This window comes from Drosophila subobscura, chromosome A (genome assembly GCF_008121235.1).
Source record: "Drosophila subobscura isolate 14011-0131.10 chromosome A, UCBerk_Dsub_1.0, whole genome shotgun sequence".
In the NCBI taxonomy this organism is placed as follows: domain Eukaryota; kingdom Metazoa; phylum Arthropoda; class Insecta; order Diptera; family Drosophilidae; genus Drosophila; species Drosophila subobscura.
The window spans coordinates 11463371-11524318 of NC_048530.1; the positions used below are offsets into that span (position 1 = coordinate 11463371).

The following is a 60948-nucleotide window of genomic DNA, read 5'->3' on the forward strand; positions in this document are numbered from 1 at the left end:
AAGGGTCAAGGGTGGGCCGCCGTCCCGTGTTGGTCCGTTCATAAATTGGCAGTTGCCTGGCTGCGCTTGACAGCGGCCAATGCAAATTGCGGTTAGAGCGGTGCGGTCACCAGTAAGGGAGTAGAGGGGGGAGCAGAGTTGAGTAGAGGAATAGTAGTGGCAGAAGAGTCCCTCCATGAGATGAGTGTCAAATGGAGGGCGCGGCGGGCAACTGGCAACTGGCAATGGCAGTGGCAGTAGAAGTTCTCTCTAGCACTACGTGTCCCCGTTGGCCACAAGATGTTGACAATGACAATGAACGTGGCACGAAGCCGTTAGCCAAAGTCACACATGGTCAACAACTGGAACTTGAACCAGAATCAGGCTTCGGTGGGAGGGGGCTGGCACTCCTGAGGCGACGGACAGGATGAGCAGCAGAACGTGAGCCATCCTTCCTTCCTTCCAAACGGAGCGTGTGTCTGTGTGTGTGTGTGTGTGTGGGTCAAATGACGCGCGCGTGACACGACAATCGTGATAAACGAGATTAGTTATAGAGCAAACCAAGCAAACACTGTCCCACACCCACACTCGAACTCTTTCCCTCTCTGCCTGATGCTCATCCGCTTCCTCATGCTCATCCTCATCCTCGTGCTCGAGAGCAACAGCTGCGTTTGTCAAGCCGAAAAGTGAGCAATGAAAATTGCGTGAAAGTTGTGCAGACAAAGTGGGCTGGGCAGGGCAGGGCAGAGCAAAGCGATGGTGCCGTGAGTCGGGGCTGAAAAGTTTGGCAATGGAATGGAAGTATCAAGGTAACTTGGGTAGATCGATAGATAAGATTAGACTCACAAGATTTGAATGAGAACTGGCTGGAGAGAGCGTGCGCTCACAGTGCGCTATAGCCGCGAGCAGCAAGCGGCTGTTAACGAGCAGAGAGTAACAGAGGTAACAGAGAGCAGTAACAGAGTGCGGTAACAGGGAGCGGTAACAGAGAGCGGTTAACAGAGTGCGGTAACAGACTGTTAACGGAGTACGGCTGGGATGTTAACAGCACTGCTATGCTGCCATGCACAATCCATGCAGTCGTGCATGTTAATATCTCCATTCACTCCCATAGATAACCCACAGCCTTCGTGATGTCTGAAGGCATATCGCTTGCCAATCCACTCACGCAGCCATCTCTGCCAGATGTAGTCTCATAATTGGAATTTGATTACGATTAGTTTTTATTTCATTGTTTCCTTTTTTTTTGTGGCGGAGCAGCTCCTTCCTTTTCTTTTGTCACGTGCCCATCTCCGTGCACTCTGTGCACTCATGCCAGTAGTACGAGTAGGAGTACGAATACGAGTACTCTCGTGGCCCCCCTCCGTCCGTCCGACTGTCTGTCTACTACCTTTCAGATTCAGCTACCAGCTCTACCGGCTAGCAGCTTTCACAATCATCATCCTTCCATTTCTTATTTCTTTTTCTTGTTCTTGTTGTTTGCATAACCAAGTTGAGCAGCTTGAAACGCTTCAAGTGTTGGCCTTTTCCATTCATTACGTAATGTGGCGCGGGTTTTATGTCTTGGCCATGACAGACGGACAGACAGACAGACAAAGAAGGGCAGGCAGCTGGGAGGCAGGCAGCAGCAGGAGGGCCGCCGCCACAAAATGGCAGTCCGTTGAAGCGGATGCCAGCGCCATGGCATTTAAGTCACGTAGCAATGTTGAGTAATGCGACACGTTGCCATTGATGGCCCGTTGACGATGAAGTGCAAGCTGGAAAATAGAAATAGAAATAGAAACAGAAACAGGAATAGAAATAGAAATGCGAATGGCAATGGCAATGTTTGTGGCTGTTTTTGTGACGCTGGAATTGCAATCCTCTAGTTCTGTCCATCATCCTATCCTCCAATGTCCTCTCTCACTCTCTCTTTCTGTTTCCCTGAGCCAAAGCCCTGAGCGTTCTGTTGCCAATGTGACCAAAGGACGTCTCCCACGCGCATTGTGAGAGCTGGCAAAAGTCAAGTGGCAGCCACGTGGCCATCAGAAGCTCTTATCCGATGTTTACTTTTGATTTTGCGCATTGATTAGCCAAGGACCAGGCACCACCCCACAGCCCCCATGGATCTCAGCCCTCTCCCTTCTAACCACAAAGTTTGCATATTTATTATGCACTCAAAGCTCAAACATTGCGGCAAGAAAAGAATACAATGGAGAGCAAGTGCCAATGTTGAATCGTCGATATTCCAATGCAGGGAATACCCGAGAAGAAGATACCCTTCAATAGAAGAATGCCATTCGATCAGTGTACATATCCTTGGCCAGATCGGCATATCCTTGGCTTTGGCAACAGTTTCTCAACCATCTACTCTTTGGCTTGTAAAGATCCGTGAAAGACAAAAGACGCAGATGCGGGGCATAAAATGGTAAAGAAAACTTGCACTCTGCATAAGTGAGGCGGCTGCAGGCCGCAGGCTGCACAGGTGGCAAGTTGCACAACTCTGCGGCAGTGTCAGGTGCCAAAAGACGCCCCCTACCCCACTCCTACACTCTCTGACAGGCGTTGGTCGAGGGTTGGCACTTGCCTCCTGCCACTTGCCACTTGCCACTTGGCACTTGGCAGGTTTTGTGCATCAATAACTTGGCACTTTTTATTGTATCCGCTGCCAGAGAGAATGCGAATGCAGCTAAGCCAGGAGCCACAGCGCAAACAGGAGCTCACAGTGTACAAGCCGAAGCTGAAGTTCTAGTTCTAGTCCTGGTCCTGGCATCGCTAGTGTATCCTCTCTCCTAATCATGAGGCAGCAGCCGAGCTTAAGCCTACGGCAGGTAAATTGCTGCGGCCATAAGTGGATGGCTCTAAAGGCATTGTCCTAAGCCAGTGCACCGTTCACAGTCGAGGCAATGCAGTGAGGGCCAAGGACTAGCAAGGGACTCGGCCTCCTGCTGTCTGTCAGTCAGGTCTCAGGATCAGTGCGATGGCGGGGATGGCTCTTCCCAGTAATTGGAGACATCGTTGCGTTCCGTTCCGTTCCGTTCCATTCTGTTCTGGACTTATCAGGCGACAGCCAGACGGTAAACAGCGCTTAAGGCGAATGCGATCAGGGTCAGTCATGTGCAAAATGATAGTTTGGCACTGACTGATGCTGGTAATTAAGTTCTGGAGAGCCAACGGAAGGCGAATGCCTGATGCCTTTAAGTGGGTTTTTGGGCACCTTTAAGCAACGAACGTTCCACGCAGTGCGCTCAAAATGCGAGCATAATAATTGAGGCGGAGGAGAGCAGGGGAGATGCCATAGCAGCCGCTGGCCAATTTGTAGACACGTAAAAATCTTATCACAAACAAAAGACTTACCGCAAGACGACCCTCAAAACCCCCCGTTCCCTCCCTCCTCCCACTCGTTCGCTCTGCCATAGCAGCGATAAGCCGTGCACGTTGTCGTCGTTCCACTCGCATTTGTCGTCATCAACTGAAACTGAAACAGAAACCAAAACCAAAACCAAAACTGAAACCATGGAGAACGATGGAGGAAGAGCCTGGCACCAGGCACCAGGCACCAGAGCCCGGAACTGCTCGAAGGCGGCACACGTACGGCATATAAATAACATTTCGATTTGGCTGTGTGACAAACCCAAGCCAGAATGATGCAAAATGATGCAGGCAGGCAATCCCCATTCCCAAGCCAGCACCCGACCCAGGCACCACCACCATTGGATAAAGAAAATCCCCACAGAAACAAAAAAGATGCCACACAGAGAACAGTAGTGAGAACTACCTAAAGATGAGAGCACTCAACTTCCAAACTGGCAAAAGTCTGCTCAAAAATAAAGGAAATATGCTTGTACAATCTTTAATGCTCCTCTCACAGTAGTAAATAAGTCGAAGAAGAGCCCACAAAGAAATTGGAAGGGTGAATAAATCCCCAAATGGAAATGTAAATGTAAATGTAAATGTAAAGGTAAATGTCATTCGAGCTGCTAGGGCCGCAAAATTGACAAAGCAAATGAATTGTGTTGGTTCCATTTCTCAAAATCACTTTATTATACTCAATATTTGCACTCAATTAGTCTACAGTTGTACTCCCAAAGGTTTTTAAATGCACAAATTAAATATGATTGAAAGCAGAAGAGCACAGCAGGCAGATAAAAACATTTTCGTGATTTAAGAATATGTTCGTTCAGCTCTTCCCGACGGAAGCAAAATCATAGCAAGGTACAGAGCAAATGTTTCAGTTGGATTGGAAAAACAAGTCAGCAAATAAGTCTGAAATTTGCTTTCGAAAGATGGAAAGACTTCACTGCCATCAGTCCATTTTCTACACATGAAATAATTTGTGAAGCATTAGGTTCGCGTGATGGCTCTAGGAATGTCTCGCTCTAGGTGTTGGTTCTCGGCAGAATATCTCTAACTCTTATCCCGATGTTATCTACATATTCCGTGAGGGTAGGTTGGGATGTGTCGGTCTGAAGGATCAACATACATACGAGTATATCCACCTGCTACTGCTGCTTGTTTCTTCTACTCCTTCTACTCCTTTTACTCTTTCCGAAATGCCTGAAATTAAAATCGAAATCATAACATGTCAACACATTTTGTAATGCAGCAAAAACTAACCAAAAATCATAAAAGTCAGGTCCGGCTGTGTGGCAGGGCGGCTGGGACGGTTGGGTCGATGGCTGAGCAAACACAGAAATAATGCAAATGCAAATGAATCCGCGACAGCAGGATGTCAGTGGCCAGAGAGTGGTGGGGCTGAGCTTCTCCATGGAACAGGTGTTCCACTTGCTTCTTTATGCCAATAAAAACTGTATGCATGTATGCACACTCTTCCATGTGTGTGTGTGCCTGTGTGTGTGTGTGGAGCGTGTGTGTGTGGTTGGTATAAAAATGTAATAACAAAGTTGGCGGCATTGCTTTTTATGGCCTTTTTGTCATTGCGTTCCATGTGCAGTAAAAACTATTTGCCCACCAAACCCTCACCATCCTTGCCATCCTTGCCATCCTTGCCCTGTCTCGTGTACGAGGATGTTTACCAGCAAAATGCCAATGGACACAAAATCCTCTCCCCCCCAACCCCCCACCGCATGTGGCATGTGCCCGTGTGTGTATGGCTATGTCTCTGGTTCTGTCTCTGCTCCCTGTCTCCCTGTCTGTTGTCATATCAGTGTGCTAAAAGTAACCGCATGACGCTGGAAAGTATGCAATGGGTCCTGCGAAAACCTCCTGCAGTGAAGGACCGCAAGAGCGAGCAGTCGAGGCAGTCGAGGCAGTGTCCTGTGGTCCAGGCAGCAGGAATATCCGCAGCAACAGTTCCATGTGCATGGGCGTCGGGTCGGTCGTCCGTCGTCGGTCGTCGGACATTGGCAGGCGCAGCCCTCCCGTCAGGGTTTTCATTTCAAATTCAAATGCTGTTTGCATAAAAAACCAAGCCAAGACATCGAAAGGCATCACGTTTCCCCGGCAGCCACGGAACTACATAGATCCGCAAAACTGAAGTCCCCCTGTCCCTCCTGCTGAGGGGAGGGGAGCGGAGGGAGCAGCAGTGACAATAGCAACAAGCGGCTGCCATTGCAGCAGGGATAGATGGATGGCTGGATGGCTGGATGGATGGATGAGCGGACAGATGGGTGAATCGTTTTTGGTTGGAATGAGTTTCGAGGTCGATTGCACTGCCAGAATGTTTGCAATGTCGTTGGCCGTGGGGCGTTCCGAATTGCCAAGACGTTTCATTTGGCCAGCAGGCAGGCGACAGAGCCAGCTGGCAGTCGCCGTTTTGCATGTGGCACGTGGGCTGCGGACTGCGGGGCCTGACTCTGTGTCCGTGTTGGGTTAAGTGGATTGTTTGCTTTGATTACAAAAATATGGCAAATGTTTGCACGTTTGATGTCTCACTATGACTGTGTGTGTGTGTGTGTGTGCGAGAGAAGAGCTTGGAGATGGAACAAAAGGAATTCTGTTCTATCGATAAAACGTTTCATTAGAAATTATTTTGGTTGTGTTTCAAAAAAGTTTTCATATTAATTTTTGTAATTTTCTCTGCAATCTCCAACTTCTCACGCTCTCATCGCTAGGGCAAATCACACACACACGAACACACATACTCGCATATATTTGCATACGGAAGAGGGTGAAGTAGAGTGAGAGAGAGAGAGAGAGAGTAGAGAGAGAGCCAGATTGGAGAGACAAATGGCGTTTGCCTTGGCGCGCTTGTAAAATCCAAAAGCTAACATTATTACAAAAAATCTGCAGTTATACATTTGACTTTTGGTTTTATTTTTATGATTTTTGTGCAGTTTGCAGTTGACCGACCGACCGACCGAACACCCCAACTGACTCTCTCTTCACCCTTCACCCTTCAGCCACACAGCCACACTTGCTGGTTGGCTGGTTTTTTATTACATTGGGCACTTGGGTAGACGGGGGGCAGGGAAGGGCACACCTCTGCATGCCAGATGGAAGGAAACTGTTGATTGTGGAAGCAATAATCGCAGTGTGGGGCATGGGGAAGAGCCAATGGAAATGATACCAAAAGAAACATTGGAAAAAGAAGGTGTTGGGTGGAGTCTTTGGAGAAGCTCGCATAGATGCATAGCCAGCATGAAGAGGGAGGAGAGAGATAGAGCCTCCCCACTGCAGTGGGTCATCGAAGGTCAAAGGCATTCATCAGCAGCTTGGCACCTCATCACTGGCAGGGGAGTCGGAGCCGGAGTCGGAGTCGGAGCCGGAGCACGGCCTCTGCCCTTCAGTTCACATATTTGCCTTTCCCCTGAAATGTTTGCACTGCCCCGAAAACTAATTTTGACAGGCGGCAGGCGGCAGGCGGTGCAGGAAAGAGCGAATTGTAACTCTCTTATTGGAGCAATTTGTATTTGTTTGAAATCACAGAGCAATGGGCACACCCACACTGCCAAATAGTTTCTATTTTTTATACTTATTCTTTCGTGTTTCTTTCATTTGATCGGGCTGAATATTCTGGAATCGCCACCGCCTTCTGGGTGCATTTTATTTTATTAATGGGAATTTGTTTTGGCCAAAACGTTGAACCGAAACCGAACAGAACGGAGTGTCGAGTGCCGAGTGTGGGACAGGGCTGTGGAGGGCGTAGCACTAGCCAGGATGCGTCCAGGATGCCACCAGGATGCCGCCTCGTCGCTATTATGGCAGCCATTTGTTTGCACGCGAGCATCCGAGAGCCAGCGGACGGGACGGCACGGGACCCAGGGATCCAGGGACCAGGGATCTAGGGTCTAGGGCCCAACAGGGCGTATGCGCTATATAATTTTTCTCGCGCTCTTGGCGGTCCCCGCCCCTGCGACGACCTCATGTCGCTCATGATTAATTGAAAGATTCTCTCAACTTCAACTGTTCTCGGGCTTTGGGTTTTGCGTTTCTCTTTTTATTTCGTTTTATTATCCAACTCCTTTTTTTGTTGTTTTTTTTTTGCCTCTGCTGCTGAGTTTTGGCTAGTGGTAGCTGTTGGCTGTTGGCTGTTGGTTGTTGCTGTTGCTGTTGGCCAAAGTGTTTTGATTAATGAACAAAAGCTGTGGGAAAATGTAAATAAATTTCTTGGAATATCAAATGCCATTTTCCATGGAAATGCCATCAAGTTTTGTACGCTTAACAATTAGTTCTCGGTGGCTAATTGTTGCTTGACTTTGACTGAGCTGAAGATTAACCCCAAGCAAATTCCTCGAAATATGCGCGTACATTTTTTCCACATGAATCGATAAGTCTGCCATTATTTCATGCCTCCAATTCAAGACTCATTTGGAAGAACTTCTGGCAATTTAATTTCCTTTTTTAGCTACTAATTTGCTGGAGTGTGTATCCAAAGATGGAAAATAGTTGGAGTTGTTCGTAGAGTGGCCTGTTATCAGGGCCCACCAGTCGCTGTCTTATCACAGTTGTCTCCCCCCACCAGATAAGATGCGTGCTTGGGGTTCTTTGTGGTCTTGGCAGTTAGTTCGTGTTCCAGTGTCGCCATGGGTGGGGACTACATCTTATTGGAGCAGCATCAACAGCTCGGCGATACCACACTCTTTCCGGGGAGCAGCTGTGGCAGCAGTGGAGCAGGAGGACAGGTATTCCGAGCCACTCAGCGCCGCCTGTCGTCCTTCCAGCTGCTGCTGCTGATCCTGCTGGCCGGCAGCTGCACGATCGCACTCTATGCCTACTGGGACGTGATGCTGCTGACATCCGGCAATGAGCCCGAAACTCAGCTGAGCAACGAGACGCTCGCCGAGAAGCTGCAGCGAGAGGTGCGAGTCCTCTGCTGGGTGCTGACCACGCCCAAGTACCACAAATCGAGGGCGGTGCACGTGATGCGGACGTGGGGCAAGCGCTGCAACAAGATCTACTTCATGACCTCGGAGCCGGACGACGAGCTGCCCACCATTGTGCTCACGAAGCCCGACAAGTACGAGGTGCTCTGGGGCAAGACGAAGGAGGCCTTCAGCTACCTCTACGAGCACATGCGAGACGAGGCCGATTGGTTCATGAAGGCCGACGATGACACGTAGGTTGGATGCGGAATGCAGTAATGGGATGTAGTAAGCAATTGCCTCTCTTTCGACAGCTACGTGTTCGTGGAGAATCTGCGCTACATGCTCTATCCGTTCTCCCCCGATCAGGCCATTTATTTTGGCTACAACTTCAAGATGGTCGGAACGCACCAAAAGAACGAGGTAAGGAATCCGGAGCTTTGATTGTCTTCAACTAAACGAATCGCCAGTCCTATATGTCAGGCGGCAGTGGCTATGTGCTGAGCCGGGAGGCTCTGCGTGTCTTCGCCGAGGGATTGAACGACACGACAAAGTGCCGGCAGGAGGACAATCAGGCCGAGGACATGGAGATGGGACGCTGCCTGTTCAACTTGGATGTGAAAGCGGGCGACTCACGCGACTCGAAGTTGCGACACCGATTCTATCCTCTGTTGCCCTTCAACATTCTCCTTTCTGGCTACTTCGGGCTGGACTTTTGGCTGTACAAGTACGCCTACTACTCGATGCGATCGGTGAGTGCGAACCTCCCCCAACAGAAGTGTGCAGCCTCAACAGAATTCCCCATTCTCTCTCAGTGCATGGACTGCCTCTCCGAGTATCCAGTGGCGTTTCACTATGTGAGTCCCGAGCAGCTCTACGTCTTTGACTTCTTCAACTACGACTTCCAGCTGATGGGCAAGCAGAAGCCCGTTGAGCGACTGCCAGAGAAAATCAAGCCAGAGGACCTTGTCATACCCGATTCCGACAATCATTTTGAATAATAACGAACGCTTCCGATTCCCACACTGAACGAGGAGGAACGTTGTGAGGCATCTCCTATGCATTCAAATACATATTTGTAAAGATCTTTTTTATTTGAAGCGACAACGCGGTGGACTATCTGTACCGTGATGCTTCGATTTTCGAGTATTTCGCAATAACTGTCAAGGTTGCTGGCATTTAAATTTCCTTATGCTAAGCACTTGACTCTCATTTTCGAACAATGCTAATTAAGGTCAACAGACACACACACAGCCACAGACATTTGCTGGACAGCTTTCTAGGCTAATAAGTTCTTCGTGGCCTTCTTGGCAAGCGCTGGCCAGAATCGCCTCAAATGTGAATTGGAATACGAATAGAAATGGGAATTGGAATTGGAATTGGTAGTGCTGCCCCCACACCCGTAAGACACTTGGCTCTAATGCGTTCTGTGTTGGGGCTGGGCCAAGTCATGCCAGGCCATGCCAGGCCACGTCAGTATGTTTGTGTTTCTGTGTTTCTGTGTGTCTGTGTGGGAGGACAATGTGCCGGCATTGTTTCGGCCTGCGAGCCAGACAATTTCCGCTCGTAAAAGTGGTCCTCCGCCAGGATGCAGGGATGGGGGGGAGGAGTGGTGAGAGGTGAGAGGTGAGTGTGCTACCCGGAATCCACTGCCAGTGGCCAGCCACTGTAATTAATACCAAAATAATTGTATTTGGATAACACAAACGTAATCAAGATTAATTGAGTAACAGCAGGTAGTTTGCATAATTAGAGCGCGGTGGCTGAGAGCGTAGACAGACCGCTGCCATCCCAGGGCGCTGATACAAGCCACCCCCAAGCCCACCCCCACCCCCACCGCAGCCCTCTGACGGCGCCGACGACGACGTCTACCGAAAACATAATTTGCAATTTCGACTGTCTGATGTTGGTGCTGCCAACTCGGTTGCTTTCACTCCCCATCACCCTCTCCCTTGCCGACTCTCTCTCTCTCTGTCGCTTTTGTGCATCATTGGTTGGGGATGACCCGGACCAGGCATGGCACCAGGCATGCCCCCCCCACACTTCCATGGTTGACGGCTTAAAGAGCGATCAATTCAAACTGCAATTCATGCGAAAGTTGTGGCAATATATTAATGCGATTTTCCGATAAATATTATGCATTAATTTCTCCATCAAATGGTTATCATTTTACGCAACTAAAACAACAAATTTTATTTTGAAGTTTAGTTTAAACGAACGGGAAACAAATTCTTAATTTAAATAAATATTTAATACATACTCGAAATGCCAGAAATGTTGGCATGACTAAGACTTTTTAGCTTTTTAGCAGCATTAGGACACAGAATGAAATATCCGTGACAACAAAAAATGAACAAGTTAAATGGAATGCATTCTATTAGTTGTCTGTCCTAAACAGGTCTTACCTGTTCCTCAAATCACACTCTATATCCACACACACACACACACACACACATTGTGTGTGAATCGTTGTGTGTTGTGTCGTGGGTGTCTGGGGGCAACACAAATCATTTTCAGTTTGCACAATTTCTATGTCAACTTGTGGTGTTGTTGGCTTTTCTTTTCGTTTCGATGGGGTCGGGTCGGCTGCTTGTTTTGTGTTTTTTCTTTGTATTTTGCTGTTGTTTTGAGTCCTAACTTTAGCTCGCTGTGCCGGCTCACACACACACTCGCAAATCCATCCACACACACAAACACACACATTTATGTATGCACACACACACGCACAGTTCGTTGGCAATCGTTGTTGCTCGACTGCACTTCCGGCCTGTTGGGGCTGCACCGCCATTGACTGTTCAACCATGCAGCTGCATACAAAAACCCATATACGCCAGCCCCCTACACATGCACACAGCCAGGCACACACACTCACACACACACACAGGCGGACACAGATAGACAGTTTCAGGTTCGCCGGCATATCCGGCAATGGCTTTCTGCCTGGCAATGGACTTTGCCACAGACCGTACAGACGCGCACCGTGGAACATCGATTGGAAAATAAAACATTTGGAGCGCATTTTTGTTCTTCTAACAATTAAAAGAAGGACGAGTAGGTACATCATTAAATGTATAAATATTCTATATTTATTAAACATTAAATCTCAATTGTTTGCATTTTTTCATCATAATTGATTTATATTTTCAGTTTCTTCATTCGCAAATCGAAAATCACTTATGGATTTACAGACACTTTGCCCTCGGAATCTTGTTGGGATTTGTGTGTTCAAAAGTCAAGCTCAAAAGGCAAGGAAGTCAGGTCAAAAGTTGTATAATAAAGTTGCATAAATTCATAGATTGCTGGTTGGATTCATATTAGCACAATAAATACTCATCCACCATTTAAAATATTCAAATATTTTTGCCTCATTTAAAGTCTTTACAATCACATCTCAAATTTATATTGTGGACCCAAAAATGAAATTAAATTTGTTCCACTGTCCGTGACATGCACTGGTGCCGTCTGGTTTGCCCTTCTCTTTAGTTATTTTTGGCTTTCTCTTTTTTTGTAATTTTTGAGAGGAAAGGTTCTCGGGGTGCCTGTCAGCTTTTTCAGCTTCAAACCATTGAAAATTTCTCAGTTGCAACTGCAAATTATGTTGCCTGGTGCCGTTGATTGTTGCTGCTGCTGTTTCTGCTGCTGTTGTTGTTGTCGCTGACAGTGCCTGATAATAGCATACAATGTTTGTTTACTTGCTTTAACATTTTTTGGGCACCCTTGCAGAGTGTATGACGTGCGTGCCAAGAGGTGTGCCAACTGCCTGACGGCCTGAGGAAAAAGCATCGAAAGCGTTGGAAGGCTCTTTGGGATATGTGTAGATACATTTGTAGTCTCATTTGATTGTCCATGGCAATGTCAATGAAAGAGCATCAAATGATTCGTGCATCCCATGCTGAATCTTTGCTTTCCACAGGAGCTGCTGTTGCTGTTGCTTTTGCTTTTGCTGTTCATTTTACTTTATTTTCCATTGGCCTCGCCCCGCAATGATGCTGCTGCTGCTGCTGCTGTTGTTGCTCCTGCTGCATGCAACATGCTGACAATGAGACACTTGAGCATTTGGCGCCTGATTGCATGCCGCACTTTTGCTGCAGCGTGCAAGCGAGATGGCGACTGCGTGTGTGTGTGTGTGCCTCTGCTGCCATCTCTCTCGCTTTGCCATGTTTGTTTGCTTTTTCGACTTTGACTTAACTTATTTGTTGCTCTTCCCGTTGTTGTCCTCATGCAGCATGCGCACACACACACACACACACACACACATGAGCAGGATGTGGGCGATGTGGCACCCTCTCTGCCTCCCCGAGTCGACGCTGTAAAGTGTCGTGTTGGATTTGCGTAATTTATGCTCTATTTGCCTTTCGGCTTCATTTCACTTTTTGCTTCTCCTGCCACGTTTTTCCAAAAAGTATTCACAGCCGCCCATCGCTCCCCCCCTTGCTGCTGAGCTCCTCCCTTGGGTGTCCTGTCCAGGACACGCTAAGCTGCGTGGGCTTCGGTTAAGCCGGCTGTCGACGACAGTTCGTGTGCCCTGTACTGCCTCGCTCGTCTGCTCCATTTCGGTGCATCTTCTGTGAGAGTAACGGGCCTCTGCCTGGGACAAACTAAAGGATAACAAGAAGCACCAATTGACGGTTCTGCCAGCAATGCAATGCATCTTTTCTAAAGACAATTCTTGGCCAATAAATATGTTGAACAGTGCTGGGAATCTTTCCAATACGATCTTTGATCTTTGATCCTCATAATTCCTCCTTCAATGTTTCCCATCTTCAAATTGAAATGCTTCCCTGTTGTGTGTACCGCAGCGACCAGAGAGGATTTTCCGATCCACCAGCCTCCCCCGCTACACCCCACAGGTGGCTGGGAGGCGGGTTGGGCGCTGCCTGCTTTGGCTTCGGCTTGGGCTTGGGCCAGGACTTTTCTTCATTATTTTTATAGCATTGCTCAATATGAGAACTCAATAAATTGTGTGCCGCCGCCGCAGTGCGAGGGGCAATTTCAACAGGCGATTAGTTTGGAGCGCCAAGGTGCCAGCCAGGGGTTTTCCCATCGGGTCGACTTGCGCAACAGTTGGAGCTGGCCCACCCCCGCCTCCCCCTGCCTAATGGGTTTTGCATAACACACACGTTGCAAATAAATCTAAATGCAACAGAGAAAGAGAGAGAGTCGAGGCTCTGTGTGTGAGGCAGGAAACTTGCTGAAAAATCCTTTGGCAAATAAAATTTACATAGACGAAGAGGCGAAGAGATTTCTCCACCCATTTTCCTGACGGTCTATATGTGCATACACTTTTTTTGCTTTCGCCCACTGCCTCATGTGAATTTATTTGAAAATTTATTGAGCTTTCGTGTTAACCATGCATAATTAAGTTTTTCCCCAAGTGAAAAACATCCAAGCCGAGTCCACCCTTGTCGGGGGCGACTCTTTTTCATTGGGTTTTCCTTTTCGGTTGCTCGGTTGCTCGGTTGCTCGGCTTCTGGGTTTTTTTTGGTTGTTCCTTCCACCTTGTTGTGTGGGCAGAGCCCTGAAGATAGGCTTTTGTCTTTATTTACGAGCCAAGTGCATGACCTGGCGCCACCCTTCATCCGCTCCCCCCCACAGCCCATGGAGTTTCGATCCATGCAAAATCATTGTTTATGCGTTCCAGGGAGGGACTGGGGCAGGGACTGGGGCTGGTGAAATCAAGTTATCCCTTTCCGACGGTGGCCTGTCTTGGCCCCTGGAATTATTATTCCTGATTGCATTTATTTGCTTTATTTCATTCGCCGGCGAACGTTCATCTATAATGCATGCATGTCCCCTCCAGCCTCAGCCTCAGCTTCAGGAGCTTCTGCTTGGAGTCCTACTTCCTGCTCCTGCTCCTGCACTTGCCATGCTCCCTGCTCCCTGCTGCCTGCTCCCTGCTTCTTGAGCTTTTCCTGCTCCATCTGGCTGCTGCTGCTGTCTTCTTTCTTCTGTCCTCATCTTCGTCGCTTTTTGTTGCTTAAGTGAAATGCATAAAAATCAAATAATTTTCCTGTTTTTCATTTGCTTTGCTCTTCCAGCCGCCCTCCTTCTGTTTCCCCTACTTTATTTCCTTCGTTTTTCTATATATCTTTTTTTTATATATATAAATACACACTTTTTGCTGCTGCTGTTGCTGCTGCTGCAGGGCAGCCATCCCGGAGACGGCATTCGAAATGTTAAAAGTAATTTCCTCGACTATAGTTGATAGTCCCGTTGCTGCTGCTGCTCCTGGCTCCTGGCTCCTAACTGCTGGCTCCTGGCTGCTGCTGCTCTTTGTGCAGCAACCTTAAACTATGCAACACATTTCCTTCAAGTAGCTTACAGACCTTGCCACGACAGGGGGCCGGGGACCAGTGGCACGTCTTGGTTAGGCAGTCTCAGTGCTGGCGTCTAGGTAAAATGCGATGCCATAAGGAAGGTCCCGGCTTCCCATTGGCATGCCAGACTTCAGACTGCCTCCCGCCGCGTGGGGGAGTACGGGCTGAGTTGCCTAATAGAGTCGAAATTGAAGCTTAAGTTACCAAAAAGGGTTTTCCAGCAGCATTTCGAGGTTTGCAAAGCAGCCAGAGCCAGAGTCCGCCAACAAAGGCGGACTCCAAGGTGGAAACGCGAACAAACATAGCACAAAGCGCCGTGCATTTGCACCCCATAAATTGAATATTGAATGCATAAAATTCTTTTGCAACCCGCAAGCGAGAGAGACATTGTCCAATGTCTAGTATCCCTGTTGTGGGGGATCAATAGCATATAAGAACAGTCCCTAATGCCCCCAGCCACTCTGTCTGTATGAACTGACTTAATTATCCTGAAACACCAACAAAAGCTGTGCCCTTTGGTTGCTTCCAGCATTTATGGCAGACGAGATTACAACTGATAGTAAAATTACCTTGCCTCCTCGAGACCACAATCCAAATGCGATTGTAAATATTGGCGTTTGTCTTAATGCACAAAATAATGTTTTGCCTCATGTTTCTGTTTTCACTCGTCTTGAAAGCTATTATCCTGCCTGCTACATTCGTCGATAACACAACACTCCAAAACATATCGATTACCCACCGAGAGGCTTCCGCTTCCTGCGTACCCGAACAGTTCTGTGCACTCCATGCCAAGGGCCAAACAAAGCATCAAGAATCGATTTGGTTGTCCGAGGAACTGTTCTGCAAAATATAAATTACACACCCAAAGCCAGGAGTATATTTGTTGCTCCATTCACAAATGCATCTTCGAGTGAGCATAAAATGGCTTAAATGATTACTTTTGTTGCCAGTCAGCCAGTCTCTCGATATGCAGGCCAATTAGGAACTGGAACTAGCTGGGAGAAGCAACCATTCTGCATCGATGCTTGGACTCCGATCAATTGTGTTTGCTGTTCCATTTAATTGAATACTTGCCACGAATTTAATTTCATCTTCGGTCCTTCCAGCTCCCAGAGATCCCAGAGATGTGAGCAGATTATGATGGCTGGCTGGCTGGCTGGCATCATGCGTGGCTGCTTAGCGAATGGCCGGAACAAAAGTTGTCACTTGGTTGTCAAATGGAGAAAATAAATATACTTATGGCACAGCACAATATACACTCGTAAGCTGTGTGTGTGGGAGGGGAGTGGCGTTAAGCAACTCGTGTTGTTATCCTGGCTGCTGCCTCCTACTGTTATCCTTGTTGATGGTGTCACGCGGGACTGGGCGCGCATTTTCAATAATAATCTCTTGTCCGAAGGAAGCATAAATGTCGCATTAAAATGTCACGCACTTGTGGCTTAATCACGCAAAAGGATAACCGGCATGCTTCTGCCACAGGATGGACCTGACAACAGCACTTGAATAGTCATCCCCAACCGCTCTCCCGTCTCTGGCTCGTTGTTATCTGCGACTTGGACCTCCTACTGCCGGCTGGGATGGAGACGAAAACGGGACACGGGACACGGGACACATAGGCATTACTTGTTTGCGGTTTTTATTCTATCATGCTCATGTCAAATGGGCTCAGCATTGTCACATTCTTAGCCACTGCTGAAGCTGGAGCTGGAGCTGATGCTGATGCTGATGCTCCTCTGCTGGCTCAGCAACGCTGCCTGTCAGCCCACCACGCCCAGACTGCTTTTCAATCTCCATCTTCAGCCGTATAGTCCTGGCTCTTGTCCCTCATCTCAAGCTGCCAGTTATTACACATTGCCAGCGTCTTAATGTCGGGGATTGTCTGACAAAGGCGAAGGCAAAGGCAAAGGGGAGGCAGTTCCGAGTATTTTGGCCCCGTTTCAACAACAGGTGGCACAGATGCCCAACTCAAGAGCTGCTCATGGGCGGTCCGAGAGAGTTCAACCAACCGACCATCTAACCATTTTTCATCCTTTCGGTCTGCAGCAGACATTCGTATACTCTAACCGCAGCAATTATTACCACAAGAATACCAAAAGAGAGAGACTGAGCGAAAGATGCAACGGAAGGTTCGGATAGAATTGAAACAAAATATCACTGGAAAGTCGAACAAGCGGATCTGGAAAGAGCAGTGCAGCTTCGTTTTGGCCATGGGTTATTCGGTTAGACGTCACTTGCAACATTTTATAAGTTGGGGCACGTTTCAGTGGTTGGCTGCACTCGGGGCAGCTCTCCCAAAACTCCATTCCCAGCTGCATTTCTCTGTCTCTCCCCTCTCTATCTGTGTGTGAGTGTGGTCAAGCCGACTGCAGTCAACTGCCGCAATGAAAACGCAAAGTTTATGTGCTAGTAAAGAAAGAAATGGAAGCAGGCAGAGCCAAAAGTAGTTGACTGCCTGCAAATGAAGGCAAAACCTCAAAACGAAATCCCTGAAACTGCCACTCAACTCCAATCTTTTGGGGAGGTGATGTGGTACCGAGTCATTGGTAAATCACAAATTGAATTATGGCCAAAGAGCTGCTGTTTTTCGGTGTAGTGCAAGCGACGAGCACAACCGAGAGAGCGAGATGCCAACCATTTTGTCGGCTAATTCGATTAGAAAGTTACAAATGTTGATTCAATTTGCATTGCCAATTAAATGGCTCCCCTCATCGGAGGCCCACATCTCGTTTCTTGTCATCAGCTGAAGCTGTGGTGTGGCACAAACCCTACAGATACTCGCACCATAATTGCATTAGTAGCCATATTTGGTTGTCATCAACATTTTTGGCCCCAAAAGATTTCCCCAACTGACGTCGGCACTTTTGTCGCAACGCCCACATTGCCGGGGCAGCACTTTGGCCCAGCAGTTGTGGTCAAAATAATTTTGTAATTTCGCCTCTTATTTATTTACAAGTAACGAGTTTGAACCAAGTCCATTATGGGGCGGGGGACAATTCCTGATGATTGGCCGGCCGGCCAAAAAGTTTTTGTATGGCAGCCACAGGGCCGCCAAGGAATGGCATGGTGTGGGGGAGACTTGATGAAAGGCCAAGTCAAATGCTTCACTGATTACAAGGGACACATCCTTCGGAAAAGTTTACGTATGATTTGCTCAGAAAATTGAAATTTGCGGTGGAAGCAACCAACTGCCAGCCAGCCTGCCTGGAAATCATTACTGCAACCATCACCACACGTCCGCATGGCCGCCTTGCCGCATTGCCTCAGCCGAGCTGGTCGTACGATTTGCATTTCAATTATGTTCAAATTGCATCTTCTATATCTAAGGACATGTCACACACATATTCGTATTATTTAAATGAGTACACCCAACCCAAGAGCCATTTCTTTGAGTGTTTGAATGTGTTTCCTTGAATCATTTTGCATTCAATTAGCTCTTCTTGCTGATGAGTCGCACGCAGTGTGTCGATGGCAAGCTCTAATATCGTTCTTATTGACTTCTCTAAGAATTTAACAGTTTTTCTTCTTTGATTTAATTTTATATATTTCCATACTTTTATTGAGACAGCAAAACATGCAAATTTTTTGGCTTTCCTTCACTTTGCAGGCTCAAAACATAAAAAAAAAATTATATATACAAATACATGTGTATATCGAGTGTTATAGATGGACCGTCCACAAAATGTAGTTGTCGTATCAGTATCAGTGTATGGTATATCATATATCTATGTGGAGGCTCTCCTTCATGACATAGTTAAAAAAAAAAATCGGTTACATATTTATTTTGTTTTGTATTCTGGATTTGGCCATGGCCAGTGGCAGAGCATCGCGTCATTAATGTTTATGTATTTATTATGGTTTAGCTTCAGCTTAGTCTAGTGTCTTTTTGGTAAGTATTTTCTTGATGGGTTGCTGCTCGTTTGAGTCGCTGCTCGAATTTCCCAAGAATTAAAATAAATAACATATTAAAAAAAAATTTAAATTAGAAAAAAAAAAAAATAGAAATTAAAGCTGGAAACAAAAGCTTGGACAGACACATAAAAAAGGGTGCCTAAAATTAAACTAAACAAAAAATGTATGCGAAAATCTGGGCACAAATTTAGAGAAAATCTCAAAGACTCTCTGCCAATAAATGGTGTGTGAGTGTGTGTTTGTGTGTGTTTGTGTGTGTGTGTGATGGTTGTGTGTATGGATCTGTGGGTGTGATGCTTGAGGCACTTAAAACTGTTTTAATTGGGCGGGGAATCCTAGCAGACGAGACGCTCGTTGTCGGGTTGAAAGATCCGGTCATGGTTCTCGATCAGCACCTTGGCCAACATATTCATGCGGCCAATATCCAGCTGAATCTGATTGGCACTGAGCAGGCAGGGGCCCCAAACGATGGCCAAATTGGTGGAGGGCATGCGATTCGAAGCGCTGGCAGCAGCCACTCTGAAAACAAGCAGAACAGATCGAGCAGTTAGTGTGGGAATCGTACATAAATGCATCTATGAATGTATCACTCGAGCAAACCTGGTCAAATGCTTGATGAGGAACCGGAGTGTGGATCGATTCGGTTCGGGCATCTCATCAAAGGCCAAACGCATCCGCTCGATGGCCGCATCGTCGCTCAGGCTGCGGCCCAGACGCTCGTAGGCCTCCTGGGTTATGAGCGGAGCCGAAAGCTCGCGAAAGAACTGCTTGTGCAGGCTGGTCAGCGTATGGATGTCGTCGGTGTGCAGGAATCGCGGATCGTACAGATGCGTCAGCTTTTTCTTTAGCTCATCGACCAGCACCTTGTTGCCGGAGGCGCGATACAGGCCATCCTGTTCGACGCAATCCGGTCGCTCGATGTAGGCACAAACATCCACGACAAAACGCGGCACATTCGGATGATCGCTCATGTTCAGCTCCAGGGCGTTGAGAGGTGCCCCAAAGAGTGGATATTTCGACTGCTCGTCCAGGTACAGGCTGTTCACCTGGCCGCGCCGTGTGCGAGACTTCTTCTCGCTCTTTGGCGAGCGATTTCTGCAAAGGAAATTAAAGGATATAAAAGAGGATTTTGAGTGCCAAACATTTTCCACTTACATGCGAAACACATTGCTGTTGACGGCAACTGGAGATCCACCCACATGAAAAGAAAAGACAATTTGTTAGTACAGTTTCGACTTCAGATTCCTTTGCTGCGAATCTATGTACATTCCGACAGTCGCCTATCGATGAGTGGCATGCAAATGGTTGAATGCTTCGCTGACATTCTCTCTGCGCGATACCTGGAACTTCACTGCCCGCCACTACCCAATGTGTACAGATATTTATCACCTTCGCCCTCACAATTCTTTTCAGCCATCCGTACTCTCCGGGAGATTGTGATTCACTTTGATCAAAAACCACCCACCCATCGATACGATGCGATGCGATGCGACTCGACTCATTTGCATTATCCAACAAACAGCGCACAGAAAATTCCCCCTCTTCAGAAAAGTGAAACCCCAGCTTTCATTAACTAAAAGTCAAAACAAAAGAGAGCTCCCAGAGAGTCTGCCCATTCCCATTCATGCACGATCCATACTCGTAGATGTGCTGTGTATGGCGGTGGCCTTTTAAGGCCAACTTTGTGCACAGGCTGGGTCTGCGTCTGCGGCTCTCTGAGAGCAACAGACAGTGGGGCGCCCCACTGTTAACCGGTTCGTGGAACGAGTACTTGAAAGAGTGTTCAAAATGATACCAGAATATAATTCGTGTACAGTTTCCATGACACTTTTCGGCACCATTTCATACTTACATTTCATGCGCATGCGATTCTTGATGGACTTCTTGTCATCCTCGCCGGGCAGGTCCACCAGATCCCCAATGGAGGCGCTCTTGAAGCGCTGCAATATCACCGTCTGCTGTGTCTGCTGCACCTCGCTGTCCTCCTGGATCTGCTGTGCCCGCAATATATCAGTCACTGGCACAATCTGCAATGATAGAGTTGCAACACGCAATGAATTAATATCTAAAGTTCAACTGTGTTGAGCTATAGTAAGAGGAGGAAGTAGGTTAAGATTGTGGGTCGGATGCACACGATTCGAGGAAACGTCTGCACAATTAATTGCACAATTTCGTGACGATGTCGCTTGTCGTTGTCTCGTTCTTGTCTTGTCTTATCTTTTTTATACCCGGTATTCGAATATTGAGCTCGAAGTGGGTGTATGTAACGCAAAGAGTAAAACGTTTCCTACCCCATAGAGTAAGTATACATATTCTTGATCAGCATCAATAGCCAAGAGAATGTCTATCTGTCCGTCTGTTCTGTCCGTTTGAGTACCGTGTATATAAGAAGTGACGCGTCTCACAGCGTTCCTCCTTATTTTTTTCACTCTGCTGTTCGATGGAGAGGAAGACTATTAGAAATAAGTAAGTTTGTTCTTAGCTTTCGTTGGCTGTAAATATTTCGATAATATTTACCCATTTACGAAAATTCATTCTGAATGTATATAAAATGTATATTTTAAATAAAACATAACAAACAGACAATAGATTATATTCTCCCGCCTTCTTAAATCATTCTCAAGCAGTGTGAATCCCACTTTTATTTGCACTCTTTCGAAGCTTTAATTTTTGAAGGTGATTCTTGTTTTTCCACACCATCGCTCACCGTTGTTTGCCTTCTCTTCGATCTGCCTTTGCCTTTGCCCGTCATTTCTTATCGCCGATAGGGTCGCAGCTCTCGCTCGCTCTCTTTTATTTCTTTATTTTACTTTTGTCTAGGCCACAGCGATATCTCTTACTTCCCGAACGAACACCAAAATTGATAAGACGATTCGATTTCGATATGTAAGCAAAGCGAAAGAACGCGAAGTTGCAACGGCAGTGTGCAGCGTGTAACATGCAACGGTCTTAAATGCCAAGCCTCGAATGGAATTGCTGCTTTAAAGCCACACAATTCTCCCGACTCTATAATCCACATGCATGTGGCAAGGCACCAACTGACTCCCCAGGAGAGAGTTACTCGATATGCCACTGGGCGATAAGTTGCACCTGGACTTCCCTTGAATTCTGTCAGCCATAAATACAACAAATTGTTCTCCTTAGAGATAAGCTTTCGATGGAATTATTGTAAGGAATGCTGTGTACATTTCAAAATGTCTGTTTGGCAAATCGAATTACACAGAAAGCCAAAGCCAAAACAGTTGGCTAGCTATCAATTATTATAGATGAAGTATGGTCTCTTGGATTTACAGAAATATGATAAGCAAAATATTACAAACATATGTATGTACATATGTATGTATGTATGTAGTACATATGTACATATGTTCACATATATATTTAAGTTCTGAAACGCTAACACGAATAGAAAGTGTCGTTTACAACTAATTGTTTACTATTCATTGTACAGCCTAATAAAATATCTAGTACCGGATATACATATGTATTTACAATCACAATGTACAAGATAGATATCATATCTTGATACGTTTAGGGCAACAGTTCCACTCCAAACGATAAGTAATGCTGGCAAATCATCCACTTACTTGTTCACGAAATCACCAACCACCCACACAGCGTATCGAACCCATGAAACGGTTTTGGTCTTCTAGAATTTGTATATTTTTCCAGTAAAGTTAATTTATAAACAAACAAAATTCGATGGGTATCAACAGCTGTAATATCCTACACTCAACTACTGTACAGTCGCACCACAACCCCACCCCCTTCATACCTTGCCCCCTGCCAATTATCGCTTGATAATTTCAACAAATTAGAGCTGAGGCACGCCGTTTTCAAAGATTAGACTCAATTTGTTTTGGCTAATTTGTTTTCTGTTTCTTTTGTTTATAGTACGTCTACTCCCTGGTTTTGTTTTTAGTGGTTTCTCTCGCTTTTATTCATTTTTCGTGTGTGTTTTCCTGAGTTTTATAATTTTTGCACACATAAACAGAACTAAACAAAACAAAACATTTCAAAATATTGCGTTTAGTGGTTTTGAGGAGTGGAGGAGCCGCTTAGGGTCTGCCCAAACTTTTCAATTGAAATTTATCCATCGAAATGAATGTACAATGAGAAAAGTCGAATGCTAATCGATGGTGGATCGGGGCATTCGATACCCTTTATACCCGTTATACAAAACCAACCTCAAGTCGAACGGCAATGATCACGCGACGCGGCATCTCGATGCAATTGTAGTTCTAATATTCGTGGAAAGTGTACTTCCAGCGTATAAACAATAATAGCAATCGGAAAAAAGAAGGCGAACAGAAATTACTTAATTGATTCGACCTCGAAGCGCGTTGCGGCCACAGACACATGTTTGCTTTGCTTTACGGGACGAGGTGCTCCACAATTTGCACGAGTTGTGCTCCTCGCCATCGCCCTCGCCCTCGCCCGCAGATACCAAACAGCAACCAGTATCTGTATCTGTTTCTGTGTCTATGTATCGCCATTCGTCCGACATGCGTATGATTCACTGAGCAAAACCCAGAGCGGAACCGAGGCGAACCGAAACAACAAAAATAAACAAATAAAAAACCAACACAAAGGCGCATTTGACCTTTTCGGTTTTTTTTTCTTTCCTTTGAATATATATTTTTTTTTGGTTTTTTTGGTGTATCTTCGTCTTGTCTCATCGTTGCTGATTTGAGCTTCCCCCAAAAAGTTGGCACCGGTACTTGACTCCGACTCCGACTCCGACCCCGAAGTAATGCTCCATTTGAGAGAAGAAACAGCTCCGGTGTGTGTGGGCGGAACAGTCATGAGCCATGAGCCAAGTGCCATGGAAATCAAGTCAAGTCGAGTCTCTCCATCCGGCAATGATATTTGGGGTTTTATTGGAAGGCCCAGTGACTGGCTTGAACAAGTAATAATGTAAATAGCCGATCAAATTTCTGTTTGGTTGAATGTCTAAAAATTGCCTTTAATTTCATTATGAATAATGATTGTAATTTTTGAATAAAGCTCCTAAGGATACATTCAGTAACAGTTAAGAAGTCGTCCAAGGTTCCAATTAAAACCGAATTATACTTAATTTTTTATTGTTTTAAGCATTCCACAAAGTTCAAGAAAGTTCACGTCCAATCGTGTTCCCAAACCCTCAACAGAGTTTATTTATAACCAAAAGATACAAAGATAAATGATCCATTGATTTGATGATAGTTATGCCAACAAAAAAGATATTTAAAGTTCAAAATTAAAGAAAAATGTATTTTGAGGAGAAAATTTAAAAACGATTCGTCATATACGCGGATCTATATCCGAATATAATCTGCATTTCTGCATAAAATCCAATATAAAATATCTCCGTAAATCGGCTCCATTATGCATTTTTACAATCAAAGCAATAAAATCTGAGCAAATGTTCGTCGTCGTTTGGGGCTCGTTGTGGGGAAGAAACTCAAAATCAACAATCGATGAGGGGCCCAGAGTTACAGCAAATTATTTGACTAATGACTAACCCGGCCAATTAAATGCTGATAAAAGCGACGAACGGAGGAGCTCGCGCTGTGAGGCTGGACAGGAAATTCTCGGCAAGAAAAAAACCAAAACCAAAACCAAACATACATATATCAGCAAAAGAGAACAACGGAGCTTTACAGACCCTTAAATAATGTTATTGTCGAGTTATTCGTGTTAATCGAAACCCGAGAATGTCCCCAGAGAGCTCTCAATATTCCGATTGCGGATTCGAAATGAAACAATAAAATATCTAAAAGAAAAAGAAATATCCAATGTGAAAAATATTTCCAAAAACACTCCGATAGAAAGAGTATTTAAAGGCAGCAACAAATTGCTCTAAAGCTGAGAACCGGTTATGCTAAATGTTTATTGCAAAAATCACAACATTTTACTATAGATACAAAGATACACATGCGCGGCACTACATATGTATGTAGATACTTATGTCAGAATATACATGAATTTATACCCAAAAAAAAAAAACCAGATACATAAAACCAAATAAATAAATAATTGTCGGTCGAGGACAGGGGGCAGGGGACAGGGCAAGCAACACAAAATCCGAAATGTGAATCAACGTTTTGTTTTTTGGGGTCCCGCCTGGGAAGAGACCGCAGAGATCTGGGGGGAACTGACTGGAACGACTCTCCCCCTCTATGAATTTCCATGGAAATTCGCATGCAACGGCGATGCGACTGCAAATGCAGCAAACAGCCAAATGAAAACAACAAACGTGAGAGGCAAATAAATAAAATTATATTATGCAGAAAGCGGCAACAACAATTGTGTACGAATACACACACACACACACACACACACCCTCACACTCATGCTGTACGCGTTTTTATAAACAAAGTGCAATCAAAAGCCGAATGGAAGGGGTAGAACACGAACAAAATAAATGGGGTTGTGGACGGAGGCGACTACTAAATTCTCTTACTCGTTCGTGGGAGTGAATGTTCAAATTTCCAACAAGCGAAAGGAGTCTAGTATGCGACTCGAAATTACTCTTTGATCCACAGAATTAATGAAGATAAATGGAAAACAATGGCATTCAAAATATTATTTTTACATGGCTCAAGCATAATATTGAAGAACTATAATAATTCAAAGTCTTAAAACAGAAGACAAATAAAGAGAAAAATATTTCAAAGCTGATATATCGCCACCTGAAATCATTTGAATAATATATTCTTCAGCTCAGTGTAATCAAAACTATAGCCTATTCCTTTTGTTATTCCTTATGTACGATTTTGCATGCATTTTGTCTCCAAACGTTGAACAAAGTTTTTAAAAAAATCACCATAATCTGTTATTAAATAAGCCGCTAATAAAAAATATCGCAGAGGTTTCGCATTAACTAAGAATTAAATCAATAAAATCGAACCTGAACTAAGCTTAAATCCCAGAACTAATATTTCCGAATCTTAATTCTCGAGTAATACCACAGGCAGGGGTAAGGGTATACCTGAGAGCTTCCACCCGCCACCGGTTATAATGTTGGGTAACTGCTTCAAGGGGCTTTGTCTCCCATAGATCGGTAGGCAAAACAATCGAAATGCGCCGTTGAACAGACACCCCTCCCGGCACCATCTAGGATCCGTGCGCCACAGATACACAGAGATACATTTTGCCCCACGTTTAATTGATGTGACAAGTGACAAGTGTGGAAACAATGGGATATCCCCCGCCACAATGCACAAAGCAGTACAGCGAATTTTCATAGTAAATTCAGAGAGTGGTTCCCATGGGCATGGACCGTTCCCGTTCGAGTTGGAGTTGGAGATCCCTTTCCCTTGCTGCATATACTCACCATATCTTCCTCGTCCTCGCAACAGTTGACATCTTGAAGGTTCGCCCGCCAGGCCAGCACCGAATCCGTAACGAGAAGCCGGGCATTGGAGCGCACCCTTAGCTTGCGAGCGGAACGGGGTCCAACGCCTCGCTTGGTGACGGCCGCTGCGGCCAGGCAGGCCAGGGCCCAGTCCTCTTTGAGGGGTGTCGGAATGGCAACGAATTTCGATTGAGAATGCACCACCTCGCCGTCCTCTGCCGCATCACAGCTGCAGCCGCTGTCATCATTGATGGTTGGCAGTGGCAAAGATGGTAGTGCAGCAAAAGCAGGCGGCAGTGGCATCATCTGTGGTGGCTGTTGCTCTTGCTGTTGCTGCTGGTACTGCTGCTGCATCTTTGGTGCTTTTGAAACTGACAGAGGCTGTGCCGGTGGCGGTGGCGGTGGCGCTGGACGCCGGATGCGTGTCATGAATCGCTGATGGACTTGGGAGAGCTGGTAGTCATAGAAGATGGCGCTATATTTCTTTGGTTCCCTTATGCTATAGAATATGCAAATGTTTCGCAGCAACGGGTGCACCAGTGGAACCTTCTGTTGTGACGATGAGGGTCGCATGCGGGAGGCGCTGCCCGTACTGCTTATGGACCCCATGGTGGCTGTGCTATTCGTGACTGTACTGCCGAGACTCAGCGTCTCCAGGGTATCCTCCATTTCTAGCTGGTACTCGGGGTCCTCCTCCTCCTCCTCGTGGGGGTTCACCTCGGGGGCTACAACCTCTTTGCTGTCCCGCGAGAACATAAACTCCACATCCGTCTCCCAGGCGCCCTGGTCCATCGATGCTGTGGGCGATGGCAGTGGCGTTGGCAGCATCATTTTTGAGCGCTTAGTCAGCGTCGATGTTGAGAGCTTGTATCTGACTCCGGCTGCAAAGACTGCTGCTGCCTGGATGGCCATCACATCGGCATCAGCATCAGTGTCTGCGTCATCATCGAAGTCATCTTCTACCTCCAGATCCTCCTCTTCCTCCTCTTCATTGTCATTGTCATCATCATCATCGTCATCCTCGTCTTCCTCGTTCTCATCTTCTTCTCCAAGTTCTGGGGCTGCTCCCGCGACTGACGCCACGGCAGTAATATCTTCTTCATGCTCAAGATCTTCAACAGGAGGCTCCAGAGTCTTGAACTGCCAAATGGGTTGATAAATGGACTCCTCTTCTCCATAACTTGCATCGGAGAGTCGTCTCTCCTCTTCGTCCACCTGATTGTTGTTGTTGCTCTCCTTTTGAGGATTACTCAGAGCGGTATTCGGATTCCGTACGGGCACTTTCGGAGCCGGACGACGCACCTTGATTACACAGTTCTACAAGAAAACAAATATTCGTTGATTCTCAAACCAAATCTCACTAGGGCCTTCGAAATTGACTCGAGAAGCAACCGATAAAGAACATTTATGTGTGGCAAAGCTTTGATAAAACATTTTTCGATGTTTTTTCCAAAAAATAAAAAGATTATCAATAACTTTAGTACTACAAAAAATGTTTAAATTACATTTGATGTCAATGACTCATGAATTAATCAATTATAAAACCCGATATGCAGTGATTAACATGGAAATTTACATTAATATTGCACTCTGCCACAGATATGTTCTCTATCTCATTAAAATCGTGATTGGTATGTGCATTCGTAAATTGTTTTTATTAAATTTGTATCTTTATCGCGATGCTGGCAACACTCTCTTCCTCTCTTCCTTTATTTTGTTTATTTTTTATCATCTGGCAACACTCCACACAATCACCGAAAAAAAATAGTACATGCATAAATGTATAAAGTTTTAATTAACTAATTAATTCTTTTATGGTTATCTCATTATTGCAAATTGTTTATATTACAAATTTGTTTGCTTTTCAAACACATTTTTTCTCTCGCATTTGTTTTTGTATTAATTTTCCAATTGGAAAAACGAGAGCATTGCCGTCTCACCAACGTTGGACTTTTCGGAGTCAATTTCGAACTGCAGTGAACCGCAACATCACAAATAGGAGGGGTGTTGAGTCGGGTGGGGTGTGGATGGGTGGAAAAAAAGAAACAATTTTCTTTCATTGTTGCTTTAATGAGTGTTGACCTGAGTAATTTGTTGCTGCTGCTGCTGCTTGCTGGCAATGCCATGCTCTTTGCTGCCGCTGCTCCCACTGCTGCTCTCATTGTCGCTGCTGCTACTGTTGTTGTTGCTACTTAGCCGCTGCTCAGCGTTGCCGCATGGCTTGGGCGCAGCCATCACAGTGCTGTCGCCGTTGCTGTTGCCGTTGCCGTCGCTGTCAGCGTCGCCGTCTACGGCCTCCGCGTTTGTGCTATTGTTTTTGTTATCGCGAACGCTTTCCGATCGCTGCGCGCTCTCACTCTCACTCACACTCGCACTCGCGCTCGCGCTCGCTTCACTCTCTTGTGAATCGTTGGGTCTGTTTCCGTTGTTGGTCGCGAGGGGAGGAGGAGGCCTAGCGACCATCGCAGCACTAACGTCGTCACTCGGCGGCTTCGTTGGAAGTAATGAAAGCGATCGCCTTGGAGCCGATGGAGCCGCCAACGCCGGCGCAGCTGACTCACAACGACGGCGCTGCGCTCTCAGCCAGCACTCAATATTAGTGAACTGGCTCTCTTGGTGCCGCTCTCTGAGTATGCGGCGCAATGATTTGTCATAGAAGCACATGAAGCCACGCACACATACATTCAGGCTGGCGGCCAAAGCTGCGCTCTGCATGAGCTGCCAGAGCGAGATACGGCCATTCAGCTTTGGGATCGTCAGCCCCTCCAACGGGAGGGGCTCTCTTAGCTGACAGATTTGGCTCTCTTGTGCTGGTTCTTCCTCTAGTCCGCTCAGAAATTCATTGACAAAATCGACATTCAAATGTTCATTGATTCCGCATCGACGCTGATCCTTGATCTCTTCCCAGCCCTGGCTGTCTGCTTCCTGCTCTCTCTGCTGCTGCACGAGTGGGACAGAAGGCGGGGGCGGCTCTCTTTTGAGCTTAAGCTTTCGCTTGAAGTCATCGACGAGCTGTTGCTCGGGCTGTGCTTGGCTGAGTTCGCTTTGCTTTTCGCCCACTCTTCTCAGGGTCACCTTCTCCGTTTCCAGCTCCCGCTCCCGCTCTCGCTCACGTTCCTTCTCCCGATCGTAGGAGGGCGGTACACTCTTTGGCTGCTGGCACACGCCCTCGCCATCCTCGTAGTTGTGCACCTGATGCCGCAGTGTGGCCATCCAGTGGCAGATGCTCTCGTTGAGGAACAGTGACGCCTGATCCTCTTCAGCATGAAGTAGGCGAATGCGTGACACGCGCGGCTTCTTGCGCTGCTCCTTCTCCTGCGCAAGCGCAGCCTCCTGCGCCACCGCAACTGCCAGCGCCTCTCTGTCCGGATCTCGTACTCTCCCGTAGATATGCTGGTCGCTCTGGCTGCTCTGCAGTTGGCTCTTCAGCTCGCAGATTCGCTGCATATCGAAGGTCTCCTGAGTGCGGAACACCTCTCCCACATTGTGAATGATCTCGAGGGAGCCCGGCCCCGTTCTTGGCTCTCTTTGAAAGATCTTCCTTTGCAGCGATCCGGAGCGATTCAGCTGCTTGAGGGAGCCAAAGAAACGGGTCAATGTCGCGGCACTGGATTTAGAGTAATTGAGAAGAGTCCTTGATTTGCTCTTCACCCCCGTTGTGGGCGGTGTGGGTGACTTTGTCTTTGGCTCCGGAGTATCAGTGGGCGTGGACATTTCCGCCTGACAGTGACACTCCCCCTCATCGCTGTAGATCCCTCGACATATTTCGCAGATGTTTTCGTAGATATTCCCCTCGCTGGGCGATGGCGGGGTGAGGTGAGTAGATGGGAGCACACCGCCGCTCACAATGCACTGACAGAAATGACAGTAATGACCTTGGGCGGCAAAGACGCCATAGCCACAACCGCGGCAGAGATTCTCATAGAGGGCTTCGCGGGGAAAATATTTACGGAGTTCTGGCAAAGGGATGCACAATGGCTGTGGTGTAGCGGGTGAGGGAAGATTCTCATAGATATGCGCTCCCCCTCCTTCACCGTTCCTTAGCGGCAGACGGAGATTGTCGTTGATGTCCGCGTTCCGTTCGATTTCACTCACTTGCTGTGGCATTTCTCCTATTCTCGCTGCACTCACTCTCTTTCACAACAAAACACACACAAGAACACGCACCGAGCACGCTTATCGCATTGTTATTGTGAATTTCTGCTGTTGCTGCGTCATAATTCATTATAGATGATGGACAGAGAGATAGAGAGAGAGAGAGACAATAAGAGGGCAGTGAAACAAAAGCGGTTTAATTTAAATGGAAGCAATTCAAACTGTTAAATGCAGGCGGACTCTCTTTCTACATACAAATATGTGTATGCATGTATCTATCTCTCGCACTCCTTTGCTTTGACTTTCATTATCTCAACGGCAAGCAAACATGCTCACACACAAACACACAACTGAGAGTCGCTGCACTTCTGCTGCAATGTTGTCTCGCCTTAACCCTGGGCTTAACCCTTACGCCTAGTACTCAGATCCCAAATAAATGAACCAGTGGATGATATTTGTAAGAAACCGAAAACTTTTGTATCTCTCTTAATTTAAATGTTCTTTAAGAGTATGTGACATTGTGTTTAAGAAATGTGTAGCAGTAATCATATCAATCAACCAATTGTCATCATATTCATTGTCCCACTCCAGAACTTCCCACTATCACCGCTGAAGGGTTAAAACTGTTTTCTTCGTTTTTCCGTTGTTTCTTTTTGGGTGTGCTTTGGTTTTGTTTTCTTTGTAGCTCTTCGGTTTTACGAAGAGGGGACAGGGACTCTGACGATTAACCCCAACAACCATGATGATGATTATAATAATAACGATCATGATGATGATGATGATGATGATTGTGGGGATGATGAGTCATACAAAAGCAACGATACAGCAAAGCATGTCGCCGCCGGCGTAGCTGTCGGTCAGGGGCGTGTCGTTTCCCCTTGTATCCACAATTCCCCTCGAACAGAGAGAAGAGAACCCATCGGGAGGAAACTGGTTAACGCTCGTCGAGAATTGTGTAACACCCCGCTGACGTCTCTTCCCTCACCTACGCCTCACAGGTGCCGACGCCAACCGATGCCTAATGGAATGCGGACAACCTGTTGGAACAGCTGTCCTACAAGCGAGCGGAGCGGAAGGCAAGCAAAGGGAACAGTGCCCAAATAAATCTGTAAGTCTCTTGCAGGGGAAGGGGCGGAATTTTTTCTTATCTTTTTGATATTTCGAGAATCTAGATCTTTGGGATCTCCCCCCAGCTATTAGTCATTCGTTGATCTAAGATTACGTTTTGCCATTAATCATGTTCTGCTCTAGGGATACAAAGGAAAACGAATAGAATTTGTATTCAAATGACTTCATATTTCCATTGGTTGCTAAGGGGAACAGGTATCATAATTCAAATTGATCATCTTCCAATAATTTAATATTTTACATCGAAAATATTCGTGAAACTATTTGATTAATGTAAGTATTATAAATGTACATATGTACATATGTATGTACATATATTCCTTATTCTCTGTTTTACTTTTTCTTCTACTTTGTTTTTAGCCTAATCCCACACAGGGCGCTTTCTCTATGATAATACCCGGTGGATAAAAAATCTCCCCATTGAATTCACATATTTACTATTGGAACTTGTATATTGAATTAAAATATTTTTTTCGCCAGCAGTACGGTATATCGAGTTCCTAATTTTTTAGCACAATTTTAGTGTTTGTTTTAGATTTTTCTCATCATCAATTGTTTGGTATTTAAGCGACAAGTCAATGAAACGATCGAAGGAAATGAAGCCGCTATTATCAGGATCGGCTTCACGCATCATGGCATCCACAACGAACGGGTCCAGCGGTAAGTCCTGAAAGGCGTTCTGCAAGCCCTCGTAAAGTTCACCGCGGGACAGACAGCCGTCGCCATTCCTGTCCATCTCGTCGAAGGCGTCCCGCAACAGCATGCCACGTTCGGCCCTCTGCAGCATGGTACAAAAGGTCTCAAAGTTGAGAGAGGCGAGGGTTTTTGGGTCCGCGACCATCAGCATGTCGTGCAGTTCTCTGGCGCTGGGACAGAACCCCATCTCACTCATCACAGTGCCCAGGGCTTCGATAGTTAGGTGGCAGCTCCCGTTCTCGTTTTTCGGCACATTGCCGATCTTTAGGCAGGTCCCTGGCTTCTGGCTCATCTTGAATTTGGCTTTGGAATCGGGCTTGAATACTTTTTAATTTCGTAAATTTGAAGATTGAAAATGTTTGGATTTTGTAACAGCAAAAATTCCTAAATATTTTCGAACCTACTCCACTGGCGGAACAACAACGAATGATTTAATCCAACGAAATTATTTATAAAGTAGTTTTTTCTGCCTACTTTGACTTGGAAAATGACTGGAAACCGAATACTACGACCAAATTATAGGAAAAAGCCTGCTTGCACATGTTTAATGATGGTTCAGGGCCTCGCCTCTTTCATATTCATCGCTCTGGCATCTTCGATCTTCGACGCCTGCTTACTATCATAAGTCCATATTTTTCACTTTAAATTACATATTCTTACACTTTAGTTATTATTTTGTTTGAGATAATGGGTCCATGAATAATAAAGTCCTCCCCAGTTTCCACCATCGAAACTTTCAATTCCCAAAGACTTGGCAGCAGCCAGGCATCACTCATCCTTGGCTGCATTTCTAGAGTACGGATGTTATCAGTTCCATGGGATACTCTGACTAGCATACTTTTAGGCAGCGGGTCAACTGAGGCTTGACCCCGCGCTGCAAAAAAAAGAAAAAACGAAAGTCCAGACTTATGTGGCGCCACAGCGGGGCATGGAAGTTCTAGATTGTAAATTTTCTATGGATTTGCCTATGGCGCAATGACTCATCGCTGCGAGTGTAGTGTGTGACAAATGAATGGAATGGATGATGAATGTTTAAAAATGTAATTGAAAAAAAAACCATATGTACATTTACAAGGTTTGGCTTTCTTGATTATTCCACATTCTCTGTCCTAGCTATCGCTCTCTTCATATCTCTCTTTCACTCTCACTCTCACTCTCTCTTTCTATGGAATCTACATAAGTATGTATGCACATATATCGTTTTGCTGTATATACTTGATCAATCAAGCGATTTACAGTCACATTAGCAATTTCCGCACACAAACAACACGTTGAGGTTTTCAATTCATTCTCAAATAGATCGCTGCACCGAAAAAATAAACACAAAACACAAGCAAAATTCCCGGCCGCTGATAAGCTCGACTTGGCGCACATCCGCGAGCTCTCGCTCTGTACGTACTAGAGTACTACGAGTTCTAGTTTCACAGGGGTTTTCGAGCTGTGTATGGTAATATTATGGGTGGGGTGGGTGATAGAGAGCCATACGGTTCGGCTTAGTTCGGGATCGAATCGGATCGGTTTGGGAGAGCTCCAGGCTCGCGACGCGTTCGCGAATTTAACAGAATTTCAACTGAAATTGAACTCAAGATGCCGTTGAGCATTTTTTCTTGGGTGGCGGTCGTGCCGCTGACGTCGCAGTCGCAGTCGCACACACAGTCCCCTACGCCAACGTCGACTTCAACGATGCCGACCCCCGGTCACCCACAGAAAGCGAGCGATCCACACTATCCATCGTGAAATGGGACGGAAAACAAAGTTACACTCGGGGCACGACATTTTTCGTTAGTTCGTTGCACAAATTTCCCGTACTTTTTACAATGAGTTTCCCAAAAGATATGAAATTAATAATAAAAATGAATGATTATAATTATATATAATTATATTATAATTGGGTGTTTAAGAAATATACATTTTTTATAGGTTTTATAGTCGGAAATTCAATTGATTTGTAGCGCAGTGTTGGCCAGAGATCAAGTATGGGGAGGCAAGGCCCAGAAGCAGCATGTGTGTAATGGAACATGGGCAACATGTGTGTCTCTATTCCATATCTCTGTGTTTATCTGTATCAGTAGTAATTGTGCGACTGTGTGTGTATGTGTGTGTAAGAGCTGGGGGTGGGGCGTGGCAGCGACAAAAGACGCTTTTTATACGCAAAGCCCATTGCCTAATTAAGCATATCGAATACAGACCCCTTAGGGGCTAGGCTGGGGTTTTGGGAGAGAATTAACATCATGATGAATATTAAAATATTGATGGTACATATGCATGTATGTGTGTATGCATATATAACAATAAGAAGTGCAAGTATAAGCCGATCGTAAACCTTGTTTTTGCAACTCGATATATGGACATGAGAGTCGTGTGCGTACTTTGAACCTGCACCAAGACCCCATCCCACAAATGCAAGTAGATCTACATATTCACATATCTGATATGTGTATTTTACTGTTTCCACCAAGTGTCCGATATTTGAGGAATGCCCTGAGTCTTGGTACTGCAACTGGGGGCTGGGCAAAGCAAACACAGATGTGTGCAATAGAATACAATGATCAGAATACGGGAAATCATCAGAAAAAGGGTGTGTGATGCATATCTGGGGGGAGCCCGGAACTTGCGGAGGAATCGCAATGCTTTCGGTGCTCAGCATTATGTTCGCTTGATCTTTGAACTAAATTAATTAAGCACAATGAACACAATTGTTGCTGTTGCCGGGGCACTGCTGTCAGCATCAAATGTATTCACCAGATACACAGTACAGAGCGAGCGTCGGCCACACATTGAAAGAAAGAAAATGCATTCAGCTTGTGGCCAATATTCTTGGGGTGTTGTTTTCGATTACCCTGGAAGCGAAAATGGGGGAGCTTAGCTTACGTAACTCTTATGTGCATACATAAATACATATGTATTTTTATATATTCCATGGGATATATTTATTTTCTTCAAATTTATCCCAAATTTCGAAATCATAATAATTTTTATTGTTTTCTTTTGTTTTTAGGGTATTTGTCTATCACTACACTTGGGGGAATATTTTCTTAAGAATATCTGTTTTTTCGCTTTCAATTTCCGTTGTTTTCTCTTTTTGTCTGTTTATGGTTCTGTTTTTCTGCGGGTCTCTGCCGAAAGGGTGGCTCCACGACTCACGTCTCATGGCCCATGTCCATATCCCTGTCCAGGGCCCAAGGCCCAGTCTCGCGTCGGGTCTGGGTCTGAGTCTGTGGCAGATCAGGCAGCATTATGTTTTTGTCTCGGTAATGAGTTGGCAGCGCAGTCGTTAACAGCAGAGTCCGCTATGCGGCGCTGTATGCTGTTTATGTGTTGGTGCGAGCTATCCCATTCCTCTCTCTCTCTCATTATTATTTTTTTGCTGCCACGTTCTTCACCCTTTGTACACTTTCAAAGGGTACTACCTTCGGTCTGAGGACCGGCACACTTTGGAAGTCACTATACGTCAGAATCGGTTCTATATTTCACAAATTCCATCAGAAAAATCGTTTCGGCAACAAGTTTTGGTGAGAAACAATTTTTAGTTTCTAGGCCTGTCCTCCAGCACTGCGGATTTTTCCTGTCAGGAGTTTGCAGGTTATGAAATTTCAACGTAAATTAAGCGATACGTTCATACATGCATTCGGGATTCGTCAATTATGCATGTTGTGCGCCACTGAATAATTAAAAATTTGTTAGAGTATCAAATGAATGGTCACAAGAAGCCAGCACTGCCCTCTTGTTTTTAATGATATTGAGCGCCACAGCAGCAGCAGCTATACATATGCATGTACCATATGCATACATACATACATATGTACATGCATAGATCAAGTAGGACAGAGACTCGTAGAGGGTGAAGAAGAAGTGATATCGAAAAGGGGGAATGGGTGACCAGCAGCTTCATTTGCGGCTTTTGTCAACGCCTCAAATTAAAATGAAGCCAGAGGAGGAGAGATGGTAAAAATAAAACACAATTCATTTACTTGTGTTACTGGTGGGATTCTTGTACGATATTGATGATGGATGATATCTAATATGGGGGAATAACTACAAAAAGAATCTGCTCCCATCTTCTTATGATTGGTGGATAAAAACGATGAAAGTAAAATAACATTCATGGGCATTTGTCAACACTCTTCTACTATCAACTAATAACATGCCATTCCGTATCAGAAATAACACACTCTTTCTAAAACCCAACGATTTCTGTCGCAGGCAATGGTTTCATTAAAAAAACACCAATCCAAATCCAATTTCTAACTATGTATGCATTGTATATACCCATAGCTGAAACATAATGGAAACCCGCCACTGAAACACTCGTAGAATCATTTAAGATAAGCAAATGGTAAAAAACGGTAGATAAAAAGCGAAAGATTTGGACAAATGTGAGAAACAAATGTGTCACATGGGGATGCAGTGGATGAAATTGAAATTGGAAGCGGGGTACGAATCCGAATTGGAATGAGAATGTCAGCTCAAGTGTCAATCAGACGCTGCATTAACAAAAGAAGAATACAGAAAAAATAAACAAATAAAATGAAAAAGAGATTTTGTTGTTGTGGCAGCCACCAGAAAAGAGTGGGGGAAAATCAGAGCGAGAAAATGAATGGGATAAATAAGCTCGGAGCACAATGTACATATGTATCTACGACGTAGATATGTACATATGTGTATGTTCATACATACATACATACATATGTATGTGTGCATTAGAGATGGTCACGAGGCAAGAAATGCAAAACAAGGCTGCAAGTTAGAGTAAAATCTGTGCATTGTTATTTTAGGCAGATTTATATAAACATTTTCTGGTCTTTTCTACTCAAAACCACGGAAACAAATCAAATCTCGTATGATTATTAACTGGGGACAAAACCTAGTCAGTCAACGAACCATATGATAAACTCTCCTGCTCTCTATCGTTGACTCTTGCCGCCTCCCCCTTGCCAGTCACTATCCGCAGTGCAATTTTGAAGAGCCATTTGTTTATGTTTGCTTCTCCTCTTTGGTCGCGCTGCAATCGCCCGAAACGCGTGCGTAGCTTTAGCAGCGGATTAGTCACAGCGCAAAAGAAGACGAACGAGAAGCCCAAGACAGAGACGAAGACTTCGAGTAGGAAACGGGCATAAAGCAGAACGCGAAACACGCAATGGCAAAAGAGAATCCGAATAAGAAATCATGTGCAATGCAATTCAGATGTTGTAACAGTACACATTATTTATACATATGTATGTATATATGTATGTGTTTTTCGGTGGTGGTGTTTTTGGAAATACTAAATTGTTTCAAAATTACTTTCTCAAATAAAAACAAAATGTTAAATGTCATTCCAGCTTGTGGGTTTTTAGGGGCCTTGCATGCAGTAGGCATAGTCTAGCAAAACCAAAATTAAAGATCCAAGACTCAAAATCCAATACAAAAATACAATAGATTTCCAAATGTGGGATGTTTGATAGTTTTCAGGCCAAAGCAGTTTCATTAAGGTTAACTTGAGGAAAGCGCAAAAGCTTTGATAATTTCATATTTTTCATCAAAATATCTGCGGTTGCTTGGCTGTCCAGAAGAGCGCAACCCCTTTTTTCGTACTCTCGCTTTTTAATTAAAATGGAAAGATTTTCTAACAACTATTTGCAAAGTTTCCATTCAAAGAAGAACGAACCCCAACGAGAGGGCAAGGTAGGGCATTTAACCAAATCATGAGATCTGTGGTTTAACATATTTTCAGTTGCTATCGGTGGAGCGATGGATCCGGTAGGTTAATCTACTTGAAGGCAAAATGAATTAATTGGTACTCACCCTCAATGTGGACTGGTGGCTGTTGGAACTGAGATCCAGCATGGAACTGGCCCTCAGCCTGGCTGTGCTTTGATCCTGGCACTCGATGCATTTCCCTGCTATATTTTCCGTTGTTGGAGTTACCGATGGTGTGTTGGATGCTGAGGATGTCGATGTTGATATCGATGGCGATTTTGTTACACTTGTTAAAGTCACTGTGAGGCTGTTGTTGTTGTCCATCTGCAGTCTCTCGTTATTGTTTGTGTTGTTTGAATGGCTGGTGTTGCTGTAGTTAACGTTGTTACTGGATGTATTCTTGCCATTGGCATAGAACACCTGCGAAATGCTACGGAAGATGGTCCGATAGCCCCTCTTGGGCTCTGCATCGCCGGCCATGATTGAAGAATAATACGATTACGAGTATATGTAGATATGTATGTGTGTAAAGGCAAAGCGAATCAAGACTCTTGCACGATTCTCTCTTCTTCACATAACACTCGCATTTATGGATCAGTACTTTTGTTGGATTTCTGGAAAACGAAAAAGAAGCGAAACGATACGGAACGGTAACAGCAAAGCAAAGACAACGTCTGACATGAGCAACACCTTCCACACACAGTCTTCTTATCGCTGATAAGCCTCACAAGTAGGCCTCGACTGGCCTGCGTGGGTGGGGCCAGGGGCCTACTCTGGTCTAGTTTAGTTCGGGCACAAATCAATAGAACAGAAAGAAAGAATAATTACACACAAAGTCGGATTCGGATTCGGACACGGATCGTACCCCAACTCGGACCTTATATCGAGCACACGACGACGACAACCAACTAAAACGCTCTGCTCTGTCCCGAGGAGCGCTACTAAGCGCCAGCACCCAGCACCCAGCACCCAGTACCAGCAACAGCAACAGCACCTCCATGGTTGGCGTCGACCGAGTCGCTGTCGTAATCGGTTTTCTTGTTATACTGTATTTTTTTCTATTTACTTTTTGTTTATGACTTGTTGTTGGTGTTTCTGCTCTTTCAGAGAGCTTCTAGGCGCACAGTGTGTGTGGTGCCATTTGTTTACGGGAACTTTCCTCTACTTTACTTCTAGGGATTAAAAAGCCGACCGACCAACCTTGGCACATATGTAGTAAGAAATTGTCTATGTTGACTAAAAATCCAGGAAACAGCAAAGCCGATGGTCAGGTTTTTAAAATAAAACTTTCAGTTTTTGTAGATTAAATTTGCTATCCACCTTACTATAATTATAGACCCGTGTCCACAAAAACACTGGTTTCGCATTTTTATTAACCCACTCTCAGCAGAAACTCTCTACGGTTTCTTTCCTGTATCTCTCCCCGTAGAGAGATGTTTTCGGATGATAGCCCGCATTCAAATCGATTGACAGCGTTAATTTATTGAAAACATCAAACCAGATGGCCAACACAATAACCGATATCTGGATGGCGGCACAGTCAGCATGAGTGAGAGAACAATAGCGATGAAAATTTAACAAAACATCTCGGAGACAGTCTACGAGTATTGTCGCGGATTCATCCGATCGCCAGCGAACCCTTTATCAATCACAGACACAGCGGACTTTCACCCAAAATAACTTTTAAGCACAACAACAAAAATGAATATAAATGTATGTACATAAATTACCACCTATTGGCATACATACATATGTGTGTATTTTCGTGTATATTAGTGCTCGTATACATATGAATGCACATGGTATGCAGATGATGCAATTGCCCATCGACTGGTATCCACTGTGCGGTTAATGTTTTACACTTTGCGGGGTGGTGTGTGGTTATCAATGCCTACGGTTGTTGCCACCGTCATATCGGGCTGAGAGTGTGTGAAGTATTTCCCATATGTACGATAGTATCACCCATCCATATCCATAAATACATACATACATATGTACACACGTAGGTAAAGTTAATGTTTGCCGTTCTGCATGCCCGTGGGCTGGGGGTGGGAGCCCCAATTACTGGCGTATTACTCACTAGCTCTCTGGCTCACTCCCACTGCAACTGATAGTATGAACAACAATTACTGGCTACATACATATGTACATATGTATGTACAATGTACATGAATGTTGTCTGTTATTGCCGTTTGGTGCCACTGCTGCTACTGCCACGCTGCCCCTCGTACTGCCATGGGTACTGAGTATTGGTGGCAGATGCGCTCATTGCAATATTTGAAATTGCAAGCGTCACGTACGAGCCTTAATTAAATGCCGTTGCGTTTGCAAATCGAATACCAAAATCAGAGGCGGCAACAAAATAAATAAGGGAACTCTATGGTCAATATTCGGCCTGGGACATATTTAATACGAGCTTCACTAAAGACTCTAACAATGGGACGATAAGAGTTGGCAAAATAAAGGGAATCTCTTTTGCATCTTCCACTTTTCGGCTGTGATAATTCTACAAGCAACATGATCGGCCGATAAATCGCTAGATAACTGAGCTATTAAGCATTAGAAATTTATCTTCACACACAAGATTTAGCGACCAGCTTGGGGCACGATTGTAGACGATCGAATGCACAGAAGGACGTTGTTACTCTGATCGAGTATTTTGTTGGTGGGGGTTACAATTACACCTACACGAATATGTTTGGATGTGTGTAATCGACGACTACCGGGTACCTTTAAAGCTTGACAGTGCACAAGTCAACAGTAGGCCCCACCGAACCGAACCGAACCGAACACTCAAATACACAAATCCACTCAACGCAATGCGACGCGACGGTTTCCCGGTTGACACACGACTAAACCGACTAACTGGCCAAGTGGCATACAAAATTCAAAAAAAATAAAATCCAAAAAACACTGCGAAACAACAACAACAAAAAAGACTCCAAAATCAAAACCGAAAAACCCAAAACAAAACAACAGCAGAAGAAGACAATACAAAAAATAGGAATAGGATGGAATAGGAATATATGTAACCAAAAGCTGAAGAAACACCGGCCGCACCTCTGCCCGCTGGGCCCCAAAACGTCGCTGTCTCTGCTGCTGCTGCTCGGTCTCGGTCTCTGCCGTCAGCCCAGCCCCCAAAGCCAAAGCTCCAGGGTATATTAATTGGGTAGGTAAACCTTCACAGATAGTAATGACAGTCAGGTATTTTCTTATTGGGACTAGGAACACCTACTGTTTTCTTCATGTGTCCAAGATATGCGCCGATAGGTCACTTGCTCGCATTGACTCACCTTTCGGCGTGCGTTTCTGTCACCCAGCAGCAGCAGCAGCAGCAGCAGCAGCAACATCAGCAGCAGTAGAGCGTCGACAGCGGCAGCCCCCGCAAACGCCAACAACGGAATGACAAGCGGAAAGGGAGAGACCCCAAAGAGAGAGATGGAGAGAGAGAGCGTGTGGCGACTGAGCGATACCCCGCACTGGCCCAACCCCCGTGAATGCTACAGCAAGATCACATTAGAGCAGAATTCGTGATGATATGCCCGATACTGACGCAGTGCAGGGTGCATATAAAACGCCACACGAATGAGTTTTGAATAATATTTACATTTATTCACATGGGTGTGTTCGTGAGCGAGTGATTGCGTATGTGTGCGGTCGTGAGTGTGATTGCGAGTGTTACTGAGTAAATTTCAAAGCAGAGTCGGCCAAAAACGCGAGCGAGTTGCGTTGTTAACGCGCGCAAAACAATGCCGAAACGCTGATTAGTGGAGCAACGGGGCCAGGGGGCTGGTGTTTGGTGTCTGCTGGCTGGTGGCTGGACGCCGGAGGGGAGATCGTCTCAGCCAAATATAAGTGACGAAATTATAGCAGCAACTAGTTATAAACAATGCACATTAAATGCCAGAAGTGGCAGCCAAAGCCAACAAAAGAAATAATCCAAGCTCAGGCCAAACAATAATTTCGTATGTCGTCGCATGACTCCAGTAGCTTCTACTTGCAAAATAAGCAACAACCCGAAGGCTATTTATTGTCTTTGGTTAACAAACAATTTCATACACACACATGTAGGCCCTTTCATACCAATAATAACACATCTACAAATGTATGTGCCAAGTACATATAATGGTACTAAGGTAGAATAGTTGTAGGTATACTGCAAGCAGGAATAAATATGTACATATTGCATACTTGTACATAGAAAGAATAATGCTGCTGAAGATCATACTACCTGTTGGAAGTGTATAAAACGCCAGAGAAACGATCCAAAGAAGATGAAAGCAGAAAGTGAACATATTTGCACACATGCATATGGCATAACAGGTTGACTCGTATGAAAGATAAATAAATCAAATGATCATTTACATATGCATAAGGGAATCGGTGATGAATCTATACACTCAGCATTTCATGATCTCCATTTGAATGTAACTGATTAGAATATTGAATGCCAGTGCTGATCGCAGAGATGAGAATGAAAGCAAAACAGGAATGCTATCGCTGCCACGAGCAGCCTCGAGAAAATATATATTATGAAATGATATTATAAGGGATAAATAAATATATGTACGTATAACCATTATCGAATAAAAGTGCCTAGACAGCGCTCTCCTGCACAATGCTGACCGACGAGGAGGTGCGCAGCTCGCACAGCTCCTGCATGAGATCCCCAAAGAGCATGGGATTCACATTCACACTGACCTTCATCAGTAGAAACCAATCGCCGATGGTGAGATCGCGCAGGGCACGTTGCACATGCCGTTTGGTCATAAAGGACAACTGGCTGCGGATCATCTTCTCGCGCAGACTTGTGTTGGTCAGCATAACCAGCCGGCAGAGAATATTCACGCCCGAAATGATTGCTATGAACAGGAACCAGCACCAAAGGAATACGAAGATCTTCTCGTTCAGTATGTTGAGCGGCAGAATGCACAGATTGTCCATCACATTGACCGTCCCACTGGGCCCATACTTGAGAACCTCGCATTTCGAGATTTTGGGGAAAACTTTCGATGACACGCGATTCCAGTGGTCCCAGTCGTAAAAGGGTACAGCGGCCAGGGCCTGCAAATACTTCGCCCAAAAGCCATTGAGAAACACGTCCAGAAAAATGATGTTCACAACCTGTGGGCGAGAAATCTAATCTGTGGAATTTATAACCAGCGAAGTAAGTCTCTACTTACACTGATCACACAGTTGAGCAGCTCGCAGAAGACATACTTGGCCATGTAGCAAAAGTGCAGATCCTCGTGGTCGGTGGAAAAATACTTGACCAATACCCGTCGTCTGGTGTTGTAAGTCTCATCGGAGAGCAGGGCCTCGCCCACCTGGGAGCAGAGTTGCTTCAGTCGCTGTCCCTCCCACACCTTCCACAGGCGTGAGGGAAAGATGAAGATTAGCGACTGGACGAGCAGCAGCAGGATGACCCACTGATAGTAGCGGAGATACTCGCGCTCCGACACGCCAGGCAGCTCGGGGCCCACACCCTCGGCTATGAAAGCGGCCCTGGCATACGCCTCGTCCTGGTCCACCAAGGAGCGCAAGTCGGAGCGAGATTTGGGATGCTTTGCACGCCACTGGGCGCTCGCATTGCTGGGACGCACCTTCGGTTGTCCATGGCTGCCTGTTGCATTTGGCAGCTTGAGGATGTAGGTGCCCATGGTCCAGCAGTAGGAGCGCACGTACTCGATGTTTTTCTCATCGCTGAGACACTGAATGGGATCACCGAAGTACTGACGCGCCGACAGCAGCAGCGAGCAGGTTATTAACATGACAAACGTGCACTTGGAGTGAATTGTGAAGACGGCATCGTAGATGCGAATCGATTTGAATTGCAGATATTTTGACAAGGGCTTCACCGCCGAATACATTTCTTCTGCCTCTGGGAAGAGTTCCTCGAGGACCGCTTCCAATTCTTGATGTGCGCACCAGCTGTATCATTCACTTGGCACCTGCCACTTGTCGGTAATGCTCGACCTTGACTTCCTTCTCTGCCAACCGTTGCAGCAAATCGTTAGCAAACCGTTAAAGGTTTTGGACACATTACAGCATGAAATGTCATTGCAAGACATTTTGTTCACCGCCTACTTTGTTCTCTCTCGGCCATCGACAAGTGTCATTGGCTTTAATCAGAGTTGCAAACAGTGTTGCTATCGATAGATTGTTCGTATGTTTGGGGGATATCTGTAGGACATTGTCACGAATACTGTTGGCAAAGGTAAAGCACTCAGATGGGAGGAAGTTCTCTTATGCTTACACATTTGGCAACATGAAATCCAACAGCATTTCAATTCGATTTTGTTCTCAGCCAAAACGTATGCAACACCTTTGCAATGTGTGGAATTCATGTTCGTCGTCAGGTGTCGCCGCAGTGTCATGTATTTAGTATGTAGAAAAGTTAACAACTTGAAATCTTCAACAAATTTTGCGTATGAGCATATTTCATTCACATGGTTGGTTTATTTGATCGATTTTGGGCTCTAACTTAACTGTAAACCTATGTAATACTCTATCTATAATTCTCATCATTTCGTCTGCAGAGCTCTCTTCAGCCTTGGCCTCTCTCTGGGTCAGCACTTTTGTCCAAAAGGTGGTTGCGGGGAATGGGTCCATTTCGAGCGGCCAGTCAGTCCAGGTTTAGGAATCCAATTATCGAAGGTATCTGCAATTAGGCAGAGCAAATCACACAGCGCAGCTAATTATCATAAATCAAGTAAATGTATTTCACTTCTTCTTTTTTGGCTGACCTTGCAAAGCCAGCAAAGCGAGAAGAAACAAAACAAATTACAAATCTCAAGAAATAGTAGATCTACTTCAAAATTTGGAATATGGTGCATGGAAAATAAAACAGACATAGCTTCGAATAGTTTTTTCATTCTTTTTGGAATTTTCTTTGAGGGAACTTTGCGCGTAAATCATCGCCTCGAACTAAACACTGTTTGATAAGTGCTAACCAATTTAAGAAAATTATGTACGCATAGTTGGAGACTCGCTCAAACAGGTCGACAAACAACTTGAAGCATCATCTGCTCTGAAGCAAACAAATTTGGCCATTAACCAGTAATTATTCAAATACTTGATCAAAGCCATTTGACACCTCCAACTCCAAGTGCGAGCCGCGAGACACGAGACTCGAGACACCGTAAAACATAAGAGACGAGACGAGACGAGGCTAGACCCCAACGTACCTCATCGCATCATTGTCAGCACAAAGTATGAGCACAGCAGAAGAAGAGACAACCATCAAGCGCTGGTGTTCCCTGAACTTGACCTCCTCCAATGGCATTCAATGTGACTGACCGACCAACAACTCCAACTCCAACTTCAGCCCCAAGCCCCCACTCCCTTTCCCTGTAAAAACCACACAACTTGTTGTTGTAGTTGTTGTTTTTTATGTGGGGGGGAAAACACGTCACGATCTGCGTAGATCCGTGGAGCACCAAACTGAGCGCTAAGAGCTTTTAGCGCTTGGCTTCCTTTTGTACAATCATTTCAATATTTATTATAAATTGTGTTTGGCCTGATGAGCGGGCATATTTGTATTGTTTATTGTTTATTGTTTATTATTTTCTGTTCAAAGATTTAAAATTCAGTCTGGGTGCAAAGAGTATGCGGAAGTTTTTCCTGAGTTCGTTGAATCTGTTAGATACGTTTTTAAGCTTCTGGTTCTTAAAGCTTGACGGCTCGTTTTCGTTTCCTTCTGCTTAATTCTGAGTCGCGATTTTTCGTACAGCTATTCCCATTCCCGTCCCCCAAAGTCATCGTTCATTGTTCCGCAACGCTGGGCACAGTAATAATTAAGATACTAGAGCGCAAAAGGTACAGATACTCCGAACGATAGTAAGACCAAGTCGCAGTTGGAGCTGGCAGCGTATCGATGGAGCTTTGTCATGATATTCTTTGGCCACTGGTAGACGTATCCAAGCCAATAAGTACGAGTACGAGTACGAGTACGAGTACGAGCACTCGTATCTGGTCTATAAATTTAAGAGGCAACTGCGCTTGGCCTGTCCATGTAGCTTGTGGCAAACAAGACCCAGCCAGAAGTCAATTGTTTTTAGTATTTATGCCAGAGGCATGCCCAGGCCGGGCACCTTAGGCGCATAATTTAATATGCGGCATAATTTCAGCTCTGGTCAAAACCGTTTTGGGCCGCAGTTAGCAGCAGTAACTGCTGGCCAGAGATTGCCACATCCAGTGCCAGGTGTGGACCAAATTTCGGGCGATTTCAGACAAGACAAGAAAAAGGTACCCGAAAGATCTGAGACAATCGCTCGACAATCAATTATGCAAAGACCCCAATTAAACCCCAACGAAATAAACGAATTGAACTAGAGGAAGCAACCAAAAATATTATTCTAGATTGGCCAATTAGTTGGGCAAAGATGTTTAATTTAAAGTTCAGCTCACGGCTGATTAACCAGCCTTCCACACACACACACACAGTTAGTGAGAGGAGAGAGGGAGGGGCTCCACTCACCTTGACTAACATTTGACTGCCCCAAATGCATTCACAGTTCAATTACACAGCGATCTCCAGCTGATACATATACCTATATCTACACATGTGGAATTACGGTGGGGAGAGGGATGCCTTCAGTTAGCAAACGAATATCGAATGCTGTTTTCCAATTCAAACAAGACAAGAAACCCTTCCGGCAACTGGTTTTTTCTGTGCTTCCGCATTAACCATTCATTCGAGTGCGAGTGTGTCTTTGATTTATCATTTATTTTGTGGTCTTTTGTGCTCAAGACCCCGTTCGTCTGCTTTTGTTTTCAAGATGAAATATGTTGTCTGTGGCCTGGCCCCTTGACCAGCACAGCCTTGACCGTAGCCCAGCAGCTAATTAGCAGAGTGAACGAATCAATGCTAACTTCATTTAGTTTTTAACATTGATTTTTTTCACCTGCCACACTTTTTGTGTTCTGCAGTTTCCATTCTCTGCATGTTTTGATTAGCAAGTTTGCGCTAAATATTAAACCAGTAGGAAAAAGTTCGACACTTTTGTCGAGGAATGGGAACGAGGAGCAAGAAATTGTAATGGAAGTGCAGTTGGTTCCTGGAAAGCAAACGGAGTGCAGTTCGTGGAAATTAGATGTTGATTCCATTGAATTCAATTACATTTATATATGTATATATGGTCAACCCATCTGCAGTGTCTTTTGATGTGTCACGTCATGGCTCAAAAGGTTTATAGTCACATTAAATATTCCATTTTTTTTACATAAAATGTAATTGCTGATGAATCATATCTGTGGCAAGCTATGGGCTAAAGCAAAAAGGGTTCTATCATACCACATCAATCACGAAATGGTTCGATATATCTTTTGTAAGTTAAATTCGCGGCAAAGCTCATGCGAAATAATTAAAACTAAAATGAAACTAGCCTGAAACCAAACAATTCCCATCCTAGTTGCTCCTTCAGCACTGCACATATTCGCTCCTGTATAAAGGATATTTAAAACTGAGACTAGCAGTCGGCCGTCGCTGACTCACCTTGGTGGAAAAATCCTCCTCTGGCTGCTCTTGGGGCGGTGCCATTTCTGCGGGATGCGCCTAGATGCTCTTTCTGCCAGCTAATTACAAACGATTATGATTTGCACTAAAAGTCCATAAATTGTCATTTCTTCTCTTGATCAACTCGCGAAACTCAAACAGGAAAAAAAAGAGGGGCTGCTAACAAACAAACAAAAAAAAAAACAAAACGTGTAGGATGAAACTGTTTCTAGGGTCGCGCTTGATCTAAGAAAATATTTGAATACTTTATGGACTTGAATGAACCAGCACGTCGGATGCTCGGCTCGAGACTGACAGACAGAGCCCGACTTCGCTACCGGCTTCGGCCGGCCCAGGTCTCTCCGATCCCCGATCTCCGATCTCCGATCCCCGATATCCGATCTCGCGAGTCTCGCGAGTTCTTTGGGGTTTTCTGTTTATAGCCATAACTGGTTCTCGTTCTGTATTCTTATGGGCTTCGTGCTCTTTGCGCTCTCTGTACAGAAAAAGAATCATAATAAATTAGCCCACAGACTTAGCTGGACCTCCCTCCCCCTCCTTTGGCTTGTTCTTGGCTCACTGACGTCACTTGAACTTGTTGCTTGAACTTTGAAGACGAAGGTCGGCCATATGAAAAGCCAAATGGAAATTCAAATTGAAATGGAAATGATCATGCAAATGGAAATGTTTTAGTGTCTGGCAGCTGATCAGCTTTGGCATTGGTAATAAGTGGCCAACACACACACACACACACACACTGGCACACTGCTAGTGCAGGCGATGGCGATTGCAATTTGCGACCAACACAGAAACACAAGTGCGTGCCGACAACACGACTAAAATCGCCCTTGAAACGCTAAGAAATCGCGCAGCGCAGTTGCCCGACAAAAGTAGCGCGACGGAAAACGCTCTTAAAGTTGTTTATTTTCACTTTTATTGTTTTTTTTTGTTTTGTCGTTGCAACTTAAGAGTGCATTTTACAAGTTGACTATACCTTAACGTTTATTCTTTTTTGATAAGGCCATAAACTGCTTTGGCTTAATGATTCATTTGAGAACTAAATACTCGGGTTCGGCTAAACTATTGACGAAAACCAACAGCATTTGTTTACATTGCAATAAGAATATATTTTAATTGACTTAGGATTGACTTCCAAACCTTTAAAGATGAAGCCAACGAAAATGTATTGGAAAATGACAGATTATTTTTGAGTGCTCGTCAAGCACGTTGACAAATCTTGGCTGCATGACGACCACAGATCGGATTGCTGTGCAGAGAGTCAATGGTCTTAGAGGCATTGCGTTTCGTTGCATTGCGCTGACAGTTGGGGGGGCGGGGATCTCGGGGCATGGTTGGAGCTGATCTCGTCGCGAGGTTTCTAGTGCGCGAACGTTTTAAGTTCAATGAAAACGTGAATAGACATCAGAAAGAGAGTGAGAGAGAGGCAAACACGAGTGCGAGTGCATAGAATGGGCATTGACTCGCTCGAATGGCCATTCGAAATCATAGTCACAGTCATAGTCCAATAATTATCAAATGTCAGTGGTGTGTAATTAAAAGCAAATCGTTCCAAGGTTAGCCGCCAACATGCCACGCACACTGAGACGCAAAGATAGACAAAGTAATCCGCTTGTCGGCCATATAAATAATGTATCTGTATCTTTGATTAGACATTTTCCATCACCATCACCGACAGAACAGCCGACCGAGAAACGCCCACCCACCCACACACACTTGCCCTGGCCGCCGAGGCGACAGTCGAAAATTTGCTTAACTTAACTTTTATAAATAATAAATCTAAGGCTCTAACCGCGCCCCCAGACCCCAGGCCCCAGGCCCCAACCCGACCCGCCCGCCGCCTCCAGCGCTGGCAACTCCACTTTGATGCCTGTCACGGGGCCCAGACAACTGAGAATTATAATTAGTTTCCATTAAACTTTAATGACTTTAAACCGTGCAACTCATACCTTAGCGGGCAGCTCAAACTACAAATCAGCGATTGACTTTAAATCTGCATATTACGAGGAAGAATAGTTATGGAGGGTGAACGGAGAAGGATCGAGTTAGGAGAGCGATCTCCACTCTCAGAATATTCTCCTGGAAAGTCTGCACCCATTTGATGTATTCGAAAATTAAAGAGCACTTCGCAAATAGATATTCCAACATTTATTTCATTTGTATTTCACAATCAACGCTAACGACGGGAGGCGCAAGCATCGATTTGACGATTGACCTCCTCGAGGCCAAGCACGGCCTGAGCGGAGGCGTCATGGGTGCAAACATTGCTCTCGGCAAAGACGGCGGGGATGCGCTCGTTGGTCGACTTCTTGATTGTGTTGATGGAGGAATTGGCACCAATCAGAAAGATGGAGGCCTGAACGTAGAACTTGGCCATGCAGGACTGCTTGAGGATGTTGCTGTTGTAGCTGTTGCACTTGTTGTAGGTGCGCATCAGGTTGTAGCCGCCGAATGTGAGCTGCTGGGTGGCTGCGCTCACGTCGGTGGCAATCTCAGCGGACGTGTGGGCAGCGACAACACCGCAGGTGTGAAGCTCCTCATGGGCCACGTCTAGGATGCGGGCAATCTCCCCATCCTCGGCCGCAACGCACTCGGGATTCTCTGTGCGACGGGCCTCCACCTCTTCGACGGCCTCCTCCAGCTCGTGCTGTGGCTCCAAAACAATCTCCTCGTACTGGTGCAACAGGGCCTCGCCGGTATTCTTCCCAATCTCGGTCATCTCGTCCACAACGCTGCGAACTTGAGCGTCCAACTGACTGGGAGTGGCCAAAGGCTGGGCAAGGGCGCTGGCCACGCACAATGCCAGAACGACGGCTACGATTGACTTCATGATTATTGCTGCTCCTTGGGTTTCCTCGGATTGTGGCTTCTGTGCATTGTCACCCGATATTTATACCCCCGAAAACCAGAAAGATTTGCAGTCTGAGCCTTAATCTTAATTGTCCCCACAATAAATGGGATTCGGATTGGCTGGGGTTGTAAATCAATCAAACACTTGATTGAACTTTACATTCGAATCGGATCGACTCAGATCGAGTCGTCGTGTCGTTTGCGTATTTCGATTTTGATTAGCAAAACTTTATAAATCTCTAAAATAACCACTAAATGTGACGATAAGGAATCAAATTGTCTAACAAATACGTGTAGGTCAGAAAATGGATCAGTTGTAATGCGTGTAATTATCAAAGCTCTCCACTGACACTAGCTGCCATTGCTTAATTTTATTATACTTAGAAAGGTAATTCTTAGTTTACATTCGAGTATTTCATAGTCAAAACTGAGTTCCAAAAAGGATATTTGTAGTTATAATTTATAAATATCCAAACAGAACTATGAACCCATTCACAATTGCCACTCTGATGCATAAAGTTGTGTACAATCATCGTGTACAATCATTGAGAGCCCAAATACATAGGGATTTAATCACACGAAAGTAAGTATGTGTCTGATGTCTGGATTGATTGAGTTTCCACGTTTCTTTTATTTTTGTTGGTCGAATTCCAAACGAATGCTGACTTTTAATCGAGGACTATAAATTAAATGACAATATCTTCTATAATTACTGCGTTATTTAGATTTTGCAGATTACAGCGACTTGAAGTGGCGAATCCAGTAATAGATGTTCCTATCGCCTTAAGGCCAAGCGAAAATACTATTTGACATCTTATCAAACACACACCTGTTTCTCAGAGCAATCGGGGGAAAATTGGACCCACAAAAAGAAATGGGTCTAGACCGGGACTCGTGCAAATTAAAATAATCAAGTGCGCCAAAAACAAAGACAAAAGCGACTGCGAAATAAGGGGAAATATTTGAATTGGTTGAGTTGCCCCCCAACATTTGACTGATAAAAAAATAAACTCTTGAATATTTTAATTAACCTGGGGTAATAGATATGCCTACAATCTGGCCAAGGGGGGAAATCCGTTCTGGGACTACTACTGACCATATATAAATTAGAACCAAGCAGCGCGAATCCAACAAAATCCAATCAACCATGAAGAGGATTATTCTGGTGCTGGCCCTTGCCCTGGCTGCTGCTGTGAGTAAACGGAGGATTCATTTCTGAAAACCATGCTGACCCACAAGTTCTGCTATAAATCTGAGTGTCTGTCTGCCTCGTATGATAAGTTCTAGTAATCTGAAAACTGGTGAAGTAACGGACATTCAGAGATCTTAGTTTCAGATTTATATTCGGAATCATGTACTGAAATTTCTTTCTCTCTGTATGAACAGGTCTCGGCCATAAACCTTGAGGAGAGGTTCCACGATGTGGAAGCGGACATAGATGTCGGCATGGGCATGGACATGCCCATAGACACAGACATGGATATTGATATGGACTTTGCCATGGACTTTGCCATTGACTTTGCCAAGGAACTCGATTTGAGCGAAGATGTGGAGGTCGATCAGTTTGGTTTGGTCGACAAAATGGTACATGCCGCCATCTCAGAGGCCGAATACTTGGCCGGGGGCATTGTCAAGATGGTGGAGCATCAACTGCTGAAGATCTTCCTGTCTCCGTTCAAGCAGCTGGAGCAGGCGGCTACCGACATCAACAACCGGGCTGTGGACAGCGAGGCGTGTGTGTCCAATGAGGCTGTCCATGTGGCCAACACCCTGGAGTCGGCAACATTGGGCTTTCTGGGCTGTGGACGCGATGCCACCGTCACCTCTGTTAACTTGATACTCGACACAAAGCGTGCCGTTGTGCAGCTAACCTTCGATGGCTACTCCTTGATCCGACAGGTGCAGTCGTGCCGCAAAGTCACGAACAGTTTGCGAGAGAAAATGTGCAGGACCCGTCTGTACATCAATGGTTGCATCTATGCCGTGAATGCCCAGAGATCGATACGCCATTTGATTGCTCTACGTCGCACGGTACCCGCTATCGCCACCGATGCTACTAGCTGTACCTCGTCCGCCACAGAGAATGCTCTTTTCGGGTTTGCCGAGATCAATGCCAACATCGATACGTGCATCGATACAATGATTCACTAAGTTTTCGCAAATTAAAAGTATCAATTAATGAATGCAATGCAAACAGAAGAGTGCTTTCAAGTGGAGAGGATAGTAAATCCAGTAAGAAATCCTAGAGGCGGAATTGAACTTCAAAGACATGTGCAGAAAGTAGATAAGGATAATGTAGATGATCGAGATTTGAGTTTGGGAAAGCCAAGCTTTATCTGCCCTCCCAATGGACAAAGCTTGTATTGGGTAGACAAAAGCAGGGCGACCCTCAAAACTAGATACGAAAGTAAATACTTATATTTTGGTTTTTTTTTTTATTTTTTTAAATGTAATATTTTTATTTAAATTTGGTTTCAATATCGTTCATCTTGTTCAAATACAATAAATAAACATTTAAACTATTTAGTGGTATGTATGTATGTATATGTGTATGCATATATGTATATATATAAATCCTTTTTTTTCTTTTCTTGTTATATATTTTAAATAAGTGTATATATGTATTTCATGGGGTTTTCTTATTCTTTGCATAACTCATTGCATTCATTTTCCTTGATTTTTCATAATTGTTTTTCTTACTATTCCCAAATATTTTACTTGGTTTTCTCTTAGTTTTGAAAGAAACATTTATTTGGTAGATTTTTTTGTTTGCTTTTCTTTTGGGGTTTTTTTTTTTTTGTTATTTAAGTAAATTGCTGTGTTCTGGTTTCAAATATCCCTCAATAGGTATACATATTTTTTTTGTATATACATATATATATGTATATATATATATATCGTAATCTATATTGTATGTGTATATACGGATGTATGTATTGTATAAGTAAAAGTAGCTTGTTACATAAATTCTAATGTATAAATTGTTGTCTACTCAAGTGTGTTATGCTCACATACAAATACAACTAGGTTAGCATTTTTCTGTGTGTCTGAATGTGTTTGGGTGTCACCTGTACATATGTATAATGTATGTACCTTTATCAATAATTAGTTAAACTTTAGCTATGTAAAGGGTTTGATTTTGTTGTGTGTGTCTGAGTGTGTGTGTCTGTAGCCAACAATTATCATGTACCATACACACAAAACTCTTATATATATTTTTTGTTGGTAAATATTGGAGTTTTATCATTTTTGGTTTCCCATTTTTCTTGGAATTTTTAATTTTTTTTATTTCATCAAAGTTTTTGTTTTGTTTTTATTAGTCACAGATGTTTTTAGGCGCATTTTTATTTAAAAAAGGTTCTTTCAAATGAATTCAGCGTGTTGAATATAATTAATACTCGATTTTTTGTAATAGAAGAAAATAAGATACAATAAAAGGCATTCTTTTGTATTATTATTTTTTCTGAAAAAATTTGTGCTTCATTTTTGTAGAAATGTTCGATTTGCCTGCTTTTCATTCATTTTGAAACAAAAACTTTAAAGAAGTTTCTTTTTTTTTGGCTTTTATTTATTTCATTTTTATAATATATAATATTTAGTTCAATAAATTCGTTACGACACATGGACTAAGACACAGCAAAAAATATTCATGCTTAATTTAGTTTCAGTTTCGAGTGTGTGTGTGTGTGTGTGTGTGTTTTGTTTGGTGTTTTTTGTGTGTTTTTCATTAATTGCATATTTTGTTGACATTCAGCGATCTAAATGCGCTTGTAAATATTGTTTCAATTTTAAATGATGAAACAGATTAAGAATATCTGTTTTCCGCTTATACATACCTTTCAAATGACACAATTTTTATACACACACTCCTTGTATGCATGTACATATATCCTGCTATTTTCCAAATATTTAATTACTTTCGTATTAGGATTTTAAAAGCTAAACATTCAACTCTTTTGTTCAATTGTCTTTGTGGTATTGTTTTTACGGATAACATCGAATTCGGTAACTTCTATATTATTTTCGTAACGTTTTTTTCGGTATTCATCGGCTTTGATATGTTCGCTTCAAATGCGTGTCATGAAAATACATTTGCTTTGCTGATTCTGCAATACAACTCCGTTTAAAAATATACAGTAGAACCAGGCTACTACATAAGTACATACATAGGCATACATATATACTAAATATGTGTGTCTATCTATACATCTGTAAGTACATACATGCATACATAGATTAAATTGGGCAAATATTTATTCTTCTCTTTCAATTTGCTGTTATTCCGTTATTGTTAACGCTGAAAATTCTTGCATTACCCAATCCTTTTCCATTTTTCATTAAATTCTTCTCCGGCATTTCAGTAATATTATAAGGTTAGTGTGGCCAAAGCTTATTGTCGGAAGCGTTATGCATTTTTTTGTTTTTTAGTTTAGTTTTGGTTTTTGTAAAAATATTCCCGTAACTCGTTGCTGATTTCATTTTCATATTCATTTTTTTTTACTATTCATCTCATATTTGAACATTGAAAACAACGAAAAAGAAATTACAAAATAATATATCAAATTTTTCATTGTTTAATTCAAAATTTGTTAAAATTTTGTGGTTTGTTGGTTTTTGTTTGTTGGTGTCATTGGTAAGGCTATTTTGTTGTTGTATAGTTTACTTTAGTTTTAGTGTTTGATGTTCTCGTCGTCTCCGTCTCCGTCTCCGTCTCCATCTCCTTTCCTTTTCATTATTATTATTCTCGAAAAATTATTTATTATTTTGGTCTTTGCTTAAACTAATCACTAAATGTTATGTTTTATTTTTTGGTTGTATATATCGATTTTTTTTTTTAATTTTTTATTCTTTGATAAATGTATATAAATTGTTTTTTTTGTTGGTTTGTTGTTTTTTCTTTTGGCGTAACTTTTTTCTGTATGAGCTTGGTTTTGGTTTCCTTCATTTTTGGTAAAGAAAATGTCTCAAAAAATGTTTAACAAACAATTCAGTAGAAGGCGATAAATTATGGGGCACATACATATAATATGTTTATAAATAAATTGTAAAATGTATGTATATATTTATGTATGTTAGTTTTTTCTTGTTTTGTATAATTAAATATTGCATTTGGTTTCGTTGAACGTCTGGACAATTTTTTTATATATATATATATATATTTCCATTCGATTACTCATTTTCATTCCTAACCGACTTCCACACTGATATCCGCATTTCGTTTCGCACCTACTTAGCGTAATAGTTACAGCTATACTGGAATATATATCCTTATGTATATGTGTGTGTATACACCTTCATATACTATATATATATTTGTGTGAGTGTATGTGTGTGTATATGTTTTTCTCTCAAGGATTGGATCAATGGATTCACCATTGACCATCGATAGGGCCAATTTTTTTTGCGTTGCCTCCAGAAAAAACCGCTCAAAAAAATTACCCTCCCCAACGTCATTCCATTTTATCAATTAATCAACTTTTGTTTTGATTTGTTTGATAGGTTAATTTTCAAACATTCTTTCATTTTTATTTCCCGCTGACACAATTTGTTTTAAGATTATGCTTCACATAAATTTTGATTTCAGTACCTGATTGCAATGGTTTTTAGAAAACAAAAATACAGACACTTGTAATTGTTGTTGTTGGTTGCTTGTTTTAGACATACATTTTAATATGTTTCATATGTAGGCATACGTGTACATATGTACATATGTATGTACATCTATATAGTATATATTGTTTTAATTGTATGTTTAGGCCATAGTTTGTGGTTTGGTTTAAATACGAAAACGCTTTCAAAAATTCTACAGGACATAACTTCTCGCTGTCGCGCTTTTTCAGCGAGTTAGTTGTTGTTTTTTTTTTTGTTGCTTGTTGTAAACTTTAATATGTAAATACACACAATCAGCTATTTATATTATGTTAAACTTTTTGTTTCAATTTGTTTCTGCCTGCTACGCTTATTTACTAAGAACCCAATGAGCAAAGATCTAAGACAGACTCGAGTTGCATCATCCTTCCGCATCTTACTTTTTTAAAATTACGATTCAATTTTTCTCCGGCTACTGTTGCTACGGTTTGGGTTGTAAATATATGTATAATCGTAGTCGTCATATACTAGTATTTGCACATATTAATAAATGTATGTACTTATTTATGAAAATTTGATTAGCTGTGTGTATTGTTGATCAATATAAAAAACATTGAAGGAGGGCACACGAATGGAATTTTTAATAGCAATTATTTTACGGCTTGAGTTCGCATTGAGTTTGCGACAGATGTGATAATGATTGATGGATCATTACACAGGGAGAAAGAGACTCTAAATAATGTTTGTGGAAGTGGTCTAAATTGTTGTTTATTTGTTTTATTATTTCACAACCATTTAACGAAGATTGGAGGGTAAGAAATTAGAAGGACCTAGTTCCATAAAAAGCCGCTGGAGAAATGTGATTGAGATTGTGGGGGTATCATCGAATATCGGGCAAAATGAGGTCTAGAAACTCATTCGGTTTCACTCAATCCTTGCAGCATTCCCTCCATAACAAAAATATATGTATGTGTATATGCATTTACATGGAAGTTCTTGTGCTCATTTTGTTTGTATGTTTGTATGTTTGGATGTACATACATGGCTAGAAATATCTTTCTGTTGACTGATTCAATTTGTTGCTTGGATTTATGGTTTCTTTTTCAAGGCAAAAAACAGATGTGTTTATTTTTCATTTAAATTGCCTCTTTTATTGCACGTGCTTGGTTATGTATAATAATTTTAGGCTTCCTTCTTCGTTCTTGTTTCTTTTAGTTTCTTATTTTGTTTTTGTCTTTGTGTAAATTAAAAGAAAACTCAAGCTTTTGTTCTCAAGGTTCAGGTAATCAATTTCTAGTCTTATCTGTTGCACTGAGTAGTCTGCGAATTTTTTTCCTTTCTGCTCCGTTTTCCACTCTTGTTTTTACACATAAAAGGATATTACATATGTATATATCATATATTTGTGGAATTGTTTACGTCATTAGTTATAAAGATATATGTTGTATGTATGTATGTATGTATGTAAGTATGTAGTACAGATATGGCTGTACCCAATTTCGCTTGAGTAAATCATAGATCATAAATCAATCGATCAACAGATGATGGAACAATAGTAGTACGAGTATATTTAATGTCTTAGTTTTCAATGCCTATAGGTCATGATTTGAGTCGAGTTGAATTCGCTGCAAACAATAGTATACATAAGGTCCGTCCATAAACATACGTAGGTATTTTTTGTATTGTATTTTTAGTGTTTAGTGTTTAGTTAGATACTAGTTTACATAGTTCGAAGCATTAGGTAAATTTTTGGATGGCTGAAACAGGTTGTTCTGTGTGTACTATTCTGCTATGTTCTCTTCTGTGTGGAGCTGTCGGTCGAAAGGAGAACTTTCTGTAGTGCAACTTTCTGTTCTTATTGTAGTTTGTCAATGGGTCTTTTTGTTTTTTTTTTTTTTTTTTCTGCTGCAGTGCTTAAAGTTAACTACAAATATTTTTGTTTTGTCAGTTTCAAGCATTTGATTTGTTCTCTCACTTAAATTGTTCTCCAATCAATGTTTTTTGGTCATTTGGTATAGAAAGCGGCTTTACTCATTTTTCTATAGTTTCTTTCAGTTTGCTTTTGTTTTTGCTTTTGGGGTTTTGTAATTGATTCAAAGGGAAGACATAACATTCTATAGAAAAAGGTTCTTAACTGATTTCGGCTTCTTGTTTATCTCGTAAATATATTGTAAGTGTATATATGTATATATATTTCTGAATATAATTTAAAGCACTCTTACATTTTATTTATGTATGTATATAGTTTTTTTTAAATCAATTTTTTGTATGATGTGTAAATATCAATAACTGTTTGCTACTCGTACAATAAGACAAGATAGATTCTTATATATTTTGTATGGTGCCACTATATATATGGTATATGTATATAGTATGTATATACGTATATATAAATATCTTGTGAGTGTTCAAGCATCGACAGATTGGGGAGAAGAGTTCTACATCCATACCCGATACTTCAGATGTGTGTTTGTGTTGTCTTTCTGTCTGTGTGTGCTTTTACTTCGCTTTTCGCTTTGTGTTTACTTTTATTTTATTTTTTTTTTGGTGGAGAGGAGTAGAATAGTAGGCCTAGGAGGTTGGACCTGCCCCAAAGCACAGCTCTACTCGTGTATAGAAACTTTTGTACCAGGCATAAGAAAACTCGATTGAACCCTTTGAAAACGATTTCTCAACATTTTCGTGTAAAAAGCACAACGAAATAAATCATTTATTATAAATTTCTTTCCCAACACCTACACTGCGCTCCTGTTCTGAATCTATATCTTTTCCTTTATTTCGTATTTCGTATTTATTGTGTTTGTTTTGTAGGAATGACCCCCCTCTTAAGTATATGTACATATGTATATGCATATACCCATACATTGCAGATACATGTACATACTATGTGTATAATATATTTTTCACATATATATGTATATATAGTTTAATATTACATTTATAAGACAACATTTAAACACTTAAGATGGTTCGTTAAGTTAATAAATAGGTTTTTTATTCGTTTTCTTTTGTTTTTTGTTTTTATCATTTCTTAAAATATCAAAAGTGGATGGAATTATGTGATTCTAGTTATTACACGCACTCTATATGTATATATATATTTTCATCGTTTCTTGATAATACAATTCATTTCTCAATGGTTTTTGTTTTGCTGCCTGAAAAAATTCGGACCAAAATATTGTTCGTTTTACTTTTGTTGTGGGGTCGAGGGGTTTTGCCATATAAAAACAAATTTCTGTAGAGACTTTTACGCCGTTAAATGGTGTGTAGATATATAATTGTTAAGTGAAACCATTTTTGCAAAAAAAATTACAAAATTAGGATTTCTCTAGGGGATTGCTCAATGCTAAACTTTAATTGAAATACGAGTAATTTTCACATACGCAATATTCAATAAAATATTGTCAGCTCTACATGGGGGGGACTTTGGGTTGAGGCGGCTCCATGAGGGAAACTAGAGGATAATCGATATCGATTGAAATTCGATTAAGATTGCTGGAAAAGTAAAAGAGAACTTTCCATTTGAGTTTGAGTTTGAGTTTTGGGTTCAAAGGTACAGTTACCATTTAGAATGCTATTCTTTCTCTTTCGTCACTTGTGCTTAATTTTTTTCTTTATTGTATAATTGGTTCAAAAGTTTTGCTCACTGTATGCACGTGTGTGTGTATTCGTTTTTTTTTTGCGGTTTTCGCCTTAAAATCATGCGAGTTGAAAAATATTCTAATTAATTTTGGTCTTCAACCAATTGTTTCCTTCTTTGTTTCTAACATTTGTGGATTGTGGCGCATCTTTAATCATTTCGCAATTCATTTAAATCAACAGAAAGATATGTTTCTTGCTATCTCCTATCGTTTTGCGCAATAAGTAAATTTTTTATATTTTTTTTTTTATTACATCTTTAAAATTTGTATAATATCCCTATTTGTTTGGTATATTTTTATAAATAAATTTTCCACATATAAAGCATGTCAAAAGCAAAAAAAAATCTGTACACGCACACACATAAAATTAGGCATGAGTACATTTTCCAAAAATCAATCAAAAATGATCAAAAACAAATAATATTTGTTGATTTTAACACTATCACAGGCGGTGAACAGGGGGAGTGAGTGGGAACCTTTGGGGGGCTGCAAAAACTTGCTCCTATTCAAGTCTAAGCATATAAATATAAATGGAGTGGATTGGACAAAAAGACCAAGAAAATTGACCTGATCTACTCTCGAGGAAGGCAGCAAAAGTGGAAACTAGTTTCGGTTTCTCGGCTCGCCTGGGTTCGATTCGTCTGTGTTCAAGGCATACTCGTATATAGTAGGGTGCCGCCTGAAGAACTTTTCGAACATAATACACACATACATACATACATGGATGTAGGCCGAAGAGCTGAGTGGGGTGTGGAGGCATGCAAAAGTTTACTTATCGCTTCATTTAAATAGTCTGCCTTTTCGAGTAAAATGGTAAAAGGTGTAAAAAGCCTAAGGAGTACAGTCAGCAAAAATGGTATAAGTTGGTTTCTGTAGTTCTGTAGTTATTACACATATTTATATGTAAATAGTTTTTTTTTGTTTTCATTTTGAATCATTTCTAATGTATGTATAAAGTTTTAATCTAACACATCTATCTGAGCTAAGCATCGAATGAACGAAAAGTTCCACACACACACACAAGGGTTAAATGTAAATAGAAGAACAGTTAGTTTGGTTCTACAGGAACATTTACATACATACATACATTTGAACATATTTAAGATGATTTTCTCTATATATGTATGTATATTTTTGGTGTCGCCTTAACCCTTGTGCTATTAACTAAATGCTGCCCAAAAAAAACAAAATAAATCGTATGTAAATTTTGATAAACAATTATTTTTGGTGTTATTTGTAGTATGTCAAACTGCTTTTTGTTCAAGTAAATTTATATACATCTATATCTTACTTCTTGACCAATTCTAATTAAATATTCTTTGTGTTAATCTCGTTTGAGGCAGCTTTTTTTAGTTTTTTTTGTTTCTTTCAAAGACAATTAACTCAAAAATTATTTAAGTGTTGATGGTGTTGGCATAAACATATATGTACATGCATATGTATATGAATATACAAATACATACATATTTATGTACATGGTATATGCATTCACTATATGTTAGTTTTTGGTATACACATACAGTTGCGAAAAAAATAATAGCACCACTGCAACACATTTTGTTCTTGGACAAAAAAAAAGCAATTACTGTTGCGATTTTTTAAAATTTTTAGTTTTTTCATATAGTTAAGTATTCCCCATTAACAAACAAAGTGTTTCCTTTCTTCAAATTTCTGTCTTTATATTTTTTTTTGTAACTTTAAGAAAAAATACCATGAATATGGCGAAAAAAATAATAGCACCGTTAGCACTATTTTAAGTGAATATCCGTAATTTCGCGGAATTGATTTTGTATTAACCACGTATTTATTAGTTTTAACTAATATTTCATTGTTTCTATCATAAAAGCAAATAATAATCATTACAATAATACGTGGAAAGCTCTGAAATGCGAAAAAGCGCGACCCTTGCAAAAAATTTATGTTTGACTTAAAAACTTACAGAAAATTTGGTCAATTGGTAGGAAGTTTA

The 60948-nt window shown here is 43.0% G+C and overlaps 5 protein-coding genes across 9 annotated transcripts; 2 read left to right on the forward strand and 3 right to left on the reverse strand.

The window, feature by feature from the left end:
• The first annotated feature begins 7923 nt into the window (after positions 1-7923).
• LOC117890890 (glycoprotein-N-acetylgalactosamine 3-beta-galactosyltransferase 1) lies at positions 7924-9269 on the forward strand. Its single transcript, XM_034795988.1, has 4 exons — positions 7924-8476; positions 8537-8645; positions 8693-8974; positions 9038-9269. Exons 1-4 carry the CDS (start codon positions 7944-7946, stop codon positions 9221-9223), a joined length of 1110 nt encoding a protein of 369 aa, XP_034651879.1. The 5' UTR covers positions 7924-7943; the 3' UTR covers positions 9224-9269.
• A 9054-nt stretch (positions 9270-18323) lies between these two features.
• On the reverse strand, positions 18324-40242 carry LOC117889787 (rho GTPase-activating protein 15). Of its 5 annotated transcripts, none has more exons than XM_034794277.1 (7): positions 40116-40242; positions 37491-37999; positions 25767-27104; positions 20301-20475; positions 19604-19631; positions 19049-19543; positions 18324-18967 (listed from the first exon to the last, which is right to left on the reverse strand). In XM_034794277.1, exons 2-7 carry the CDS (start codon positions 37863-37865, stop codon positions 18784-18786), a joined length of 2595 nt encoding a protein of 864 aa, XP_034650168.1. In that variant the 5' UTR covers positions 37866-37999; positions 40116-40242; the 3' UTR covers positions 18324-18783. The 5 variants fall into 5 exon arrangements, with proteins under 5 accessions (XP_034650168.1, XP_034650160.1, XP_034650176.1 ...); XM_034794269.1 differs by having other exon boundaries at positions 40074-40242; XM_034794285.1 differs by lacking the exon at positions 40116-40242 and adding an exon at positions 39466-39490.
• Positions 40243-41960: 1718 nt separating this feature from the next.
• LOC117891142 (innexin inx5) lies at positions 41961-43415 on the reverse strand. Its single transcript, XM_034796361.1, has 2 exons — positions 42569-43415; positions 41961-42509 (listed from the first exon to the last, which is right to left on the reverse strand). Exons 1-2 carry the CDS (start codon positions 43253-43255, stop codon positions 41982-41984), a joined length of 1215 nt encoding a protein of 404 aa, XP_034652252.1. The 5' UTR covers positions 43256-43415; the 3' UTR covers positions 41961-41981.
• A 5617-nt stretch (positions 43416-49032) lies between these two features.
• LOC117902518 lies at positions 49033-49775 on the reverse strand. The gene has a single exon (XM_034813946.1). It carries the CDS (start codon positions 49727-49729, stop codon positions 49076-49078), a length of 654 nt encoding a protein of 217 aa, XP_034669837.1. The 5' UTR covers positions 49730-49775; the 3' UTR covers positions 49033-49075.
• Positions 49776-50841: 1066 nt separating this feature from the next.
• LOC117902499 lies at positions 50842-51945 on the forward strand. The gene is made up of 2 exons (XM_034813928.1): positions 50842-50941; positions 51136-51945. Exons 1-2 carry the CDS (start codon positions 50897-50899, stop codon positions 51898-51900), a joined length of 810 nt encoding a protein of 269 aa, XP_034669819.1. The 5' UTR covers positions 50842-50896; the 3' UTR covers positions 51901-51945.
• The last annotated feature ends 9003 nt before the right edge of the window (positions 51946-60948 follow it).

Coding starts and splice junctions, on each gene's coding strand:
- LOC117890890 (XM_034795988.1), top strand. CDS start 7,944: ATGGGTGGGGACTACATCTTATTGGAGCAGCATCAACAGCTCGGCGAT. Junction 8,477..8,536: donor ATGAAGGCCGACGATGACAC/GTAGGTTGGATG, acceptor CTCTTTCGACAG/CTACGTGTTCGTGGAGAATC. Junction 8,975..9,037: donor CCTACTACTCGATGCGATCG/GTGAGTGCGAAC, acceptor ATTCTCTCTCAG/TGCATGGACTGCCTCTCCGA.
- LOC117889787 (XM_034794261.1), bottom strand. CDS start 29,894: ATGCCACAGCAAGTGAGTGAAATCGAACGGAACGCGGACATCAACGAC. Junction 27,105..27,869: donor AGCAGCAACAAATTACTCAG/GTCAACACTCAT, acceptor GTTTTCTTGTAG/AACTGTGTAATCAAGGTGCG. Junction 19,544..19,603: donor AACAGCAATGTGTTTCGCAT/GTAAGTGGAAAA, acceptor TTTCCTTTGCAG/AAATCGCTCGCCAAAGAGCG.
- LOC117891142 (XM_034796361.1), bottom strand. CDS start 43,255: ATGTATTCGGCGGTGAAGCCCTTGTCAAAATATCTGCAATTCAAATCG. Junction 42,510..42,568: donor TGCTCAACTGTGTGATCAGT/GTAAGTAGAGAC, acceptor TCTCGCCCACAG/GTTGTGAACATCATTTTTCT.
- LOC117902518 (XM_034813946.1), bottom strand. CDS start 49,729: ATGAAGTCAATCGTAGCCGTCGTTCTGGCATTGTGCGTGGCCAGCGCC.
- LOC117902499 (XM_034813928.1), top strand. CDS start 50,897: ATGAAGAGGATTATTCTGGTGCTGGCCCTTGCCCTGGCTGCTGCT. Junction 50,942..51,135: donor CCCTTGCCCTGGCTGCTGCT/GTGAGTAAACGG, acceptor CTGTATGAACAG/GTCTCGGCCATAAACCTTGA.